Source organism: Empidonax traillii, unplaced genomic scaffold (assembly GCF_003031625.1).
Source record: "Empidonax traillii isolate 1590-97213 ecotype Southwest subspecies unplaced genomic scaffold, ASM303162v1 scaffold43:size1863611, whole genome shotgun sequence".
Taxonomy (NCBI): Eukaryota; Metazoa; Chordata; class Aves; order Passeriformes; family Tyrannidae; genus Empidonax; species Empidonax traillii.
This window is the reverse complement of record NW_020955236.1, coordinates 1,636,221-1,705,976: the sequence shown is the minus strand read 5'-3', so window position 1 is coordinate 1,705,976 and position 69,756 is coordinate 1,636,221. Positions and strand designations below refer to the sequence as shown.

Genomic DNA, 69,756 nt, shown 5'->3' with positions numbered 1-69,756 from the left:
CTCAGTCGAAGTCTCATCACTCCAAACGACCGAGAGAAGACAGTTTGGAGGTGGAAGCAGCTGACATGGACCTGGACTCTGGTACGCTCACTCTGCATGGTTTTGTTTTTTTTTTTTTTTCCTAGTTTCAATTTTTATTTTCAAAATAACTTGCTCTGCATTACAATGCCGGAGTTCAAAGAAGGCAGTGTGTTAGTGGTCATGCTGGTGGTGATTAATGTCGGTGCATTTTGGGTTGCTGTGACTGTCACAGGGATTGGCAGATCCTCCATCCCAAGCAGGTTTCAGGGCTGCTCAGAGAAATTGCAGTGTCAGGTCACAAATTCTGATCTCGTTACTTCAGATATATCCTAAAAAAACTGCTTAACAGAAGACCTGTAAATCTTTCAATATTTGGATGGAATGACATAGAAGTTACAAGCTTTCAGCTCCTTAAAAATGAGTCCATCTCAAAGGAGGGCTTAGTGTTGTTTAAATGTTCAAAGAGCTGGAGAAACTTCTGGCTTTCCTTTTGGATCTGCTGTGAGGAATCCTTCAGTGTGCAATGAGTTTGTTGTTAATACATTCAAGAGTGATTTTTTTCCTTGAATGATTAGCAGAGTAAAAATCCCCAAAATACGGGTGGTGGATATTAAAACCTTCACAAAGTTTGCTCTCCCTCAGCTGAAAGCCAAGGATGAGAAGACATAAATCAGGTAGTTAATCAGAACAGGGACACTTTGAATCTCGTCCTGGTCTCAGATTTCAGGTTCTAACAGGTGTCTTTTAATCTCTTCCTAGATCTGGAAGCGGCACAAAGGTCCCAAACTCCCAACAGTTTTCAGTTCCAACCTCCTCTGCCACCTGGATCTCCATCCATGTCCACCCCTCCTCCCATACCCCGGGGAACACCCCCCCTGACCCCCCCTCAGCCCTCAACCCCCATCCGCTCCCCTGCGGCCAGGACTGCTCCACTGAACCCTTCCAGTGATATTCCTCAGCCCAAAATTGTGGACTCTGTCATGGATGAGGACACCCTGACGCTGGAGGAGCTGGAGGAACAGCAGAGGTTGATCNAATCCCAGGATATTCTCAGTTGGAAGGGACCCACAGGGATCATCGAGTCCAACTCTTAAGTGAATGGCCCCTGCTGGGATCAAACCCACAACCTTGGTGTGATTTATATCATTTTCTGTTCCTTTTTCTCTTCTTTATGAAAGAAACGCTTTCTGCAGTTCAGTAACTGAGTTGTTTATAGGAAGACTAAGAAGACCAACCAGCAAACAACACATTTCTTGAAACCCAACTTGTAAAGTAATTCATCAGCTGTTTGCTCTGACCAGTGTTTATTCTGCATCTCAGAACTGTCCTGGGGCCAAATTCTGGGGGTGGTACATGACGAGCTGTAGGTTTAGGAATCCCCAGTTGGGTTTCTGGGGAAGCTTCGTGCAGGTATCTGATGGATTTGGTCACTGTTACTGCCCTCGTGGATTATAAAACCTCCTATCAGTATTTACATTCCAGAACCCTGTTCTTACAGCCTGTGGATTTTTTTTTTCAGTACCTCTCAGTTCCTAATTAACATCACTAATAATTATATTTCCTTGCAGGTGAAGGTGATGCAGAAGATGAAGAGTCTCCCCAACACAAACGTATCACTTACGATGTCTCCAAGTTGGTAAATTATCCAGGCTTTAATATATCCACTCCCAGTGGCATCCCAGATGTAAGTAGCTGTTCTCTGCCTTCTCAATAATGTGCTGAGTGACAGTAAATGCTTTTAGTTTTATATTTTGCATCTGGCAATTTTCATTCACCAGTCTCTTACTTTGAAGCCCCTGGTTTGGGGCTGGGGACTGTAATCAATGGGACATGGATCTGGCTGATACCTGTCCTGAGTCCTGGGGGTAGGTCTGACAGTGCTTTTCTGGTGGTTAATTCCATTATGACACCAGCAAGAGCCAAGCAAGATAATTCAGCTCAGAGCACACAAAAAAATCTGTGGGTGCTGCACTTTGATTCTCAAAAAGCCTCTTAACCTGCTGGTGGTGAATTTGATCACTGATGTAATGCCTGTGCATTAAAAAGAAGCACTTGGGCACTTTACAGCTTTACATTTGCCCATTTAGTGGTTTTTTTTCATTCAACATTTTTAACCAAAATTCTATTCTTGAGTTTTTTTCAAGTTTTCACTAAAAATTAAGTTTTTTGCAAAATAAGCCTTTTTTTTGCCTGAACAGTTATTTCAGAGGGAAGTTTGTAGCCGTGTCACAAATGTTCATATCTAGTTATTACTTTGATTAATGAGGCTTTTGATGAGAAATTCATCTTGGCCTGTTAATCTCTCAATGTTTTCCCTAATTTTTACTGCTGTGTTATTAACCAACCACATGCAACATTATTTTTCTTTTATTTTTCTCTCTTTGCTGTAGGAGTGGCAGATCTTTGGTTCCATCCCCATGCAACCATCTCAGCAGAAGGATGTCTTTGCTCACTACCTTTCCAATTTCCAGGCGGTGAATAAATCTCCTTGTTATTATAAACACAAAGGGTTGTCTGCAGTCAGTGTAGGCAATGATTTCTTGCTTAATATCTCCTTTTTGTGCACCAGGGGACAGAGTTTCTTGTTGACACCAAAAGGGGTGTGAAACGCTGCTCTGGCTTCTCTGTTTTACCAAAATTGCTTCATGCTTCAAATGAATTCCATTATTTAGTTAATAATCTGCACTGATTTATAAAGAATTGTGAAAAAAGGTTGCTATAAACTTTTACAGCCTAAAAGTTATCATAGTTCCAGATTGCCTTAATAATGAAAAGCTTATTTGCCATGGTCGTGGCATCCCTCAAATGTCAGTGGGTATTTACACTCTGGGTCCCTAAATCTTTGTATAGTTACAGAATCCCTTTAGGGAGGTTCTTTAGCTGTAAACGTTACCCTGTACAGTTTAATACTAATTCTTTTTTGCTCTCTTGGATAATTTCTCTTCAGCCAAGTCCCAAATCCAGCAATAAAAGGGCTGCACCTCAGTCGAAGTCTCATCACTCCAAACGACCGAGAGAAGACAGTTTGGAGGTGGAAGCAGCTGACATGGACCTGGACTCTGGTACGCTCACTCTGCATGGTTTTGTTTTTTTTTTTTTTTCCTAGTTTCAGTTTTTATTTTCAAAATAACTTGCTCTGCATTACAATGCCGGAGTTCAAAGAAGGCAGTGTGTTAGTGGTCATGCTGGTGGTGATTAATGTCAGCGCATTTTGGGTTGCTGTGACTGTCACAGGGATTGGCAGATCCTCCATCCCAAGCAGGAGGTTTCAGGGCTGCTCAGAGCAATTGCAGTGTCAGGTCACAAATTCTGATCTCGTTACTTCAGGTATATCCTAAAAAAACTGCTTAACAGAAGACCTGTAAATCTTTCAATATTTGGATGAAATAACATAGAAGTTACAAGCTTTCAGCTCCTTAAAAATGAGTCCCTCTCAAAGGAGGGCTTAGTGTTGTTTAAATGTTCAAAGAGCTGGAGAAACTTCTGGCTTTCCTTTTGGATCTGCTGTGAGGAATCCTTCAGTGTGCAATGAGTTTGTTGTTAATTCATTCAAGAGTAATTTTTTTCCTTGAATGAGTGGCAGAGTAAAAATCCCCAAAATATGGATGGTGGATATTAAAACCTTCACAAAGTTTGCTCTCCCTCAGCTGAAAGCCAAGGATGAGAAGACATTAATCAGAACAGGGACACTTTGAATCTCATCCTGGTCTCAGATTTCAGGTTCTAACAGGTGTCTTTTAATCTCTTCCTAGATCTGGAAGCGGCACAAAGGTCCCAAACTCCCAACAGTTTTCAGTTCCAACCTCCTCTGCCACCTGGATCTCCATCCATGTCCACCCCTCCTCCCATACCCCGGGGAACACCCCCCCTGACCCCCCCTCAGCCCTCAACCCCCACCCGTTCCCCTGCGGCCAGGACTGCTCCACTGAACCCTTCCAGTGATATCCCTCAGCCCAAAATTGTGGACTCTGTCATGGATGAGGACACCCTGACCCTGGAGGAGCTGGAGGAACAGCAGAGGTTGATCTGGGCAGCTCTGGAGCAGGCAGAGAGCACCAACAGTGACTCTGATATCCCTGTGGACACACCTTTAACTGGCAATTCCCTCACATCCTCACCGGCCAGGAATGAGGTGGATCTTGTTGCTGAGGGCAGGTCACCTGAGAAGGTGATCCCAGTGGAAACTGGGTTTTCTGACATGAGTGACCAGATAGCAGAAAATGAACATTCTCTAACGAGTCCTAATCCAGGAGACACTTTACTTGACTTCAAGGAAAATGCCGATAATGCCGTTTTGGAAGGTGTGCTGGATAACCCCATTCCTGCTCCCAACCCCCAGGTGGATGATGGGGAAAGTACAGGAGGGAATAAAGTGACCACAAGCACTGAATCATCTGCTAAAAAATCCAGCCTTGTTCCTGACATGAGCAAGTTTGCTGAAGGAATAACACCCTTTGAGTTTGAGAACATGGCGGAGTCCACGGGGGTTTATCTGCGGATAAGGAGCGTGTTAAAAAATTCCCCGAGAAACCAGCAAAAGAAAAAGACTTAAACCTCAACTGGTCTTCCCTTGTTTTCTTATGTCCAAATCTCAACTTCCTTCTGTTTCCTCCTCTGGTTTTACAGACTCAGATGACCTTCCTCATCCTCTGGTGGGAAAGAGAAAATCTTGACAAATCCATTTGTGCCCCGCTCTTCCTTGGAACTGAAGTCACTGCAGAGCTTCCACATTGACCAGGCCCACCAATGCAGCCAGAAAATATAGAATTTTCCCAAATTCCACTAAGGAATAACAGGCCTGTTGATTTGTTAAGAGCATTTTATTTGCCAATACTCAAGACTCTAAAAAGAGGGGTTTGTGGTTTGGTGTCCATTACTTTGGCTGAGATTTTTATTGTCCTTGAGTTTCAGGTGGATTGGTGATTTTTTTAATATCTGTCCTTTGTACAATAATCTATACTTTATACATTTTGCTAATTATCCTGTAGATAAGTTTAATATATTCAGAATGTTTTTAAAAAGGTCTAATGTTAAGATTTCCCACATCAAAGTCCTGGCAATTGGATGAAAATAATGGGGGATTACAGTGCTATTTTCACCAGTTGGAGTATTTTTATAAATTATTTATGTGGGTCTGTTTTAATTACCACTGTACCTTTTGTACCATCATCCTGCCTGTAAACTTGCTGTACAGACATGCTCGTGGTTGTGTACAGAGGTTTAATAAATGGGCTTTTAGCTAAAGAGCTTTTCAGTGGAGTCCTAGACCAGCCAAATGCTGAGTTTTGAAATTCAGCTGCTAAAGATAATTAGAAAAAAACAAGCTGATCAAAATGAGGGTGAATAAAGCTAAATATTTTCGGAAGGACCACAACAGGTGGGTTCAGATTTTTATAATCAAGGAGCTGCTGCAATTATTTTAGCTATTAAATAGAGCCTCACCTCAAAATTCAGTTTCTGTTAGCTGAGGAATTGCCCAGTTTTGAGTCTTAGAAGTGTTACAATTGTGCTGATTAACACTTTTTTCCCCCTTCTCTGTTGTCTTCAGAGGGACCTGTAGGTGAAGTGACTGTACTTGACTCCCATGGCCAAGAGAGGGAGCACCAGATCCAGGAAACTTCCTTGGAGCTGGGAAAGCGTTGGCAGGAAAAGGCTTCCCGAGTGAAATGCCACTTCAGCCAAGGGAGATGCACCATAAACCAAAGGAAAGCAGAGTAAAGCAAAGCGTTTTCAAGTAGCTAAGAAAAAACTTGTGAAGGGGGGGGATGTGCAAAGGTGTTTTTTATCTGATAACATCAGAGACTGAACTCAGGTCTTTACAATTCTCAGTGTTGTAGTTGGTGCACATTGGCCAAAGCTCCTTAAAATGCAGGATATTGGTACACTCTGCCTTTCAGTGTCTGAGGAAGCCCAGGCTTTTTGCACTTAAAGCCTTGAAATTCATTTTTTTTTTCCCCCCTAAACTTTCCAGGAAGGGAAACCCAACATGCCTTTATGTGTGACCAGCTTGTCTTCTGAGAGGCTGAAAATACCTTTCTGCTCATTCCCCAGCTGAGTTTATGTGGTTGCATTTGGAGAGCGAGTCGAGGTAAATGTTCTTTGTATGTGCTGAAAGGAAAGGCTTTTCCCTCACAGCTGAGAGGAGAAATAGCATTTCTGGAACAGGAGACAACAACCTGTTGCTTCCAGCTCCTGCACACCCCAAAAAGGAGCCTCTCTGGGGAAGCACGGGGAGATCTGGCACTTCCCTCCAGGCCTTCTCCTCCTCCTATGGAGTTAAAAGCTCTCCAGGTCTTCTCCTCCTGCCTGGAGTGAAATCCAGTCGTGCCAGTTTGCACAAACCCTGCTGAGCTCATGTGCTGCGTCACTGCCACGTGGGGACAGTGGGATGCAGGGCATGAGGTAACAATTCCAGTGCACACACCTTTGGGGGTGTGGAGCTGCTCAGGTTCTAAACAGCCAGTTCTCTCTCCACACCTCTGAAGATGGGTTTTTAATGGCTCTTATGAAATGCTGCTGCTGTAGCAGGACAACACTCAGGGATTCTGCCTTGCCCTCAGGAACCACAAAGTGAAAATCATCTTTATGGGCCCTCTGTGCTCACAGCAAATTCATCCTCAATCACCTCATTATTGATCACAGTAGATAAAGAAAGCAGCTGTGACTGGAATACTGTCCTTTGCCTTTCAAACTGTGAAGAAAACTTCGGTAGAAGTTCCTGCAATACTTATTTTTTCTTGAAATCAGATTTTTGTGATGCATTTGTTGATCACGGGCAGCCTGTGGCAGGGACTGTGTGACTTCTGGGGTTAATTTTAGAATTAATTTGAAGGGTAATCATACAACATTCTGGGCACTCAGAACTCTTCTCACTTGTTCTTTTAAATCTCTTTTCAATGGTCCTGTCTGTGGAGGCAGAGAGAGCAGAGCAGAACCAGTAAGTAAAACTCCCCCTGTATTTCCCTCTGCTCTAAGACACGGTGAATGAGGGATGGGGAGTTATCCCTCTCGTGATTAGGGATGCATTCATCTCCATCCCTTCCCATTCATCTGTAATTCACTGTTCTGTCAAGGGCTCCACATCGTTGCTCTGAAGATGCTGGTAATTGCTGAGGGTTTTAATCTGTCAGCTGCAACTCCTTCAAGGGGGGTTGGATACTGAAACTGCAATCAGATCACACTGCAAGTTCTGAGGCAAAGCTGAATAGCAAAGTATTTCTGGGCCTTTTAAGTGCCATTCCCATGGTGATGGGTGTGGCATAATAACCTAGATTAGAGTTGAAATGAATGAGTAATAAAATCTGTGATGAGGTGGGTATAGTGTGAGCAGGCATCACTCACATTTTCCCACAGATCCCTGTTGGCAGAGTCCTGCTGTTTACCTACAGCATTTGGAACAGCAAAAAATGGGTTTAAAAACGCTCATGCACATCTAAAAAATCAAATCTGCCCAATGTTCTGGGGATCAGGTGGGAAGTTGTCCCTTAAAAAGCTTCCAATTTTTAACTTGCATTTTTACAACCCAATTCCTGGTGCTTGAAACGTCACGAGAAGAGAACGAGCCGAGATTCTAGAAGAGATCTGAGAGATGGGGTAGCTGCTAAAAATAACTATTTGCCTGCAAACTCTAAGGCAGCAGAGCTGGGGATTAAAAAAAAAAATTAAAAAATAAAGGGAAAAAAGAAGAGGAGGCAAAAGCTCCAATATAATTAAAGTGTTCCACATGCCTTGGTAGTTGCCATGGCACTCGTGGTACCTCCAGTCTGCTGCAGGGCTGTGGTGCTGCCTCTGGGAAGCAAAAATGCCACTGCAGATTGATGGTGTTCTTGAGAAACCCAGTCACAGCCCCATTTTGGGGGTGGCACAGGGTGAGTCAGAGGTAGGAGCTGGCGGTGATCGCTGGAGAAGCTTAAAAACAGGATGGATTTAATGACATGGTAATTACTGTGTGGCAATTGGACACTTCCTAAACTTTGGGGGAAGTACAGGCAGCAAAGATATTACATAAGATTTCTTTACAGTGTATGTAAAGAAATTCATCACTCTATAGGAGCAAAATCCTCCTGCTTTGCTTCTCTGTGGGTGAGAATTCAGCTTTTGTTGGTATTTCCAGAAGGTGTAGAACAATCTGCATAGCCCCTGTTTTGATTAATAGACTGGGTTCTCAGTTACCTGTGCAATGAAACACATCAAGATAACTGTTGTTATTTTAAGCACCTCGTTTAACCCACCGTGCAGAAAGGAGTCTTTTTTTGTCAGTTTATAAATACTGTTTGCTGTTGTTTTGCCCACACAAATAATGCAACATTGGAGGAAAGCTTTTCATGGGTAACAACAACAGAGAACGTGGGTTTGAAGAGCTTTTTTGTGCTCCTGCTGCTGGTTGGTGTGGCTGATGTAGGGAGGGGAACCAGTAAATTCATGAGGTGAGTTGACCTTGGCTGGGCATCAACTGCCCACCAAAGCCATTCCATCTGCAACTGGGCAGGGGAGCCACCCCTGTACCCCCCCCAGCTACCAAAACCTGGCCACCCAAACCCAACACAGCACATCAGGAATGGCAACACTTCTGCAGGCTTTACAGAAAAGAAACTCCAGAAAACAGCAGAGCAAGTTCCTGTGCTGGGATTTTTGAAGCAACACTTCTGTGATTTAAAAAAAAAAAGAAAGAAAGCAAAAGCAATTAGCTGCTTTTTCTGTAGCAGATGTGACCATCAGTTCTGTAGAGGAGCTGCCAGATGTACATGTTGAAGAGTTCATCCAGATGGAATAAAAATCCTGTGCTCAAAATCTTCCTACTTGGGTGGATACATCCCAGTGAATAGAAAAATGGATTTCGTAAGTCAAGAGATCTTTAAATGCAGTTCTTGAGGAAGAACAGTTCAGTGATTATTCACAAAGCTTCGACAATTTTGGACCCTTCAGAAATCTGAAAAAGGACAGAAACAATTGCAACTGGTGTTCCCACATTATTGGAGAGAACAATTTTCATTCTGAAGTGAGCCTTGTACTTGTGGCCAGGATGCCAGCAGTTATGTCAGCATCCTGAATATCCCTGGAGCATCCAGCAATTCCTGTTCCATAGAGGTAGGAAAATGCCTGTATATTATGTGTTGACTGATCCGATCATGTAGAACAGAAAATAAGAGCCACTAGGACTGGAATCAAAGATATTCTGGCTTTCAATCATATTTAATCCTTTATAGGAGTGTGGTTTATAATACCAGCATCTTTTTTTATAATGATTCCTCCAAATTGGCTGTGACCGACTGGTGCAGACTGGTACAGAGGGGCTGCCAACCATCCCTAATTGGGATGAACTAAGTTACAGCTGCTCTGAAGCTGCTTTTTCATGGCCTTGCAAGGGAGTAAAGAGAGTTATTTACACATTTGAACCATATTTTGTCTGTTATTTCAGCACTGTTATTGCTTCCACTTTATTACAAGCTCCAAATAACAGCACGAAGGTTGCAACTCTTTGCCTCCATCTTCAATAAGTGAGTTGTTGCTGTGCCCCGTTCCGGGCACATCAGCCTAAAATTGCTTATGAAATTTTAGTGCCGTGCACTGAACTGCAAATGCTTGGAATGGACTTACATGGTGACAAATTACCTGAGAGCCAAACATTTCAAATTAATGATGGGAAATGCTGGCGAGCACAAAGGTTCACCCTTGTGGCTCTCAAGCCAGCAGATATTTTGGGCAAGTTTGCTGTAAAGTTAGTCTGACTGTCCAGTTCTAATTGCAGTTTTTGTGTTAGGGGTTATTTCCTTAGCCAGGGGCTACGGGGTCGTTTTTAAAAATGCAGTTCTTTGCTGGCTCTGCACTTCTAAACATAACCCAATATTTAAATCCTAAAGTCCTTATTCAGCAAAACTTTTATCGAATTTTGCAGGGAGAAAGAGGGGTGGCTGTTCATGGATTCCAGTATCTGTTTCACCATCTAATGGCCACGGCAAGAGATTCTATTTAACATTTAGGAAGCGAAATTCTAACAAACATTGCTAAATGCTGATGTAGTTGAAACCCATTATTTGGGGGACTGCGTCACACCATTCTGTGCTTTACTGTGCTGGGTCAGTGCCAGAGAGCGAAGCCAAAATGAGACACAAATTGCAATCAGTCCCCAGCCGTGGAGCTGCTCTCTCATCACCCTTTTGTTCGAATGGCATCATGCAGAAACCCTGCGAGCTCAGAGGCTGCAAACTGGGCTTTGCTTTGTGATGAATTTGGTGGGGACGGGCCAGCCCTGGCTGGGCTCTCCTGTCTGGAGGAGGTGAAAACCAGCTCCCGTTTGGAGCGGAGCTGTTTGATTCAGCCTGGAAAATCGGCATTAAATGCGTGCTGATGGCGTTGGAGCCGCTGCTCCAGCTGTTTAAACTTCAGCACCGGGATAACGCCAGCTTCCAATGTGTTGCTTCACCAACACAATGAAAACACGACAGGAAGAGAAGGGACGACAGATCTCTGGATGACAAATTCCCGGGCGTCCAAAGGACAAAAGGAAAATGGAGAGAAGCAGCAGACAGTGAAGTTATTCACCCACCAGAGCTCTGCGCTTCACACCTCCCTGTCTGCGCCCACCCTCCCTCCCCCTCCCGCCCAGCCCGCCGGTGCCGCAGCGCTCCCCGGGCGGGGGGTCCGGGACCCCCGCTCAGAGCCGGGGCCGGGTAGAGCCGCTCCTTCCCCCGGGGCGAACAAAGCGGGGGGCGGACAAAGGCGCCCGGGGGGCCGCGGGGGGATCGCGGCCGCGCCGCCGGTGCCGCCGCCGGTGCCGCCGCTGCTGCAGTCCCCGCCCCGGCGGGCGCAGACGTTGTGCCCGCCCCGCTCCGCCTCCTGAGAGCCGGGGCGGCGCCGCTGCAGAGGGGGAGCCGGGCAAGGAGCAGGAGCCGGGGCAGGAGGAGAAGGAGGCGGCGGAGGGAGCGGTGCCCGGCGCTGGCGGGGTGAGGCGGCGGTGCGGGGCCGGGGGAGGCCGCCGGCGGGGCCGCGCGGGGCGGGCGGCGGGGCGAGGGCGGTGTGAGGGCGGGGGGAGCCGCCGCCGCCTCCCGCCCTGGGGCCTCCGCGCTTCCCGTGCGGGCGCCGCGGGCGGGCGGGCGCGGGGCGGGTCTGAGGAGACGCGGCTCGGCGCTGAGGGGGGCTCTGAGGGGCCGGGCCGGGCGGGCCGAGGGCTGTTGAGCGGCCGCCACACGTGCTGTGCCGCCCGGGCCGCCCCGCCGGCTCCGAGCCCAGCGCCGGGGCTCGCCCGCCTCACCCCCGTCAGCCCCCGGCGGGACGGGGCCTCGGCCGGGGCTGGAGCCTCGCCGGCCTCGCCCCCCGCCGCCCTCGGGGGGCTGTGAGGGGCAGGTGGGGACGCGAGGGGCTGAACGCCCTGCTCGGAGCTCGCCCTTGGAAACTGCGGCGCTGTGGCTGCTGCTTGGTGGTGAGAGCGCGTGATTCTGGGGAGGAGAGGTGGGAATATTCCTCATATTCCTCGGTAAATGCTGACCTGCAGTACCCAGCATCCTGTACTTTACATCCTGATATCTCACTGATGAACGATTCGCCTTATAATTTACCTTGGCTTTTTTTTTTTTTTTTTTTTTATTTTGTGTGTGTGGTTTCGTTTTCTGCCCGCTCCCCATCCTTGTGTTGTTCCCAAAGCTCCTGATTTCCAGGTGGGCTGCCCTGGCGTCCCCCCAGGTGGCTGAGCAGAGTTCGCTGCCATGTTCTAGCCAACCTTAGAGCTGCGGGATTCCCGGGAACAGGCGCTGCTCCAGGCCCCTCCTGCTTCCCGCTATAGCACTCGAGCCGCTTCCTCAGGCCATGCAGTGCTCCCTTTTCTGTGCCACAGCGATGGGGCACAAGGTAATTGCTGCTGTTACTCACATGGTAATGTGGCTCCTGCCGCATCAAAATCAGCAGCGAGTTTTCCCTTTCATCCCTGACATCTTTGTTCTGATCCCGCGGTTTAAATGATTTTTAAAAATATAAACAAACAGAAGCCAACACCACCGGAATGCCTTTCAAAGGGAGGGAAATTTAGTCTGGGGTTGTATATCTTTGAAAATATGATTGTGAAATGAAGTCTTGTCCCTGCCCATCCCTTCACTTACCCCGTGTGCTGCCTGGGCAGGGCTTTATGGAAGTTCACAGGTTGCATTTGAGCTCTTTGAGCAGAAGGATTTTCAAACATGTGACACCTGCGCTGGCAAGTAGGAAGAAGAAAGGAAAGAGGTGCAAAAGAGGAAATGCCTTTCTGGTGGCTGCTTTGCAAAGAGTGAGCAGAAATATGGGTGTAATTCTGAAACCAGCAGCGGCAGAGAGAGGTTTTTGTGACGTGTGTGTCTGTGTGCACCTGCTGCAACATGTAGGGAGACAGCAAAGCAAATCCCTCCCCTCCACCCAGCAGCAGCATATCCTTGTCTGAGGAATGTGTGGCTGCTCAGGTACAAAACCTCTTCGCTCACATGCTGAGGATTGTTAGTTCTTGGTGTAAAATGATGAGATTTCAGGGTTCTCATCCAGCCCATACGTGCTGGAATGTTTTCTGTCTGTGCTGAAGTGCACTAAAGCTTTGTGTGTATCCAGGGATGAGTTGGCTGGAGCAGAAAAGCTTGGAAATGTGACCTCAAATGGCCGTCTCTTTAGGGATCAAGAGGGAGGTTTTATTTGGCAGAAGAAATAGTTTTATGTAATTTTTATGGTTTCTCCTAAAGTGAAGATCTCAGCTTTCTAGGGAGGGCAGAAAAGCAGCTGCCCTGTATCCTCATCCCAGCTGTATCCTGTAGGGAATAACAGCCCCTCTCCTCATGTGGTTATACTGTAGGAAGGAGCAGAGCTCTCTATGCTGATTGCTGTGACTTCCTAGAGCTCCTGGAGATTCCCTCAGTCACATTTGTAGCTCTTCACCATCTTCTGAGTGTGTGAATATCCAGGGTAAATACTTGCCTTTATTTGCTCAGTCTGGGCAGGTTGTGTAACTCCTTCAGTGTTTCTCCCTTTATCCTTTTAGCCCTGTGAAAATTTTCCTCGGGAGGGACTGAGGCCGTTCCAAAACAGATCCTCCTTAAAAAGGAGCGGAGCTGCCAATATGATTTTTTCAGAACTGCTTTTCTAAAACACTGGGGTCAAATGTGAGCTCTGTATGTTGAATGTGAGTCTTCCACTGTTTGAACATGAGGGCCATGGATGAATGCAGCTCTTGTTGAATCCTCTGGCGTTCCCTGGGGACTGCTGGCTCTGCTGGCACGTAGGAAAAGTAACTCGCCGGAATCCTTATTGGAGCAGCATGTTTGGAAATGCCTCAGCTGGCTGGTGCTTTGTTATTTAATGAAAGGCAATTATAGACTGCATTAGCTGTAATCTCAGCTCTAGTTTCTGCAGGAGCAACCATTTCAATCCTGGCCCAGCAGAGCTCTGCCAGCAGCTCCCTGATGATTCAGACACCTCTCCTGCCGTGTCAGTGCTTGTCCAGGTGTGTGTCTTCCACACAGCTTTATTTTTGCAGTGGTGTTGGCTCTCGTGTGCCTGACCCTTCAAAACACCCCCCAAATTTGGGATCTGCTTCCAGGCCTCCGAAAGGCTGCAAAGGATTTGGAAGATGGATCTCAGAATAGGCTGTACAAGTTTCTACTTTACCACCCCACCAGAGTTTTTCCACCTGGAATGTCTCATCAATTGTTTGTACAAATCAGACAGAAGACTCTTGGGTGAATAGAATACATTCTTTTAATTCATAAGACTCTAGTGATTCCAGAAGGAACACCATTAAAAGCTGTTCATTCCCCTGATCTTTATAATCTCACTGTCTACATTTTTAACTTATTATGAGAGGAAATTGCCAGGCAAAGAGAGGAGCTCAGTATTTTATAGAATCAGCTTATTAGACATTCTCATTCTGCTGCTCTCCCTGGAAGCAGCATCCACTCAATCACAGCAATATTTATCTAAGCTCTGAATTTGGGCTTGTACTTTGTTCTGTGCCAGCCCCACAGCAGTCATGGTGCTAATTTAAAAGGCTCAGAACATGGGGAGCTAAAAAGGGACTGCTGACTTGCTGCTTTCCCCCAGTGTGAAACAGTTACAGTTTCACCCAAGTCTATCAAAATGAAATCCTGCCTATAAAAAGCAGCATCTTTGTTTCAGCTGCTTCAGTTGTAATTGTTGTATTGAGGAAAAACCTTTGTGTCTTTGAATGGTTTGAGGCTGACAGGAGATGGTCTTTTCCTTCTCAGGGTTTCATTTGGACTTCAGATCCCAAAGAACTTAAACCTGATGCTCCACTATTCCAAAATCATCATTTTATTGTGACTGAGGTTTTTAAAGTGATTATTTTATGAATGCACTTCCTGAGATGGTTGGAGTGTTTTGTCACCATCAGAGATCAGTGTGAACAGTCAAACAAATCATCTTGTTATCAAAATGGAGGGGCTTTGGGAAAGGGAAGAATTCCCTTGGAAAAATATAGGAAAGATAGTAAGTGATGGCAAGGGGCTTATCAAAAATTATTTACTTTCTCGGTTGCAAACTTCCTCTACTCCTCAGTCCTTGATTCATTCTGTGGGGAATGATGTGCTGAGGAGGATCATGTGCTTTCTGAGCTTTTAATAGACCAGAGCAGCGATGTTGTTATAATCCATGTGTGCAGTGGCAACTTGAAGTGTTAGAGTTTGCATCATCTGAACAGCCATCAGCTCTTCCTGATTAATTAACGATGGGAGGAATAATTTTATAGCAACTGCACAGACTGTGTTTGAAATAGCAATAGATTGAGAGAAAAAATTACCTGCAAATTGCCAGCCCAAAATAGGTTGTGGTTTTTTTTTTTTTTTCTTTGTATTCAACATTCTTTGTGTTCCAATGGTTAATTTTTTTACTGAGGATCTGGTGGCATTCAGGAATGTGAATGACCAGAGCAGGTTCTGGAATGATAAGATGAGGTGACTTAAAATGTCCTTTGCTGCAGAATTCAGATCCACAGGCAGAGCAGAAGGTTGGCTGAATTACCTTCCTCACAGCACTGCTGTAATATCTGACTGATGCTTTCAGCTCCTAAGCCTCTTACTATCTCTGAGCTGATTCATCTTCTTCTTAGGGCAGTTTCTTCCTCACAGGAATTTGCCCCTCCTTCCCCCTTTCCCAGGCATGTGCTGGGAGGATCCTGTTTGGACAATTTGCAGCAAATATCCTGCACTTTCCAAGGTAGGAAAAGAGCCACGTGTCTTATTTACCAAGGGAGCAATGTCCCTGAAACCCTCTCATTTTCCAGTGGGTTTGAGTCTCAATAATGGTTGTTTTCCTAACTGTATTATATTTAAATTCTGTATTATCTCCAAACCTAAAAACTAACCAGAGATGCACTTCTTTAAGGATCTGTGCCCTGTGAAATTCATATTTCTGTTAAAAACACAATATAAAAACTGAGGCTTTGAGGTTCATGTGGGATGAGTGTGTGCCTTTGGGAAGGGTCTAACCTCTCTGCAGTTCCTGTGATGGTTATTTGGGACTGGGCAGGAATGGGCTGAAGAGTGCCTTAAGGATCCTGTGTAAATTAGGAGGCACTCTTGCTTATTTTCTTACTAAATTTTTATTTCCTGTACCAGTATCTGCAAACAACAGATCTGAGAGGTCTGGGTTACTTTTATTCTTGTTTTCCTTCCTGATCAACTGAGTTTTAAATGCAGATTTTTTTTTCTACCATTAAAAGTGAGTACAAACCCCTGGTTTGATGGGCACATAGCAGCCCACGTATTTGGATGCTGGCAGTAAGCAGAGCATCCAGTAACCCAAATAAATGTGATTTGATGGCACTTGGCACGATAAACATCGAATTAAATAATGTCTTTTCTCATAGTAATGATGAATCTGAAAACTATATTCAGGTCATCACATTACTTGATTAATTGACATAAAAATCAGTGGTTTCTGGAAAACAAAATAAAACCGAAGTCGTGTTTTAAAATGCTCCCTTTCTGTAATTGCTGTGTTGAATGAGTAATCAAATGTCATCCCTTACTCTGGTGAAATCCTAAATTCTCAATTCATTTGATGTTCTGGTTTCCTGGCCTGGAATGGCAGGTGTGCTCATCATTCCAGAGGAGCTCTGGAAAGTTCGAGCAGGGGAGGCTCCCAAATCCAGCCTTGTGGTTCAGCAATTTGGAATTGTGCAGCAGTGACTGTGCAGCTGAGACGTTCCCAGTGGATTTTGGGGGGGATGTTTCACTGGGCTCTGGGATCTGGCACCTTCTGGCACACACAGGAATATTCCTAAAGAGGCAGCAAACACCCAGCAGTGCAGTGAGAAGGCTTTGATTTGGTTCAGTGCAGAATTGGGGTTGTATTTTTAAACTGTGCATGAATAAATCCAACTAAAGGCATGAAGTGGGTTTGTAAATGTGTAGACTCCCTTTTTGCAGCAGTGTAAGAACAGCCCAGGACACTGCAAATACAATTTCGGGAGCTGTGGTAGGGATTGGATCTCAGTCAGGCAGGAGGTGTTTTATGAGCTTTGGTTTTAAGAGTGCAGTAATTTTAGGAGTTGTGTTTGTGAAGGGTCGGAGCTCCAGGAGTAACTCATGGACCAGAGGAGAAAACTTTCCAGGTTCAAAATTCCAAGTTGCTTTCTCTCAACTCAAAACACTGGAGGAATAATTCCTGAGCTCAGCAAGGTGGCATAAACAGTTGGCAACAGTGGCAGGAACAAGAGCACCAAACAGATACTTGAGAAATGCTGCTCAGATGTTTCCAACGTGGTGTTCCTTGTGGTGAGTTTGTCTCCCAGGAAGGTGAAGTTCCTGTACCCTTTGGAATACATTTCCCATTTAGCTTTCCCACAGAAGGGATTTTCTGGTTTGGCCACGTCACCTTGTCTTGATGGGATGGTCAGAATTTGGATTTTTGGAAACCTGCTGTTGATACCACGGGGGTTGCTGATGGTTCTGGATCCCTGGGAGATTGTTCGGCAGTGTTTTGTTCTACAAACCCCTTTTAGAATATTTACTCTTTATCTTTTAATCTGAAACTTTATGTATCTTTTGCAAAGCACCTTTAATCTCAGCACAACTGATGCTTAGAAATGCATTGGCATTGCCAGGAGTTTTCCATCCATATTTAGCCTGTTAATGGTGTTAACAAAGTTTAATATTAATCTTTTAATGTGAATTGTTCTGGAGAAGTTGTGCACGACCCATGGTGGGTGATGATGGGTTAAAATAGTTGGTTTGTGGTTTAGTTTCTTATCCAAACAAACCATGAGTGGTGTTCCAGTTCCTGCCCAGGGTCAGGCTGGTGTTTGTGCCCTCAGAAATGGGAATTAAACCCTGTCCTGGCTCCATCCAAACACTGGGCTGCTTCTCTTCTGGAATGTCCTCCTTGTTCCTGCACCAAAGGGATGAACAACTTGCTGCTCTCCATGGAAACCCCTCATCTGTTCCCTGGGAGAGAATGGTGAGGAGGGATGTTGGCAAATGTCCCTTCCTTAAATTGTCATCTCTGTTTCAAATATTTTACCGGTTTACTTTAATTCTGGCACTGCCTGAGCTGAGCAGGGACAGAGTTGTGGCCACGAGCTCATCAAGAACAGCTGGACTTAAAGATTTTAGACATCTTCTCCAGCCTAAACTACTGTGATTCCACTGCTGCTCTTAATTTCTTGTCATGACTGGAGTGTTAAGTAGGTTAGACTTTAACTTTTCTCCCTGTTTTCATATTTAATTATATTTTAGTTGCTTTTGGAGTGCTCTTGTTGAAAATAGTCCTGAAAGAAACGTTGGACAGCTGCTTACTTTTTATTATAGGAATTCCTTCTTTTAGCAGTTGGGAAATACTCTGCTTTTATAACTCAAGCTTGTGTGGTTACATTTTGTTTATTTATTTTTAATATCAACTTGCCACCAGAATTCATATCTGTTATCACATTAGTAGGATTTATTTACTTACACCAGTGGTTCTCAACCTGTTGCTTATGGATTGCTCTGATCTGTGCACTCAGAGGTCTGTAAAAGGTAAAAAAGAATATTATTAATCAGCTAAAAGGGCCAGTGCAAGGGTTCTTGCTTGCACTGGATAATTTTTAATAGTCAACACACACACAAAAAAATCTCAATCAATTGAGAATGTGACATTTTCATGCTGTGTGAAATCCTGTCTTTCCAATGATGGCACGAGTGTAAAGATGTGTTTAACATCCTTTTATGCTGTTACTAATTGGTAGAGCCTCAGTGGAATATTTCAGCCCATCTTCCTGCACCTTTCCTTGGGTTCCTGAGATGATGTTTCGAGCCACTCACAGTTCATATTTTTACCTGCTGGTTACAAAGATCCTTTTTCAGGAGAGCTGAGACGGATTCAAGGAGGGAAAGGGAAGGAGTGGGGACAAGTGGGGAGCTGCTCTGTTTGAACTAAAATGAGATCATTGACACTGGGGCCTGTTAGGAAATGCTGGGGTGTGTAATTCTTAAAATGCCTCTGCAAATGTCTGTGTTTTCAGTGTTTTATGAGTTCGTGAGGCAATGCTGCTGGGAGGGCCCTTCTCTGAGACCCAAATTGCATTTTAGCTCTGGAAATAAGGGAGCCATTTACCAAAACACATTGCCTAGAATTGTAGCTTTTATTCTGTTGGAATTAGGCTACAATTCCAGGAACCCTGAAAGCAGGGCACAGGGATTGTGTTACCTCTGGCCTAGTTGAAGGCCTGTGTGTTGAGAAGAGCAAATGACACAGCAAATACAGAACCCATGAGTGGGGACAGCAAAATTAAAACACCAGTGAGTTCCCTGAGCCAAGAAGGGCAGTGGTAGAACCTTCCAACTTTCTGCTGAGCAGAGTTATTAATTTATTATTTGTTAATAAATATTAAGAAATAATTGCCTGAAACTAGAAAAATGTCATTTTGGGTGGTAATTTAGTGTGTGATTTCTTTTGCTTTACCTGTCCTTGCAGAGTGTGGATGGTTATTACCTGTGTGGTGCTGGAATGCTCTTTTTTGGGCAAAAAAAGAGTTTGAGTATGGAAAAGAATGGTGGAATGCTCCAGGACAGTCCCAGCTTCCTGGCTTTGGGAGAAATCTTCCCTAAGGGAGCCTGAATTTCCATCAACTTGGTGTTTGGCACTGACAGAAAAGACCATGAACTAAAAAAGACCCGACCTTGATGCTTCTTGTACGTCTGTTATTTGTGTCAAATCCTTCTTTATCGTGGACAGTTTTTCCATTCCGTGGATTTGGATGGGCTGGGGAATGTGAGGAAATCCTGGCTGTGGAGGGATCAGGGCCTGCAGCCTGAGGAAGGACAGGCTGAGAGCACATTTAGGAGATAAAAGGAGGCTTTTCGAGTGCTTGCCATGCGAGAGCAAAGTACGATTTTAGAAGATTCCTCAAACAAAACGTGAGGAAATGTGATGCTCTCAGACCATCATTTCCATGGAGCAGAAGTGGAATTGCAGACACACAAACACTGTACCTGCCAGGTTAAAATATCACATTATTGCAGGCTAAGAAAACGCCTCGAACGTGGCGTGTCAGGTGTTGAAATAGCCCAGGGAATGTTCCTCTCTGGTGCTGAGGTTCCCAAAGCAAAGCAGGCCTGACCCTTCCCTTCCATTCTTTTGAAGGTGGGGCAGAATCATTGCCTTGAAGTCGAGCTTTGAATTCACAGCAAAGGGAAAAAAAAATATACAGATTTTTGGCTCTCGGTGAAAAAGCCTCTCTGAAGCTCCTGGGATCAGAGGGGAGATGCTTCTGTGGCAACACACAGCTCCCTGAAAAGCTTTGAGTTGCCTTCCAGGTTGGAGCAGGGCTCTGTCCCAGCAATGTTGGGAAGAGTTCCCTCCTCCCAGGGCTGGGCACTGGGAGCCAGAAGATCTTGTGATCTGAGCTCACACAGCTGAGCTGGTGTTTGCTTTCCACTTGTCATCATCCAGCTCTTGATCAGTTTGAGCTTTGCAGTTCCCATCTCACATAAAAACCCTTTTTATCCTGCAGTTCCTGGTTCCCTTGATTTCCCTTGCAGTTCTCCACTCTCGAGTTGGTTTTGCTGGGATTTTGCAACACTTGAAAAAATGGGGCTTAAAAAGTCGCTGTGTGGAGTGATTAAATCTGTGTGTAATGTTTGTTATGCTGTTAAGGGCTTTGTTTTTTGTTCTTAAAAAGGAAAAGCAGTTTTAGTTTAAATTTCATCTTGAGATTCAAAGTAAAAGTAGTTTAAATCTCTTCTTGAGATTTAAACTACTTTTAGTTTGAATCTCAAGATGCAAACAGCACCACTCAGCAAAAGTGAGTTATTTTGATGCTTTCAGTTCAGACTTGGTGTGTTTTAATAGGAAATGGCCTTCAAAAAATGCATTAAAAGCACTTCTGGTTGTAACTGTAAAGCAGCTTTTAGAATGCCTTTGTGTATGTGGAAATTCCTTCTGCAGGAGTTAAAATACTGATTTTTATTTCATGTCTGCTTTTTTGCATACAGGTTTATTCCAGAGGTGAAAAAGCTTGAAGAATATATTTTATCCATGTTTGGGAAAAGATAGTTGCTGCAGACTGGGATTGATAAAAAGATGAGTATGTTAAAACCAAGTGGACTTAAGGCTCCTTCAAAGACCATCAAGCACGGGGGCACCTTGCTGAAAACACCTACACCTGTTGCAGCTGGTAAGGAACAGTCAAATATCTGAATTTTCCCCTCATCTTTAACAAAAAGTACCTTGAATGCTGTGGGAATACACTGGTTTTACTCATTACACCAAGGGGTTTTTACTTGTATTGAGGGTCTAAAAAGTTAAATGTACAACTTGCAAAAAAATCTGAATTTTCTAATTGGCTGGGATCGAGTTGTCCTTGAGGAAACCTTGTCATGGCAAAAACGCTTGGGTAGTTTTTGAGGTAAGACTTGGGATTTCCATGAGATTTTTACCCAAACCTGCATTAAATGCATCCAGTGTCTCTGTCCTTAGAATTTGAATCATGGCATTCCAGAGTTTACAGAAAATTTGGCTTTTTGCTCCTTGTGCTTTTCCAAACGTGTTGACACCGAGTACTGATGCTCTCCGGGATATTCGGGTGTTGATTCCCGCTGTTTCTCCTGTTGCAGCTGTGGCAGAGAAGGCAGTTCCCAGTGAGAAGCCCCCGGGCACGGCCCCTGCAGATGCCCACGAGGAATTTGTGGACGATTTCAGGGTCGGGGAGCGCGTTTGGGTCAATGGGAACAAACCCGGCTTCATCCAGTTCCTTGGAGAAACCCAGTTCGCCCCGGGGCAATGGGCAGGGATCGTCCTGGACGAGCCCATCGGCAAGAACGACGGCTCCGTGGCCGGAGTTCGCTATTTCCAGTGTGAACCCTTGAGGGGAATATTTACCAGACCATCCAAGCTGACCAGGAAGGTTTTGGCAGAAGATGAAGCCAACGGTACCCAGACCTCCCACCCTTCCAGAGCCACCTCCCCCACATCCACATCGGCCGCCAGCGCCGCCTCTGCTGCGCTTCCACCGTCAGGGATTCCCCAGAAAACCTCCCCTCTTGCTGCTAAGGAACACCCACCTCCTGCTGCCATGAGCAACCTCTCCAAGACTGCCAGCGAGTCCATATCCAACCTGTCCGAGGCTGGATCGCTCAAGAAAGGGGAGAGGGAGCTCAAAATTGGAGATCGAGTTCTGGTAAGATCCCCCTGCAGATCCCTGTGCAGCCTCTGGGGCTGCTTGCCATTGGTTCAGTAGAACTTCCCTGCTGTTTCCTGGTGAAGGTGATGTCAATTTGTGCTTTGCTTTTCTGTTCTTTACCTGCTGTAGGAAGGTCTTGGCAATGCCAAGAGAAAATGATTAATTTGGCAGTTTTCAATCTGTTGTGGTTCGGAGTATTTAACAACATATTTGTAGCTTATCTTTCCATATCTCAGAGAACAACGTGCTAAATAATAAACCAGGCATGTGAGGCTTCCATGCAGCTCTTTTGCCCTGTCCAGGGCAGTGTCTTTCGAAAGCAAACGGGTCAATAATTGATTGTTCCTCAGTGGTGATGGGCAGCAACAGGAGCAGTCACATAATGCCACTGCTCAGTCACATAATGCCACTGCTCACCCAGGAATTCCGTGTCTCCTGGTGATGTGCCACGTTACTTGGCTGCCCTTCCCGAATTCAGAACCCTGAATGCTTCTGCTGATGTCTCATTTCACCTTTTTAAAGAGGGAGCTGGGCTTTGGTGACCATTTTTATTTAAATGCTTAGCCCAGAGTGATGGTGGAAGCCTGGAATTTGGATCAATGCAATAGGGCGTGTGGAGCATTTGTGATGATTGATCTGATATACACCAAGAAAAGTGGGAAACCCTGCCTGGGAACTGTGGGCTTTGCTGGAAGAGGCAGTGGAAAGCTGGTGGTGTGTTGGTTTGTGTTGTATTCTTAATTTACAGACTGTGTGTGTAGCTTCAGATGTACCTGGAATGGCCCTCGTGTGCTCAGCAGATCTCTGATCACTGGCACACATCTGAGTTGTTTGATTCACTGCCACGTGTCACTAAGCTGAAGAGTTGTCTCCCTGTTATTCTGACACAGTCTCTTTGTTATTTACAGTGTCATTTTAAAATCTCCAGTAGGTAAAAGCAAGGGCAGGTCCAGCTGTCCTGGCACAGCAAATATTTTGGGGTTATTGGGAAGGACGTTGTGTAGAAAAATCTCTCGTGGATTTTATTGTTTGTCCTGCATTGCCCCACCAGACAGTGACTCAGCAGTAAAGGTGGATTGATATTTAAATTGTATGGTATTTTTAAAGGAAGAATTTGACTCCTCTTTCTTAAAGAGAGTTTAAAACACAGGGCCAAGTTAAAGAAGGAGACAAAGGTGAAGTGAGGGCAGGGGTTGGCTGACAGCTGGATTGGGGCTGAGATGTGTTTTCTTGGATGCCAATGGAAACAAAGATTTACCCTTTATCCCTGGCTATTTCTGGCAGAGACTCCAGCCCTGGTGTCCTCCAGACAGCATCAGGGTTTAACCACTTGTTGGCCTTTTCCTCGAGGACCTTTGTGAATCTTTCTCAAGTTTCTATTTTCCTTGGCTCCTCTGGGGTGTCCTCCTTGGGTGGGACAATTCCCTGGTGCCTGTGAAGGCATTGCTCCAACTTTCCTCTATCTAATTAGTGCAGATTCCAGAAAAAGCACATTCTAAGTGCCACAGTTTGATAATAATAAGGTCCCAAATTCTGTTTGTTAAGTAGGACAGGTTAAACTTAGTATTTCATCCTCTCTGCTACCTCTGGTTGCCTTAAATATTCCTCTTGAGTCATCAAATGGTAGCTTGAGGTTTGGAGGCAACAGCATGTTGGTGATGCACATCTGTAATTGCTGTGCCAGAGTAAAACACTCAGGAACAGGAATGTTAAAGGGACAGGATCCTTGTCTGCTGCTTTTTAACACTTTGGGACCTTGTGCTAATTATTTGTAGTAGATCCCAGACTCTGCTCTCACCATCTAGCAGTAATCCAGATGTAAATATATTACATCAGCAGGTTAGTGCAAATAACGCTAAACTTGGCTGAGTAATCCATTCACCTGTTGATAATTTCATTCCCTGCCACTGAACTCTTGTGCAGTGCTGAGGACTGGAGAGCTGAGGTGTCACTCTGGAAACTGTCCTGGAGCACTGGGTGGTGGGAAGGCCCTGCCTGTCACTGGCTGTAACTTGCTTGGCCATTCCTGCTCCAACAGAGCTACAAATGCAGCTGGAATGCTGGATTGCTGCATGTAATTTGGGTGTAGTTGTGCTGACAGCAGTCACTGTGCAGTGAGATGTTCCACAGGAGGAGGAGAGGCTGGATGGAGTTGTGTCCTCCCCTCTAAGTGACAGTGCAGTGTCACAGCCACCAGCCATGTTCCATTCTGGCTGTACCATTGCAGGGCTGGAGTGACTAAATCCTGCAAAATTCCTCAATTCTTGCAGCTTGGAGCAGCTGCTGGTGGATATTTTGTGAAGGTTCTTAGTAATGACGGTTATGGACGTGGGGGGAAAACAAATATTCCACCTTGGGAATTCCACCTTGGAAATGGTGACCCTCCAGCTGTGCAGCCCTGCAGTTCAGCAGAACACTTGGATTCAGGAGAGGCAAGAGCTCACTTGGGAGTCTTATTTAAACAGCTAAATGGAAAATGATGGCCTTCAGGGCACATTTGTAGATGGGAAGACGTAGCTCATAAGCCAAGATTACATTCCAGAATGGACTTCAGATGTGGCTCAGGGTTATTGATCTCGGTGTGTGATCTCAGGGTGGGGAGTGCTGACTGTTACACCAAAGTATTTCAGACTGTTAGTTTTTCCCCTCTAACTTGGATTCTAAAATACACTTAGGAGGAGTTACCTTGAATGGAGCGGTTCAGTTGTTTTAAGTTTCTTTTAGTTGTCAGTAACTGGCTGGGTTTGGCTGATCACTCAGTGGGAAAGGTAAAATCACAGCTGGTTTGCTCTGCCCACTCTGGGTTACCAAGAAACCAGAGGCCGTTCTGCCAACATTTACTGATTCCCATCTCAACCTGCCTTCCTTTTGGCTTTGCACAGGTGTAAATGTGGCAGAGGTTTGAACCTGAAATGTTGGGTTCAGAGCATTTCAGGCTTGGCCAGCTGATGTTTCCCAACAGCTGAGCTTTGCGGGGACGTTTTCCTGTTGCTCCCCATGAAAAGAATCTGTCAGCTCCTCACATTTACTCCTGTGTTGTCCCAGCAAAGGCTGCCTCACTGCTGTTGGGGTGAGGTATTTTGATGAAATGCTGAGGGTTAAAGCTCTGGTGCATGTGCTGAATTGTTTTCTGTGGGTAGAAAAGATGTCTTGGGCTAATTTTGTTATTTCTTTGATCTCAAATTGTTTCACCACTGTTTAGTGCACTTAGAATTACCTGATGCTACTTTGCTCCCATCTTGGAGCCCCCTCAACTGATGTCTTTAAAAAACACAAAGATTTCAATAATGAACTCCTTTAAAAAAAGGAACCTTCCAGTGCTCTTATCCCTGATTTATTTGGATATGAAGACAGGTGCCCTAAATGAGCTTTCCTTAATTCAGGCAACTTAGGAAGAATAGTGGTTACATACAGATTGTTCTTTCCCTCATTCAGAGGGAAAGAAATCCCAGAGAAGAAAAGGAAATAAAATTTCCAGATGGGGGGAGGGAAGGGGGAGGAAAAAAAGGAAAAGAAATAGCTGAGAAAGGAAATTCCACTGCAAAACCCAAATAAAGCTTGGAGGCGATCACCTGGACATTCCCAAAAGCAGGCTTAGGGAGTCACAGGTGAGGCTGTGCTGAGCAGTGTAGTAGATGTGGAGATAAAAAAGATGGAAAACAAGCAACCTTGCTTTTTCAGGGAGCAGAAAACCTCTTTTCCCAAAAGACCTTGTTTATTAAAGCAGAAAACTTTCATTGCCATGAAAACAGAGGGTGCTCCAAGGTGTGGGATGTGTCAGCTGAGCTGTCTGTGGATGCCTGTGGGAAAACACTTGTAGATATGCAGCAACCACGAGCTACAGCTTTCCCTGGGTTTTCCCCTCAATTTGAAGATGACATGTTCAGTAAATTGGCTGTTAAACTGAACTGTAAACATCAGAAAAATAACTCCTGGGAGACATCAATGCCCCCGAGGGAAGTGTAACAATCGAGGAGGAATTCCCATTGTCCTGTTGTCTTAGGATTTCTCTTTCCTGAGATTCCAGAGGAGTCAAAGCAAATCAAAACCAAATCAAACTAAAGGAAATACACAAGCTGAAGTGTTACAGCCCCAAATGGGTGTTCCAGTGGGAAGGGGGAGATCCTGTGATTTCTGTAGTTTACTGTCAAAGATGATTAAGTTGAAGCAGCACATTGTGCTCTGCTGTCTTGGGAGTCTCCCAGGATAAATCTGTCTCCCTCAAATCCCAGTTTATCTGAGCCATATTCAGCAGCATGTGCTTAATTTCCCTTTCACCAACAAGAAACTAATAATGCTTCCTGTTAATGCGTGGAAATGATGGTAGATCCAGTGGACATTTCCAAGAACTGTGTTTTGTGATGTGGAACTCATTATTAAGCTTTTCATTTGGTGCAGTGAGGTATGGCTTTTACTGGATAAAAATATGGTCAAACTAGAGGAGAGTTATTAATGCAAAGAGTCATTCCAAGAGCTCTGTATTAGGCATAATTTCCATTCCTAACATATGATGTATGTTGTGGAATCTGGATGGGATTGAGCTGTTAGAACATTAACTCTGGGCAGGCTGAGGGGATTCTGTAACACAGGAAACGTTGATGTGGAAACCTGCACTTCCCTCCTTGCCCTGGGTTAATGACACAGGGCCAGGGGGATTTTTTTTTGCTGCTGAAAATCAGGCTGCAGTGGCAGCACTTGAACTTGTGTGAATAAGAACTGCCAGTGGCAGTGCCTGCTGGTGCTAAAGCAGCTGGGGAAAGAACAACAGGCAAGCAATTCAGAGAACAAATGACTGTCAGGCTCAGCCAGTTTGGCTTTCCTGGCTGAGCTGCAGCCAGAGAACCTGTTTGTCCTGGTGTTGGGATGCCTTAAGAGCCCAATGCAAAGGTGATTTCCAAAACAAACAAACAAACAAACCCCTCTGAACTTGCCAATGAAACTGTGGAATCAAAGGGGAAAAACTGCCCTGCACCAAAACTTGAAGCAGCTTTGAGAGCTTTTTCCTGAAGGGGCCAGATGCTGCATTTTAAATAAATAAATAAATAAAAATCTTATCAACCTAAAGGGCCTGAGCCTTCTCAAGGGATTAAAGTGCTTTCATTCATTTAACCAGTTACAGCTTCATCCCAGGCTGCCAAATCTGCTGCTCCTGGAGCTGAGCTGTAAAGCTGGGCCTGGGCCTCGCTCCATATGGTCACCGACCGGTGCAAACTCCATTTACAGGCCTTGCTGCTCTGGCCTTTCTGCAAAGTTCCAAAGTGACGTGGAATTTCTCCTCCTTCCCTGTGTTCTTCCTTGCTCTGTTATTCCTTCCCGAGCTCTGTGGGGATGGCACAGGCAGGGGTTGACAGCAGATTACTGGCAGATTTGTTTCCACCCCTGTAACCTATCTGGGAGTAAACATGACGTAAGGCTGCCAACTGATTACATTCCAGGGCTCTTAAAGGCAGGGAAGGGAAAAACAAACTTCACATGAAGGGAGGAGTTTCTCCATGTAGCAGTAATCCTGTGTTGGCCACGTGGAGCTTTTAAAATCTTCTTTTTCTGTGAAAACCCACAAATATTCACTGGTGGTGTTGCAGTTAGAGCAGGGCAAAAAATACCCTGCACAAAGCACGTGAGGATGGAAAAGGAGGAAAAATGTGGAATTTGAGAATGTGTGGTTGTTTTGAACTAGTGACTGAGCTGCTCAGTCACGGTTTGCTTTCTCCTGGAGCTGGGGTGGCTGTGCCAGGTGTTTTGGTGTCTTTGTCATGTCAAGTCAAGATGAAATAATTCTGATATTTCTGTGTGTCTGCTTAGGCACAGCATTTGGGTGCTGAGAAGCACAACGTGGATTAGTTTGCCAAGTGGCTGCCACAGCCTGAAAAATGGGAATATGTCTGAGGGATGAAGGGTGTCCAGAGGCTCTGTCTGCAGCTCCTCAAGGGGTGATTTTACTCTGGGCAAACCTCAGCTCTCTTTAATGTTACTTGTCAGCATTTTCCAGGAGACATTGGTACCTCTGTGCCCACAGAGAAAGAAGATGTTACATTTCTCTTGCCAAGCGTGGGTTGTGTTCACCTGAGTCATTCTGTTGTGGCAGCTCCTCGTTTTAACTTCCAGCTCCACGGCAGTTCCTGGGATGTCACGACAACAATCCCTGATGTTTCCACGTGCTCTGGGAATAGTTAATTCATTTGTGTGTTTGTGGACTCCTTGGCTTCCCTTTTCCCAGCCTTCCCGAGGGGAATGAGATCCAGGAACATGTTGTCCTAGGTCACTTCAGCACAGGATGGGCGAAGGAACAGTTTATTTACTTAATTTGAGCCTTTTTTTTTTTTTTTTTTTTTTTTTTTTTTTTTTTTTTTTTTTTTTTTTTTTTTTTTTTTTTTTTTTTTTTTTTTTTTTTTTTTTTTTTTTTTTTTTTTTTTTTTTTTTTTTTTTTTTTTTTTTTTTTTTTTTTTTTTTTTTTTTTTTTTTTTTTTTTTTTTGTGGTGCTGAATTCACTTGTAGCTTTTGTACTATGGAATTCCTGTGAAGTTTTGGTGGTTTTTTTTTCTTTCTTTGATTGATTAAATAACTTGAATCTCAGTTGCACATCAGCTGTAGTTGCTGCCCTGTTTCCTTGTGGGATTGGAAGGTTGTGGTAGCACAAGGGCTGTGTGAGTGTCTTATTTTTGCCTCACTTTGGAACTTTTTATTGCCTGCAACCAAATTGGGCAGAAATAGAGAGGTTTTAAAAAGTTCTCCCAAGTTCCATGGAAACAACCCAAGAGAAGGTGGAGGCTGGAAACCACCAGCTGTGGAAAAGCTGCAATTTGCCTTCACAGAATTTTGCACATCAGAGAATCCACATGATCCAGGCTGGTCCCAGCACTGCTCCCGTCAACAGAAACAGCATTTTTAGGGGCTGAGGTCACTCAGACATGATCTCTGATGCCACAGGACAACTGACACCCTTAATCCTGCTGTTCACAGAACTGCTGGGCTGAAAAAGCTGAGTTAGGGAGGCCAGTTGGAAGTTCAGGAGATGCTCTAGCACTGCTCAGTCGTGCCTTGATGCAGTGTCAGATGTTATATAGAGATTTTTAAAGGAAACAGGATGATCTGAGGCGAATATCTGTCTGATAGCTGTCTAATCTCCAAGAAAAAAAGACAGGCAAAAACTGGCAGAGGAACCAGGTGTTGACAAACTAAAACATGGCAGGTTTCTCAAACACATTTTGCTTCCTTCTTTGAAATTATAGATTTAATGGAGAGAACTCCACTTTATGGTGGGATTAATGTTATTTTTTAGCTTTTGAACACTATCTAACAGTAACTTCCAAATTAATTTGACCTTTATTGATATATTTAAAACTCTGTGTCGTTACATCCTTAGTTATTTGAAAAAAAAAAACGCTTTGAAACGTTGGCCAGGATTTAGAGCAGAGCTGCAAAATGACTCAGGCAAGAGAAAGGATCTTGCAATAAAAGATTTGAGGAACTTAAGCTGTTAATTTACAAAGGGAATAATGGAGGTGCCCTGCCTGGAACATGTGAGGACCTGCTGAGGAGCTCTGTCATCTCCCAGCTCAAAGCCAGGGGCTGAAGGCCACAGGCAGATTTGTTTTATTTGAAATTTAAATGTGTTTGCAACAATGGAGAGATTAACTATGAAAATATCCTGTCAGTGGAAGTGTTTCCTGATGGGTATCAGCTCTGGAATCAGTCCCACACAGAGCCCAGCACAGTTCCAGGGTTAATTTACAGGTGGAACTGGTGCAATGAGGGATCTGTTCCAGGAGAGCCTCGGCAGATGATCCTGGGCCTCCCCCTGGCCTGGAATGGGGGAACAAATCAATTCACTGCAGTTTCTTTTGCCAGCTGGGAAAGGTTCTGCTCAGTTCTGAGAACCAGGAGAGAGATGATTCTGCTCACAACCTGCTGGGTGATCCAGGCAGCACGTGCTGGGGCTGGGTGGGCTTTGCTTTTCCAGGCACGTTGTGGGTTCTGGATGCTCCTGGAAAGGCAGAAATATCCAAGTGATGCTTTGCAAGAGTCACCTCAGGCAAAAGGGGAGACAGAACAATTGTTATTCACCTTTTCCCTCTCTCAGGGTGTAAATGATATTGTTACCCTGCCAGTGTTCAGTTTTTAGACCATCTCCCTCTTTTTCCCTGGATTACACTGGATTGTTTGTTTGTTTCCTGCTTCTCCTTATCTTTGGAAATGTGGCTCTGCAAAGGTTTGCCCAAGCTTTGACGTGGTCCTTTCATCAGGCAATTTTTAACCACTTCAGGTTTACAAACCCACTTTGCTACTTCACTTTACCTTGCAGCAAATTAACGTTGGCTTAGTTAGAACGGGGTAAAATGGAATTTAATCACTCTTTTTTTTTAATGTGTTTGATGTAACACCGGTGAATTCCAAGCAGATTCCTCACCCCACAGTGACCTGTGGTCTAACCCAGATTCTGTGCTCTCTTATTGATTTATATTTTACAACTTTGTCTGCACTGAGTGTGGCAACTGAAAAAAAACCTCTGGCAGTTCTTTGTTATTCAGAGGAGTGAAGGTCATGGAAAACTGTCATGGTAGTGATGGCCCATTTTTTTATAACTTTTAGGAACTTTCTAATAAACCTTTTTTCTCCTGTTTCTGTTAGAAACTGGGCTTTTTATTTTTAGTCCTTCATGGCAACTTTGATCACGAAAAGCCTTTACCCTCCTGTGTTGTCCAACAGCCCCTCCCATTGTCCTACCCAGGGAATAAATTCTGATTGTTGTGTTGTGACGTGCAGGGCACTAATTGCAGCTGGAGATAATTAATAAATACTCTGGGAGTGATTGGAAGCCTTGAGTACTCTCAGCAAAACTGCATTTATAGCCCTTTGCTGATGCTCTCGGTGAGGGCACACAGAAAACCAGCAGAAAATGGAGGAGCTGGTTATTCCAAAAAGCAGGATTAGGTGTGGAAAAAAACCCACCAATTCCTTGGCTTTTTTCCTTGCATCTTGTTCTAAAATAAGGCCGTGCCGTGGGGACAGGACGAGTCACTCGGCTCTGCCTCCCAGGAGCTCCTGCTGGGCATCCCCATATGGTCTGGGACAGAATTCCTGCATTTCCTCCCTCCCACCAGGCCTTGGGTGACAATTCCAACACCCAGGCAGGTCCAAGGGCACTGCTGATTTCTTCTTCCAGGCCATTTCCCAGTTTGGGATTTGACCGGAATATCTCTGAACTAAGGCTGGGCATTTATTCCTAAACGTGGGAGATGAGCAGGGCCAAGGGATGGAACCCAAAGGGGTGAATATTCTGCCCCCATGTTTCATCTGCCTGATCCTGGAGTCAGCATTCCTGCTCTGTAGTTTATTTCCAGGGTGGGTTGGAGGGAACAGATTGCAGCCGTTTTTCCTGTCCCTGGGAACCTCTGCTTGGAGTGATCCTATTCCAGTCATCCTCTTACCTTGCCTGCCCCACTCACCTGCCCAGGGAAAGGTGCCGAGTGGGTGTCTGTAGGTAATTAATTTATGTTGTTTATTACCAAAAATCACCACAGAACACACACTCCACAAAACAGCAATAAAATTCCTTGGCCTGGCTCAAGGATCCTGGAAAAGGAGCTGAGGAATCCTCTGTGTCACCCCAAACCTGACTGTTGTCTTTGAGGGGATGCTCCTTCTCTGGGCCATTGTTCTGGTTTTCCTGCCTGATTTCTTTAATGGCTTTTTAGAGCTTATTTTGATTTAAATTTGGGGTTTTTTTCAGGTAGAAAACTGTACAAAATTGAACAGGGAAAGAGTATCCAGCCAGTCTTTTCACCTAAAGATGTCTTCCAAATTCACCTGTAGAGAAAAAAACACCTAACAAAACAAGACAAAAAAAAATATAAAAAAACCTGCCCAAACTTACTAGAAAAGGAATAAAGAGAAGGGAAACTTGGAAGCCCCATGTTTTTCTCTCACACTACTCAGTTAAATGTTATTTTTACATTTATACTTAGGATAATGATATTTATCCTCCAGAAAAAGTCGATTATGTCCGATGGGGAATAACACATCCCTCCATTTAAGGCCTGGTTCTTCCCAGGAAATCCTTTAACAGTATCCCATCTTCCCTCTTCCCCCCTGTGCCACATTCTGGGGAGCTCTTGGGCTGCTTACAATTCTCTTTTTTCTGGTGCTTGTTTTCCAAGAGGGGAAGTTTGTGTGTTCTGTGCCAAGAACACCAGATACCAAAGGTTCTACGAGTTACTATATTAGGCTGAGTCATGATAACTGTAAACTTGGTGTGTTTTTATTCCATGGAGAGTAAGAATTTGCTACAGAGCCACTTAAAGCAAGAGCTGAAGGTTGTTTTGAGATGGTCTCTAATGAAACAGAGGGAGCTGCCACCTTAAACAGGGACAAGAGGTGCCTCTGTCACCTTTGCCACTGGAGTCACGTCGAAAAAGGGCAATTTTTCTCCCTGTTTTTCTGGGCTTTGTGTGGAAAAGGAACTGCCAGACTTCCCAAATGCGTTTGTGTGAGTTCTCTGCTGTGCTGTGATCACTCCCCTTAATTTACAGCACAAGCAGCTCCTCGTTCTCCTTTAATCCTGGGAAGTTCCCCCCAGAAATAGAATGTCCATGGAAAAATGCTGTGCAATCCTAATTCACTTTTTAACCTCTGTTTTGGTAGCAGGTTTCCAACAGGCCTCACAACATTCCTCACTGGATAAGGTGTGCTGGAAAACACCAAGGAATGTTTCCAGTGCTGTGCTTTCCATGGGGAATGCTGGGAGTCTCTGGAAGACTTTTCCTGACCTTTTTCCCTGTTTTTTTTTTTTCACAGTGCTGGCTTCAGGCTGCACAGATTGCCACGGATTCAGGGCACAGCAGATGGTCAGTGGGACCTGCAGGAGCCCTGCAGCTCTGGCTGCTGGCCCTTCCTGGGAAATTTTGGCCACAAAACCCCTTTTTCCTCCTTCACCTCATTTCATTCTTCCCTCCCTGCGTGTTTATAAAAAACTGCAGCTCAAAGACACTGCAAGGAATTGGAATTGCTGGAAATAGTTCAGGTTGTGAGTTTGAAACCAGCTGATTTTGAGTCTTTCCTTTAGGAGTGTTTGGGGTTTTTTTAGGTGAAGAAAAGACTAAAGAAATGATTTTTCCCTTTTTAAGGATTCACATGGTTATGTCTCCAGTTTTGCCAAGTGCTCTGCATTGTGTTTTATATCAGATTTAAATACAAGAGGGTTGTTCTGTGTATTTTATCTGAATTATCCCTCAGAGAAAATATGAAAGGATTTTTTTCTCATTTCATTTTTTTTACTTTTCCTCAGAGACTTTGAGTAAGAAATAAGCAGTTCTTAGAAACCCTTATCTGCTGATAGAAATTTGTGTGAAAAAAAAATCTGCTGTATTCAGTATATTCAGTATTCAAGTTCTACTGACTCTTGTTAAATGTATTTTTAGTCTTGTAGACCTGTCAAGTCACCTACTGGAATTGTGGCCTTCAGTCATGACAAACTTTGAATACCGAATTGGACACAACTAAATGCTAAGAAAGTGATTTTTTGTTTAATTTTTTTTCTTCTTTGACCAGTTTGGTTGTGAGGATCTTTGTATAAAAAAAAAAATCTGCATTTTGAGATCGGAACTGGTCCCATGATTGATGTGCTTTGTGCTCGTGGTTACCCCATAAGCTTTATCACTGTATTTGAATTTGGCAGTGCATTAAATACTGGTGTGTTTTCCTGCTTCAGGTTGGGGGGACAAAAGCTGGAGTTGTGCGTTTTTTGGGAGAGACAGACTTTGCCAAAGGCGAGTGGTGTGGAGTGGAGCTGGATGAGCCCCTGGGAAAGAACGATGGAGCCGTGGCTGGAACCAGGTTGGTCCATCTTCCATTTACCTTCTGAGGTTCTCCTCTGTAGTGTCTCTTGGTTTTTGGTATCTCCCTGAATCTCCCAGTGGAGGCAGAGAGGCTGCAACCCCCATCGTCTGCTGATGGATGGCTGGAATTCTGTGCTGCCTCCACCACTCTGGGAATCCGGATCAACCCCCCATTCATGGGATGAGCTGATCTCTCCTACTCCCATGTGGGTTTTATTCACAGCCTGGGGATGGAAAGCCCAATTTCCTGCATTTTGAACACCTGCTTGATTTCTGAATGCTCAGTGGAGGAAATCTCTGGATAGCTGAGAGCTGTACTGGAGGGAAACCTTCCTGAATCCCAGGGACTCAAAGCTCCTGGACAGCAGTTGCCTCATTGCTGAGGTTGGGAGCAGTGGAGCTGCTTCCTCCAATAAGTCACACTTAGCATTAATTCCCACCACAGGGGGACTTTCTTTCTGATTTGCTGCAAGGAACAGTCTTTTACCTCCTTAAAAAGAGGTTTTACAAGGATTGTGCCACCTTAACATGGGGGATCACAACTTAAAATTATAAAGGGTGTTTCTTTATATGTAATCAAAATTCTGTATAATCAAATATGTACAAATAGTATGCATGTAATATGAAACTACTTGATCTAATTAAAATCTGCTACTTATTTCTAACTCTCAGCCATCACATATTGTTGGCAACTCAGAGGGAGAGGAAGGTAAAACTTACTCTGAATGGAACTGCTTTAGCAAACAGAGCTACAACTCAAGTGGAATTTCTGAAGTCTGATATAATCATCCTTCAACCTCTCAAAGTCCCTTTTCCAAAAAAAAAAATTTGATTGCAGTGCAGTGTAGATGAGAGACACCAACTGTCCCGTTGATGCTCTCAGGCTCCTCACACGGAATTCTTCGTGCAGCCCAACCCGTGTGCGCGAAAAGAAGTCGATTTACACTCTCATCTCTCTCCTCTGCTTTTCGGAAGGTACTTCCAGTGCCAGCCCAAGTACGGATTGTTTGCCCCGGTGCACAAGGTGACCAAGATCGGCTTCCCCTCCACCACCCCCGCCAAGGCCAAGGCCGCCGTGCGGAAGGTGCTGCCGATGCCGCTGAAGCGCAGCCCCAGCGCCTCCTCCCTCAGCTCCCTCAGCTCCGTGGCCTCTTCCGTAAGCAGCAAGCCCAGCCGTACAGGACTAGTAAGCTCCTTTTTCTGTTGCATGCTCCCCATCCCCTCAGGAATGCGCGGGAATCCACGGGAATCCACCGTGCCCGTGGTCGGCGTCGAGATGAGAGCACGTTGATTGTGCTGGTTCCACCCAAAGCATGCACGAGGGAAGGAAATCTTAGCTAGCCCTGGAGACTTGACTATCAGCTGAATGTTTGAATGTTTAATACCTAGAGAAAATATTTGGAGTGTTTAATTCAGGCTAACGGAGTGATTGCAGTAAGAAAGGGGCTTATATGGCACCAGCAAACTGATCTCTGGCTGGAATCTCCATCAATTGCTCATTTCCACTGCCTCTCTCCTAAGAGGTTTGTGTTTGAGCTAAAGCTTCCACAGATCTCACTTATTTTATTAATCAGGAGGCTTCAGATTGTCTAAAATGCTCCAGATTTTAATGGTAAAGAAAGAAAATTTCTTTGCAAAAGAGATTGAAAGAGATGAGTCAGCTGAGAAATGCAGAAGTAGCAGTTGCTGGGTCTTTGCTGACAAGAAGCCTCTTTCTTTTCTTTTAGGTTTGGTTTTAATCTGTGAATTCATAAAGGTTAATGTTGCCAAGTGCAGTGGCTCAGGTGAATTCTAACAGTACTAATTCCACCTAATACACTTACTATGGGTTCCTTTGAAGTTGCTCTGTTACATAAATGTTCTAATCTTGGGTTGCAGCAGGAAGATGGAAATCTGGGAAAGCTGAATTTTGGGAAGTCTCTTATAAGGCAACGAAAAGCGTAGAAATAGTTGGGTTTTTCCACAGTCACCTGAGGGGGTTTTTATTGATTTTTTTTTTTTTTTTTTGAAGCCAAAGTCCATAAGTGCATCTAATTAGCAGGAGATGACTCCCAGTGGTGTGGAAGTGGCTCTCTGGGCCAGTGTCCCACTGACCAGCAGGTGCAGAGGTGACTTACCCTGGTCCTGCGGGACTGAAGCAGATTACAGAGGTCAGCAGCTGGTCAGGCCAGTGGGGTTAATACCTGACCACAAAAAGGATTTTTATTTGGCACAAACACTGGGACTTCGTTTCCTAATCTCGTGTGGAAGTTGCACTTGCAGCTGCAGAGTGCCCTCTAGTTTGGGATCACTGCACTGACACGTGGAGCTGCCTCAATCCACGAGGAAAAGCAGAAATATGGACTTGAGTGTTTTATTCCATATGCTGTGATCCTCTAAGTTACACCTTGTAAAGGTCTCGAATATATTTGCTTATTTTGCCTCCGCTGTGCTCCAGGGATTTTGCACGATTTGGGCCACAAAGCGCAAAGCTTCTGTAATCCATTATTTCTGGAATTCAAATCCCATCTTTCTTCCAACTGTTTCTCTCAGGCAGCGTGAACATTTGGTGGCCATTCAAGTTAAAAGGATTGTCTGAATAATTGGGGGACTTTTCCTTTAAAAGTTAAGCTGCTGGGGAAACAAGATTTCCTGAAACCACTTCTGGCACAGCAGACTTTTTGTGCATCAGCTTTTAAGAAAACTAAAACTTCCCTGAAAACTGCTGGGCTCTCACACAGTCTGCTCAGTTATTCAGGGCTGTTCTTCCCGTGTAAGAAAAGCAACTGTCGGGTGATTTAATGGTAAACTGGGGAAAATAAAGTCATTTAGGTGGAAAAGAAGGAGGTCCAGCAGGTCACAGGAAGCATTTGCTTTACTAACCCCGTGTTTGGAGAGTGTGCAGAGATATCCCAGTTTCCTTCCCCTGGAGGCAGAGTGGCTTTTAATGCTTTTCCTTTGTGAAGTTGACAGAAACCTCTTCCCGGTACGCCCGGAAAATCTCGGGAACCACGGCCCTGCAGGAGGCCTTGAAGGAGAAGCAGCAGCACATTGAGCAGCTCCTGGCAGAGAGGGACCTGGAGAGGGCAGAGGTGGCCAAAGCCACGAGTCACGTGGGGGAAATGGAGCAGGAATTGGCCCTGGTTCGGGATGGACACGACCGGGTAAGGGGACAGGGCTACTCCTAAACGGGGAGTAAGAGGTGTTGTTCTAAAAGTAAAGTTATCCATTATATCAATATCTATCTAAATAATAATATCCATCTATATCAATATGATATAATAATTACCCCCGTATCTCCATAATCCTTACCATTCCTCCCTGTTGCTCAGCACGTCCTGGAGATGGAGGCCAAAATGGACCAGCTGCGGGCCATGGTGGAGGCAGCTGACAGGGAGAAGGTGGAGCTCCTCAACCAGCTCGAGGAAGAGAAAAGGTACCCCCAGATGTCTTCAGGAATTATGAATTCTGTTAAATCAGACCTTGCATTGGTGACTTTCAGATGGGAAATGAGTTTTGAACAGTGGGCAGTTATTGTGTAAAATCATACTGCAGTTTGGTAAAGTTAATAGAGGAAAAGAAACCACCCTCCAGTTTGAAGAGGGGAAGCCAAAGAAAATGGCTTAAAATGATTGTTTATAACTGATTTTTGTGCAACTCAGTACTTGTACTGTTGTTTTCAGCCATATTTTGTTCCTCCTCATATGAAATTAATGGCTGGTACCTGATCTTTTTGAAACACTTTTCTTCCACTTCCAAATGAAAATTGTTATCATCTCATTTCCTGACAGTTCTGGATTAGGAATTTACATTTAATTCTCTTGTGAATAATTCATCACTGTTAGTCGTGTCTGTATAGGGTCTGCCTCTTGCAGGAAAATCATCAAAGCCATTAATTCTAATGCCTTTTCTAATTCCCTTTCATAACCATTAGAGGAAAGAACTGAGATTATCAAATAGGTGAGGTGGGGTTGGGAAAGGAAATGGTCTGATAAAATTGTGGGGTCAAGGTTAGGTGAGGAAATTGTGATAAATTGATTTAGTGGGTTTGGAATGCTTTTGAAGAGTGAAACCTGTTTGGAAACCCCCTGTGAGTGTCCCTGGAACCAGTCTGTGTTGGCCTCTCTGAGGGGCTTAAAACTGGAGATCACAGGTGAGAAAATGCAGTGTAAAAAGGGCAATTCCTTTACAATTTTCCTGCTGCCTTTTCATGGGACCCAACGGAACAGAATCTGCAAAACAAGCAGTCGAGTTTGGTCTGGAATTATTTGTATATTCCCCCAACCACTCCAGGCTTATTTCCTGTGTGTTGTGTGTTCAGGTCAGTCTCAGCAGTGACCCAAAGTCAATCTTTAATCCCCTATTTCCCAAAGCCCTGCTGAGACCCACTCCCAGTCCCAAATCCTTATTCTTTTATTTTAGACTCCCATCACTTGTAACTCTGTTTGCAGCAGTGATTTCTGTATCTGTCAACCAAGCTCTGTGTGTCATTCCAAGGAAAGGAGACATCCTGGGATATACCAGTCAGGGGAAGGGATCAAAACTCCTTACAAATTTGATTTTAAGTCAAATTTTGGCTTCTCTCCTCCGTGATCCCATTCTAAGACTCCTGTGTGGGCAAGGCAAGGCCTGTGCTCCCCTTCTGCATCTTGCAGTTCATCCTCACCCCCAACATATTCCTCTGTCCTGGAGATTGGATTTAGTGTGCCCAGCACACTGCCAGGCCTGTGGATATTCTGGAGGTGTCCTAAATTTCTGCCTGTTTTTTAGATGAGTGGTAGAATACAGAGAATATGAGCCCAAACTGCTCATTTTGGTCACCTGTTTTGAGGACGAGCAGGAGGGTGAAAGAATGAGAGAACCAGTGATGACTTCAAGGGTAAAAGAATGAGAGAACCAATGATGACCTAAAGGTTTTCTTTTTAATTCCTCAGAAAATAGAACAAAACACATTTTGCAGAGTAGCAGGAAGGCCGAGGCCCCCCTTTGCCAGTGAGGGTGTTTAAAGGACACCATTTTCCTTCCCTCTGGTGCTCCCTGGCAGAGATTTCTCCTTCGTGTTTCTGGTAGTTTTTGCTGGGTGACGTCCCTGTAGTTCTGATTTCCACTGGGAGTGAGTTGGAAAGCATTTTTCTTCCAAAGTTACCAGGATTTTAACGAGTTGTCCCCACAGGAAAGTTGAAGACCTTCAGTTCCGGGTGGAAGAAGAATCCATCACCAAAGGAGACCTCGAGGTAAAACATCTCCAGCTTTGTAAACAGGATATTGAGGGGGGCACAGAAATGCATTTAGTTTGGGTTAAGAGCACTTTTCTCTGGAAGAGGAAGGCAGGAATGATTAAAAAAATGCACTGCCCAGTTCTGCAGTCCTTGAGTAAACTAATTGTCCTAAAACTACAGGATTGCAGCCCAAATTCCATGCATTTCTGCAGTGGCTGTGCTGTGCAATGGCTGTCGTCGTTCAGAGTAATTAAATTAATTCCTAGAAACTTCAGCCTTTTGGTATTAAACCAAAACAAACACAGAGTCATTCTGAAGTTCTGGAATTACAAGTTAATATTTGGGCCTTTGAAAATGAATATTGAAGGCTAAGTCCTGTTTGATCAAATTTTGGAGTGATCCCTGTGCTTCCCGTAGGGAAGCTGGATTGAGGAGGAGTGTTTTATGCTGACAGGGTTGCAGATCAAATGTAAACAGCAGTGCATGTGTGCAACTTTCATCCTCCTACTGCTGGTATAATTATAATGTTGGGCCAAACACAGTGTGTTATTACACAGTCAGAAGAGAAAACATTTCATAAAGGATTGCTCTCAGATACTTGAACACTGCCAATTTTTATCCCAAAATTCAAAATAAAAAGCAGAATACTTTTTAGTTGTTCTGTTTTTGTCTAATTAGAAAAGTACAAGGATTTCTTGCACAGCATAAACTACAAATGTAATTAACTTGTGCTACTGTAAAACATTTATGATTTAAGTGAAGCCATATGAAAATTGTTCATTTCATATAACATTTCTTTTATTTTAGTCTTCCATTCATGTTAAGATACCTATCTAGACTCTTCATAGAACACTCCTTTTATTGTTTAGTCCGTGGAGATATTTGAGTTTTTTATTTTCTGGTAAACCAGTTGATAGTTGTGACAAACCGTCTTAAAGCCTCTGGTTTGTCAAGGTGCATAAGTGGGAGTTTAAACCGAATTCAGGCTGATGAAATGTGTCCTGTTGCTTGTGTTGGAATGTCAGTGCTGAGTCTGCAGGTGAAACATTTCTGTTTGTTTTCAATTTCACTGATAGCGAAAGAGGCAGATTTCGGAAGACCCTGACAATGTAAGAGGGCACTTCAATGTGCAGAGACATCCCATGTTAACAGATTGTGTGCAGAAAATGCTTCTACTGATTCACTAACTGCATAATCTGTTATTGAAACCTCGGCTCTGGTATTTGTTGTGTGCATGTTGTTGCTTCCAGAGCAATTCTGGCATTTACTGGAAGGGTTGTGTGGAGTGACTAAACCCCTGTTAACTGAGGCTGAGTGTGGCATTTGGATTCTTTAGGGTCCAACCTGTGCCACCCCCTGGAGAGTGCAGGGCCATCACTGCCCAGGAACCTGAAACAGCCTTCATCTAAAAGTAGGATTGCAGGTGTTTTCTTCACAAGCCCTGCCTGTTTTCCTCTGAGCTCCTGCTGCTGCTCAGTGGCATGAAATGCCAAAGGGGAGAGATGATAAAACCCACCTGAGCCATTAGTGTGCAAAGCTGTCTGATTTTACTGTAGCTTCTCTTGAATTCTGTAGGAAATGGCCTGGCCAGCCCTGAGCAGCCCCTTTGCTGCCACAGCCCAGGAGAGAGGAGGCTTTAAAGGAAAGTTTCTCCCAGGTGCCTCCTCTGCTGCATCCCCAGCCAAGATGGGAAGTTCTCAAGGCTGAAACTGCTTTCCTGGGCATTCTTAGTGTTTTAATCTCCACTAATGATGATGTGTCAGGATAACTCTGCTTGTGCCTTCCTCTCTCTCTGTGCACTCCTGGATTAATCCTCTCCTGATTTCACTGTCCTGATTTTTCCATCAAAAATGGACGTCTTTGCCCTCCAAAGGAGAGAAGTGGGTGATCACTTGCTTTTTTAGGCTGATCCTTCAGGATCTCAGTGGTGTTCTGTGACTGTTATCCCAGCCCAGAGGGACTGGAGGGGTCTTGCTCCATCCTGGAAGCGATCATCAGCATTTCTGGCTTCAGCACAATTTCCCACTTTGGGAAACTAACAGTGAGGTTTATTCTGAAGAGAAAGAGCAGCCATGAGTGCTGCAAAGAGCTGATGTCCAGTCTCTGAAGTTTGGGTGGAATTCTTAAAGGTTCCAGGCAGAGAAGAAAGCTCATCCCATTCCCACATCACTGATCCAGCTGCAAAGGTTGGAGAAGGGGAAGATGATTCCTTTGCTTTCGCTGTCTGAGTTTTTGTTTCCTGATTTTCTTTGCCATCAAAGTTAAGGGTTTTACAATCAAATTCTTCTCTTTCTACTCTTCTCATTCACTGTGCTCTGGGTTTCCTCAAAGAGAACCATAATCACTGGGAATTCCTCTCTACATAATGATCATTTGGAATGATTCAAAATCTTGCAGTGATTTTTACCTCAGGGAAACTGGAGCCTGTCCCTTGGGAATCAGACATGATTAAAGGATAATCCCTCATGCTCTAAATGGGGAAAAAGGTGTCCAGCAAAGATCTCCAGAGTATTATTTTTTTCAATCTTCTATTTCCATTTTGGTAGGATTTTTTAACTCGTTTTCATTTATAAGAGATGAGTCTTAAAAGAGCTTAGTAATCAGTAATGGTGTATCTGATCTTTGCAGTAATAAAACAGTCTATAAAATTACTGATCAAGGTATTTGGGTTTAATGTAGCATAGAAAAACATATTCAGGGAGAATTCTGCAACTATCAGGTTTGGGATTTCTTGGTTTTTAGTAGATCCTTTGAGTCAGAGCAAGGAAGGTACAGATTTCCAAGTTTTAAAATAGATTACTTTTCATACTTATAATTTTGGTGTAGATCAGAACTAATACTGACCTGTCTCAGAATAAAAACCTGAATGTAGCCACTTCTAAAACAATTATTTCCCTTAGAACACTTAATTCCATTTTCAGAACCTGTGGGCAGCAAAAAGTGGTTATGTTCTTGTGGAGCATTTCCCCCCATATCCACTGAAGATCTTCTGAGAGAGAAACAGAGTTTCATAAAACAGATCTAAGAAGCAACTTTCAGACTTTGTGGACTTTGGTGTCTTTAAGTAACCAGGTAACTCCATGGTAACACAGCCAGCTGCTTCCAGCTGGGAAAAAGGTTTAAAGAATTAACTCCCCAGATGTCTGCATGCTTTGGGAAGGGGATAACCTGCTGCTGTCAGAAGGAATTCTGTCTTTGGAGAACAGACCTGGAGAAAAAGAAGAGGCTCCTCCCATCCCATTCCACTTGCTCTGCAGGGCCCACAGGAGGTCCTTGGCTGCTGGGCCTGGTTTGGGGACAACACTGATGAACTTTTCCCTGCAGATCACACAGCTCTGCAGGGTTTGGTGTCACTGCAGAGGTGGGAGAAGCAGCAGGTCCTGCCACCAACACACACAGAGCTGCCCTTGGATTCCTGAATCAATCCTGTTTGGGTTCACCAATCCCACGCTCCCAGTTCAGGTTCCAGGGTTCTCCTCTGTCCATCCTGGTTCAGTTGTGAACTGTGTTACTTGTTCTGCAGTGAATTACCTGGGCAGTCCAGCTGAGTGGACAGAACCTTCATCAGCACCCATGGGTGCAACTTCTTTGGTTAATAAACTTTTCAGCTTCGCTCATTCTTCTGGAAATCCACCTTGTTCCCACCGTGGCCCAGCCTGGAAAGCTGCTCTGTTTGCAGAAGACCCTGAGAAGCATCAACAGGTTTCCCCAATCCTTTTCACTTGGGTTGTTCAGTAAATTTAAAGAAGGGACAGTACTTGAATCTCTGCACTTCAGAAATAGGAGGCTCTTTCCTCTTTATGTTCCTCTTTCTTTTTTTCCTCTTCCTGACTTCAGAGAAGAAGGTGCAGATCAGCTGAAGGTGCAGATCAGCTCTGAACTCCCTGCTGGGCTTCACCTGCACCTCCCAAACCTCGGGCTCCCTTGCAGGCCTCTGGCACTCTCTGGATATCAAACCAGAATATCCAATATTCTGTGTTCTTGCTAAAAATTCCACCTGTTGGAAGTGAAAGGCAGGAGGTACCTGCTCTCTTGGTTTCATCTGTGTCCCGCTCCTCTTTGGGAACCTCTTAGAATTCCAAAGGTCTTTCTTTTTCCTTACTTCCACATCTCGTTGGATATATTTAGACTTCCGTGACTGCAGAGCAACCAGGCTGATTCTTACCTACTTTTGGGGAAATCTTGTGGCTTAAACAAGTACTCGTTACTTGTTTCCTTCCTGGAAGAGGTGAGGGAAAAACCAGGAGGGTTTTGGAGTTCTAGACAACCCCTCTCTTTTTGTTTGAATAATTCAAACCATAGTGGCAAATGAACCTTCATGTTCCCAGGTCTTGGCTAAAAGCAGTTTTATGGCTGGGACTTGAGGGACAGCTACTATAAAAAACCCCAGGAAGTTAAAGTTTGGATTTGTCACATGAGCTTCAGTGTGGAATTTGTGTCCCCTGGTTGATAAATAAATTATTTATGAAATAAACCCAGCACGTTAAAAGGGACGACAAGGAAAGGGACTGACCATCCTGTTAGAACAGGCAGAGATAGATATGCACATATATATATTTTTATTACATAACTACTCTAATTGGTGCTGAAAACCTCCTGTACTGATAAATAACTCCTACTCAGCTGCATGAACCCTTCTCGCCCCCGCCCCTCCGTTTGCCATTGGTTTCCATTTGCCGTTTCCATTTACCGATCGATTGATTTCGCCACCGTCCATCCGTCCGTCCATCCATCCACCCATCCCTTCCGCCCACGTTCCTCATCCGTAGCATTTCCCTGTCCATTCTCTCCACTGCATCCTCTCTGCTCATCACTGGTAGAGGCCTCTGGCAGCACGGCCTGCATGTGGCTCCCTCCTGTCGTGCTGGCATGTGATGGTGGCACCGTTGTGTCTCTTCCTCTCCCTTTTCACTAACAGACGCAGACCAAACTGGAGCATGCCCGCATTAAGGAGCTTGAACAGAGCCTGCTCTTTGAAAAGACCAAAGCTGACAAACTCCAGAGGGAGTTAGAAGACACTAGGGTAATGGATTTCACTCTTTGGATACCGGCACTGCTTGGTGTGGGGGACGTTGCTGGTGGCACGTGCCGGGTGTGACACTCGGCCGGCGTTCCGTGGAGCTGGAGCGCTGCAGGAATTAGCTTTGATCTTGTGGGGGGGTGGATGTGTGTGCCTGTACACGGGGCCTCTCTCCTGGAGGAGCTCAGGTAAGATGTCTTCCCACTCCAAAATTCACACTCAGTTCCGAATGTAGCAAAATGGGACCGCGAATTGACATAAAACAGCAAAATGGGACCGTGAGCTGACAAAAAGGAACCTTCACTGGTTCATTTTAAGATGTAGCAAAGTTTGTGAAACCCCACCCCCCAAAAAAAAGAAGATTAAATGTGCCAATCCTTTTAACACAAACTCAGTATTTGGGGCTTGGTTTCTGAGGTCTTGAGGAGTTGCTGTGCTTCTTGCTTGGCTAAATCGAGGTTTGCAGGGCCTTTTTAACTCTTTTTTTTTCCCCACCAGTGACATAATCCCTTAATGGATATCCTAGTAGCATTAATAATACTGCTGCCTGCTAAAATACTACTGGATATTCTTTATCCCAAGGCAGAAGTTCAGCAGGTGTCAATTCTAAAGGACATATATATATATATTTACACACACATATTTGTGCTCACACATGGGGATTTTCTTGAAGTTGAGGTAGGATGAATAAAACCCCTCAGGATGAATATAAACCCCAAAACATACTCTGAAATAAGTACTTTTAAAGAGCAACTGCAGGTAAGTAATATTTTTTTTCAGGATGATGAAAAAATTATTCTAATTATATTATAATTATTATTATAATGAGGAGGTTGAAACAGTAACTTTCTAATTAGAGTTAATTGTGGGAGCTTTGCTGTGGCACAAAGTGCTTCGACAGCCAGTGGAAAGCTCAGATAGTGAGGACGCTTTTTCCAGGACAATTAAGTGGATGTGGAAGGAATTTCAGAGGATTTATAGGCTGAAGATGTGGTTGTAATTTTCCCTGACAGAGCTGGGATGAGATTAATTTGGAGGCCTTATTTCAACAACTGAAGACCTCAGGGTTCTGTGTTCTTTCCCTGTCTGCTTAAAATGGTTCTGAGAGACACTTTGCTAACCATTGCTAATACACAGCAGTGCAGTTTGTAAGTTGTTCAGCAAGTTGTCATCTCTGAGTGACTTCAGAAAAACGGATGTAACTAAATTGCACCCTTGGAGAGAACATAATCTGTATTTAATACAAACTTGTGGCCGTTTTTCCTTTCTCGAGGCAATTTGCGACACTCGGTGGATTCTTTGCAGCGAGGCCTGGGTGTCTTTGTGTTCAATGTATTTTTGATAATTCTTTCTTCTTTTTTTAAAACACTGTTGATCACAGGTGGCCACGGTGTCCGAGAAGTCCCGTATCATGGAGCTGGAGAGGGATCTGGCCCTGAGGGTGAAGGAGGTGGCCGAGCTCCGGGGCAGGTTGGATTCCAGTAAACCCGTGGATGATGTGGACACTTCTCTGTCCTTGTTACAAGAGATCAGTTCTCTGCAAGAGAAAATGGCAGCAGCTGGCAAAGAACACCAGAACGAGGTGAATTCCCTGAGGGAAAAGTTTGGGGTGAGTGAGGAAGCCCTGCAGAAAGAGATTAAATCCCTGTCGGCCTCAAACGAGAGAATGGCCAAAGAAAACGAGTCCTTGAAATCCAAGCTGGATCACGCCAACAAAGAGAACTCCGAGGTGATCGAGCTGTGGAAATCCAAGCTGGAATCTGCAATTGCCTCCCATCAGCAAGCCATGGAAGAACTTAAAGTGTCCTTCAGCAAAGGGGTGGGGGCTCAGACGGCAGAGTTTGCCGAGCTGAAGACTCAGATCGAGAAGATGAAGTTGGACCATGAGAGCGAAATGTCCACGTTCAAAGCGAAGCAGGAGAGTGAAAGGTCCCACCACCTGAAAGAGGTGGAGGCCCTGAAAGCCAAACTCTTGGCAGTCACCGAGGAGAAAGAGCAAAGCCTGGAAAGCCTGAAGAGCAAACTGGAAAGTGTGGAAGATCAGCACCTTGTAGAAATGGAAGACACTTTATACAAATTGCAGGAAGCTGAGATAAAGGTAAAGGAGCTAGAGGTACTGCAAGCCAAGTGCAGTGAACAAACCAAAGTTATTGATAGTCTTACACCACAGATCAAAGCTGCTGAAGAAAAGCTTTTGGACCTTGCTGCACTTCAGAAAGCCAATTCTGAAGGTAAATTGGAAATCGAGAAACTTAGCAAGCAGCTTGAGGCAGCTGAGAAACAAATTCAGACTTTAGAGACTGAAAAGGTTGATGGAATTAGCCAGGTTTGTATCAACATCCATCCTTTTCTTTTGCTTTTCCTTTTGTTTGACATCTGCACCGTTTTAATCTGCAAACACATCACAGGAAAAAGGAGCTTTACTGTTTGTGTTTCTTGGTACCATCTGAGGAGGTTTAGGAGGGAGTGTTCACTGGGTCGGGTCTCAACAGGTTTTTTGTGCTCAGCAATGAGCAACAGGAAAAATTCCTTCTGCTCCTTCTTGCTGCAGGCTGGAAAACTGAAAGCTTCCTGTTGTGGGAAAGTCACTTTGTTGGCTTATCTGGGAGGAGATCCCACACATCCTGAGGCTCCAGCTTCGATGACAGGGACACTCAGACAAAATGGGGAATGTTCCCTCTGGGGCCTCGCCCCTCATCTGAGCAGGTGGTGGAAGAGGTTGGTAAAAACCAAAGGAAGCAAAAAAGGTCCTGGTGGAGCTTTTCCTCCAGCCCAGGGTGTGCAGGGATGTTGTTGGCCCTGGTTCACAGCAGTTTGAATCTGCAGTAAGATACATCTGACCACTGACCATCTGATACACTGGGATGGGTGAAATCTCTCCTGGAAGCTGAGTGCCAGTGCCTGCATGTTGTCCCACCACTGGAGCCAGGGACAAAAGTGCTGAGATACCATTTAATTTTTGGGGTTCTCCCTCAATCTGTGCATGACCTGACTCTTGTTGTCAGAGTAGTGGCAAAGTGACTGGGAAAAGCTTTCCTAAACCTTCAGAGATGGTTCCAAGATCCCAAATTTCTACCTTTGACTCTCCTTTTTTGAGGTCACGCTGGGTTTCTGCATCACCCCTGGTGGTCAGAAGCCTTTGGAAAAATCCCATCCTGCTGTGTGGATTGATCTGAACAACCAATTGAAGCCCAAGTTAATCAGTTTAAAAGAAAAATCAAAACAGTAAAGAACCCAAACTACTGATTGAACTGATGCTGTGACTTTGGTTTGAAATTTTGAATATACTTAAAAGCATCTGACATTAAGTGTCTTTACCATTGATTCCAAAAAGCCGCATTCTAATAATTTGAAATCTCTTCCAAGATGCAATCAGTGCTGTGATGTTTGTGTCATCAGTGGAAATCAGCTCCACTCAGTTATCATTTTGTTTTCTTTTTTTTTTTTTTTTTTTTTTTTTTTTTTTTTTTTTTTTTTTTTTTTTTTTTTTTAATTTTTCATCTTAAAGTGATTTTAATGTTACAGTTTCTTTCTTTCAGATTCACCTTTTAATTTTCCTGAGTTTTCACTCATGTTTGTCATTTTATTTTGCTCCATTTCATCCCCTTTGTTAGGCCAGTAATCTGGCCACAGAACTGCAGGGCAAAGAGCAAAAGCTTCTTGACCTTGAGACAAACTTGAGTGCAGTAAATCAAGTTAAAGATTCTTTGGAAAAGGAACTTCAAGTTTTGGTGAGTAAAAACCCCCCAAATTTTGACTTTACTCTTTGAATTTTGGGTTTTCCTGGTGAGAGTGTTGTTGAAATCTGTGGGTCAGCTGTGAGCAAAGCCTTTCCAAAGCTGTTTTCCTCAGGGAAAGAAGGCAAGGAAAGGGTTCATGGATAATGGGATCTGAAAAGAGCAGTTCCCCTGAGCCAGGTGTTTTGAGTAAATAAAACTCACCTGTTTATGGATTGCAGAATTGAACTAAAACTAAATCAAAAGCAGCCTGGAGTTCTGGACTGCTTATTAAGGAACACATGGCCCTTAATTATAAGTGTTTTAATGATTGTTACACACTTCTTACGAGTGGTTTTTTAAGACATTTTTGTTCTGATTTCTTGTTTTGTGAATTTAACTAAATTTCCAAATATTCTTTCCCTGGGTGGGATTTTCCTGAGGAACTGCATTGGAGTAGTAACAAAAAAAATGGGCTTTTTGTTTTTACTTTCCATGGCCAATGGTAAAATAATTCACACTTGTCTTCCTCAGTATCCCCCTTTTTCTTCCCTGTCTGGCATCAATTCTTGCTGGAAAACACTGGTGGGAGGTGGATCACAGATGTCTCTGTGCAGCCTGTGAGCAGCAAGGGTAGAGACCCCAAAATCAGGTTTCTACCCCAGAGAAGTTGTTGGAATGTCGAGGGACTCCCTTGCAACCAAGGCCAGGGAAGATCCTGCTTTGTGTTGCTGAACAATCAACTTCAGATCTCTTTGTGCTGGGAGCAAACGCTGTTCCATTTTGGGCCTGACAAACACCTAAAATGAATTCAGTGGTGGAGCTGTGCTGTCCCCACCAACCTCACCCTGGGTTTTTATCCCTTTTGCAGAGAGAAAAGTTCACCAGTGCAGCCGATGAAGCGAAAAATGTCCAGCAAGCTATGCAAGGTACGTGCTGTTTAAATGACCAGAGCCACAAACCTGCAGGGATTTCGTGCCAAATAAAGAGGATTTAAAATGCTCTCAGATTTACACCTGCTGGCACAGCACTGGCAGGGGCTGTGGAAAGGCCAGGGTTACTTGCAAGCCTCTAAAGAGCAGCAATCCTGGCAAGCAGGTGGAATCCTCTGCGTCTAAGCAGTTATTTACTAACTTTTACTCTCAAAATTTGCCTTGCCTTTAGAAACAGTGACAAAACTGACCCAAAAAGAAGAGCAGTTTGCACTCATGTCTTCAGAACTGGACCAGCTCAAGTCCAGTCTGACAGGTAAGGAGGGCTACAATGGGATTTTTGGAAAACTGCAGCAGCTTTGTTGTTTGTGCTGTGCCTCCTGGAGTCAGTAAAATGCTTTCTCAGTGCCTGTGCCTTCAAAGGAAGGGCTTTTGTGTGGGCTGTGAGGAGTGACCCAGCATTGATGATGCCAGTGCTCAGGAGATGGTGCAGTGAGGCCCAGGATTTGCTGCCTGAGTGTGTTTAACTCAATCCTTCAATTCTTGTTTGACATCATTGCAACAAACCCACCCTGTGGGGATGGTCAGACACCAGGCAGAGGCTCAGGGACCACCCTGGGGGGTTCCAAACACGAACAGTTCCCTCTCAGCCTCTCTGGCACAGCACAGCCTGTCCCCACCTCTCCTGGCCTGATGTGACTCACTTCTGAAGCAAAGAGTTCATGACCAGTTGCTCTTTACTGTTCCTGAAGGGTTCTTAACCTTTTGCTTCAGTTCCAACAATCGCAATTTTTAATTGTAAGGGGCGATTTGCGAGGTCTGGACATCAAAATTGCAGTTTGGGGCTCTTCACCATAACCACCCTTCCTCTTACATTTCCCAGCCTAACGAGCTTTGTTTTGCCCAGAGATGGAGAGGAAGCTGAAGGAGCGAGAAGAGAGAGAGCAGCAGCTGGTGGAAGCTAAAGCCAAACTGGAAAATGATATTGCAGAGATCATGAAGTCCTCAGGGGACAGCTCTGCCCAACTCACCAAGATGAACGATGAGCTGCGCTCCAAAGAAAGGTATTCCCTGCTATTTCCTCACTGCCAGGGCTTTGGGACATTAATTCCTCACTCCTACACTCCCAGCTCCTCATCTGATTTTCCTGTAAATATCTGAACAAGCTGCTCCCCAGTGTCACATTGATATGACAAGTGAACTTAGTCCAGCAAGCTAAATTAATCAAAGCAGGCTCCTGGGAGTGCTTTGAAGAGCAACAAACATTTATAATTCCAAAATTCTTATGGAATGTCTTCTCATTGCCCAGAGTAAATGACCTTTTTAGTAACCTAGACTGTTTTGTCACCGTGCTTCAGGATTACTTGATTACCTGATAAGCTTCATTTATTTGGATATATAAAAGACCTGGGTCACATTTTTTCTAGCAGGACAAAACTGTTTTTTTTTCCAAATAGAAATTGTTGTTCTTTACCTTTTCTCACCCCCAGACTGGGGGTTGCTTTGGCAGCTGCTCTGCACGTGAGTGAAGAGCAAGTGCTTGGTCTCCCCTGTGTATATTGAATTTAGCAAAACATTTTCTTTATGTTAAGTAATTAAATCTCTTTCCCAAGTGCTTGGACAGGATATAGAACTTCAGCATAACTCTGACTCTTTCATCTCTGTGCTTGTGGTGCTGTCAGCAGCAAGTGATGTCCTTTCATTTGGCCTTTCCAGGCAGTTGGAGCAAACACAACTTGAGCTCACAAAAGCGAATGAAAAGGCTGCTCAGCTTGAGAGAAACGTGGAACAAACAGCCCAGAAAGCTGAGCAGAGTCAGCAGGAAACTCTCCAGATTCATCAGGCAGAACTGAAGAATCTGCAGGATCAATTAACAGACATGGTAAGGACTCTGAGAGCACCAAAGAGGCGGGGGGGAGGGGGGCATCATCCCACTGCTGCCTGACCTGTGCCTGCTTTGTCTGCCACCAGCAAAAGCAAATCCAGAGCAGCCAAACCGAGTACAGAGATCTCCAGGCCAAGTATGAGAAGGAAAATTCTGAGCTGGTGGCCAAACACGATGCAGAAATCCAGGGGTTCAGGCAGAACCTGCTGAGTGCAGAGGAGGCTCTGAAAACTGCCCAGAGGAAAAACAGCGAGCTGGAAACACGGACTGAGGAGCTGAGGAAGGAAGTGGAACAGGCCAAAGTAGGTGGATTTTGTTACTCTGGGAGTAATTTAGGGTTGAAATCTTCCTGTCTCAGTGAATCCCTGGGGGTTTTTTCCTGCTTCAGCTTTTCCTAGCAAGAGTTTTGCAGTGTTTTCCTCTTTGAACTCTTCCAGGGTAGGTGGATGTGGGCTGGGGAGGAGAAGCACACAGGACTAACTGGTTGTTAATTCTTCTCTAAATTACACAAGAATTGACAAAATTCAGTTGTTTGATGTTAACAATTTATGCTCAGAGATATGTGGCTCAGCACAGTCACTTGGAGCCAAATGTAATTCCCTCTTTTTTTAAATGTTGAATTTGAAGATAAATCATGAGCTGTTTCATTCAGAAGTGCTGCACCCCTGGACTTTCATTCCGTAGTCCCATAAGATCTGCATCTGTTGATTATGTAGATTGACTTCAGTAATTTTAATTTTTCCTCCTGTTCCTTTGACATTTACTGCTTGCTTTCATCCCTCATCAGTTATTTGCTATAATCTTTGGTTTATGCTTTAGCAAAGTATTTAGTGTATACATTGACACACAGTGTTGCCACCACTTCTGTGGGGGTTCAATTTAAGGGGGTTTTAACAATATATTTTTGAGAGAATCATGAGAATTACCTACAGAAATTGAGAATTGGAATATCCAATATCGACACTGAGATCTAATACAACTCCCTGCATTTAAATTTACTTAAGAGTCTCATTAAATAATTCTGTGGCCCTTCTTTCGGAGTAATTTACATTCAGATAATTTGTTGAGAGTAGTTTTAAAAACAAGATGAAATCTTGCACGGAGGAACTTTTAAACCATGATATTTTTATTATTGTTATTATTATTCCACTGAAAGCTTCTCTTGTGGATGGGAGGTGTTCTGTGAAGTACCAGGGGGCTCTGTCAGCAGCTGAGTTCACACAGGGACTGTGTGTCAGCATATACACTTTTCAAACTTGGATTAAAATTGCTCTATTTGCCCTTAAAGCACATTTCTCATTTGTCTGCTTGACTTGATTTTTGTTTTCCCTTCTCCCTGACTTTATTTCTTTAGTCCCTGAGCTCTGTGTTAGCATCAGCCAGAAAAGAACTTGAACTAATGTCAGACCAGATGAGGGGTTTGATGGCAGAAAAAGAGACCTTGGCACAGGAGGGCAATGCTTTAAAATTAGAGAGAGGTTCCTTGTTATCAGAACTTAAAGAACTGGAATCAAAGATCTCATTAATGCAACGAGACCAAGAAGAGCTGAGGTCAGAAAATCAAAGAATCCTGGAGCAGAAGGAAGAGGCTGAGGCCAGAAGGCAGCAGGAGAGCACAGAGAAGGGAGCGCTGGTGTGTGAGAAAAGCAAATTATTGTGTGAACTGGAGGCGGCCCAGGGAGAGCTCCTGAAGGCGGCTGAGGAGAACGACGCTCTGCGCTCCTCACAGTCAGCTTTGTTCCTCCAGCTGAGAGAACTCGAGGCCAGCAGAGATGCCCTGGGTGTGGAATGTCAGAAACGCACCCAGGAATGGGAAGAACTGGGGAATCACCAGAGGAAACTTCTGGAAGAGAAAGACGCGGTTATAAAGGACAAAGACGATGTCATTCAGAAGCTGGGAAGCTCCTGTGAGGCCTTGGCCCGAGATCAAAGGGAGCTCCAGCAACAACTATCAGCAGTGACTGCAGAGAGAGATTCAGCCCTGGGGGAACACTCAGCCCTTCAAAATACCCTTGGAGCCCTGAGAGAGGAGCTGAGCAGTGTCCTGCAGGCCACTCAGAGTCTGCAGGCGGAGAAGGAGACGCTCCTGGAAAACCTGGAGGAGCTGAGGGTGAGTTTGGACAAGGCGGTCGGTGAAAACCAGGTGTTAAAAGTGAAAGAGAAGGAGATGCAAACACAGCTGGAGACGGAGCACGGGGAGCTCACAACCGTGAGGAAAGACAATGTGGAGCTGGAGAATTCCCTTGGGAATCTCACTCGCCTCCTTGAGGAAACGGAGGCCTCGAGAGAGACGCTCCGTTCGGAATGTTCTCGGTTACTTCAAGAGAAAGAGGCTCTTTCTTCATCGGAACGAGGGCTTTTGGCTGAGAGGGAGGAGCTTCGAAATGAAAACAAGGCAATTGCTGAGGAGCTTGTGAAGGCCTCAGCAGAGGCTGAGCTGGCTCAGAGAGTCTGCACTGAGAAAATAGAGGAACTGGCCTCAGAAAAGGAATCTGTCCTTCAGAAGTCGCTGCAGTTGGAAAAGCACAATGAAATTCTTCTCCAAGAGAAGGAGGAATTGGAGAAAAAATACTCAGAACTTCTTGAGGAGAACAAATCTTGTGCAAAGGCAGTTGGTGATCTGAGGAGAGAACATGAACTGGGCATCTCGTCCAGGAACGCTCTGGCCCAGGAGAACGTTGTGCTCCGAGATTCCATTGAAGCCCTCAAGGCAGAGCTCAGTGAGAAGGTTGTGGAAAATGAAGAGCTAAAGGCCTGTAAATGTGACCTTTCCAACCTGCTGAAGGAGGCCCAGGGTGCCAGAGGTGTGTTAGAAGGTGAGCTGGCGGCTGCATCCCGGGCCGAGCAGGTCCTGTCGGCCTCCTTGAAGAGCTGCTCCTCTGACAGGGAAAAGCTGAGCAGGGAGAGGGATGAACTGCAGGAGAAGTGTCAGGAATTACATGCAGAGGTGGCTGCTGTGAAAGAAAACTTGACCATGGAAAAGGAAGCTCGAAAACTGGAGAAGGAATCGTTCCTGTTGGAACACGTGGAACTTCAAAGCACCATCAGCTGCTTAGAGAAGGAGCTGGAATTGCTGAGAGAGAAAAACCAGGGATTTCTGGCTGAGAAAGAACTTCTAGTTCAGGAGAAAGAAAAATCTGATATTAAACTGGTGGAAATAATGAAAGAGAAAGAAGCCCTGTGTGCAGAGAAGGAGCAGCTTGTTTCCAGCGTGGAGCAGCTGAGGGGGGACTTTGATTCCATGTCCAAATCAGCGATGGAATTCCAGGACCTGCACGGCCGTGTCTGCCAGAGGCTGGATGAGCTCCAACCCAGGCTGGAGCTGCTGGAGGAGGAGAGAACAAAGTTACTTGAGGAACTGGACAGTCTGAGGGCTGAGCAGAAGAGTCTGGTCCTGAGTAAGGAAGAAATAGGAAATGAGAAGGAGAAATTCTCCCAGGATTATTTTAAGCTGTGTGAGGAGGTTATGCTTTTAGAGCAAACTAACAGTGACCTCTCAGGCAAATTGTTGGAGTCTCAGGGCAAAAATGAGATGCTGCAGGAGGAGATGAACAATCTGGCTTTGAGGCTAAAAGAAATTGAGACTCTCCAGGCCCAAACAGTAGCACAGAAACTGGAGGTATTGCAATGTAGTTAAACAGTCAAGTTCTACTAATCCTGAGCACTAACCTGTGGTTTCCTCTGCACCTCATTGCACACTCAGCACTTCACTGCAATCCTGGGCTCTCTCTCAGTACGTTACTTTGGGCTTGTCACAAGTTGTAACTGTGAGCCTGAAAGACACTTTATTATTATTATTATTATTATTATTATTATTATTATTATTATTATTATTATTATTATTATAAATATTTTAACTTCAAAAGCCTCTTTTGGTGCTGAACGGTGCAAGAAACAACATAAGCTGTGAATAAAAGGAAGGTCTGTTCCCTGAATCTGGGAGGGGACACTGAGCAGCTCCTTCTGCTGGAGGACTCTGCTGCTTTAAGTCCAGAGTAGCAACAGATAAGGTTTAGATTAGATCTTTATGTTAAATTCCAACAAACCCCAAATTTGAGTCACTCCAAAAAATATAAACCAGTGTGCTGCTCCTGGAAATGTAATTGGATAAAAGTAGTGGAAGGGACTGGGAAAGACAATTGACAACTCTGATGTTCTTTTATTCACAGAAGTGTTTTGTATTCACCACCAACAAATCGTGCAAAGGATTTTGAGTGGCAGTTTGTGTGGCTTGAAGCCCAGAAAATCACTTTAAATACAAATTGGAATCAGGATGTCCTATAGATGACACCTACCCGAGTATTTTAACACCCTTGGGAAGTGTTTCCTTTCACGAGGCCATAATGAACAACAAAATAAGTCCCTGATTGGCTTTATCTCCTGGTCCATCATTGTCCAAATTGTTGAGGTTTTATAATTCCATATTTTCTGAAAACACACCAGACTGTTGGGAGTGAATATCTATTGAACTACCACTGTCTAAAGAGGTCAGAGGGCTAAGAGCAGCCACAGTGGTGGGAATGAGAAATCCAGGAATGAAAACAGGGAACGGATTTCCTCAGTGCTGACACAAGCATGGGGTTATGATCTGTCTCTGCATGGAATTGAACCTTCTCCACTGAAATTTATACTTTATGCAGCTTCAAAATGCAAATAAATTCCCAGTTGAAGTCCTTATTTAACTGGGAAGCAGCTGGCAAACCGTGGAGCTGTGCATGAAGTACTGGGGTTCATCTTCTGCTGTCAAAGGTGCATTTGGTAATAAATGCTTTTTTTCCCCACTGCCCTTTATTTTTAGGCTGCCAAAATGGCAGAAGATGTTTTCCAGGCTGTGGAGCAGGTGACCAAGGAGAAGGATGCCATTCACAAAGAGAAGATCGAAACCTTGGCCTCTTTGGAGAACTCGAGACAGACGAACGAGAAGCTCCAGAATGAAGTAAATCACATTTTAATGCTTTTCTATGAAAAGTTTGGCCTGGTTTGTAAGAACAACTGCTGAATTGTGGAGAATTAGATGGGGCAGGAGAGGATTCTGTCATCTGCAGCTCCATAATTGTGGTAGGGAACAGCTGGGCTGCCCTAAGTGTGCTGAAACAGGAACGGTTTCCAGCGAGATCTGAGGGCTCGAGAATTAGAAATGGTGACGTTGATATGGGAGGGGTTCACTTTCTGGATTAAAAAACAATCCCCAGGGCCCTGTAATGCCATGAGAATGGCTGGAGATTATCTGTTATATAATATCATGTGTGGCTGGATGGGAACAAATCAGGTTCACAAGCTTGGGGTGTTTCCCTGGTGGACACCAGCCCAGGGAATAGATGGACCACGGTTTGTCCTGTTCTGCGAGGAATTCATTTCCTGGGCTTGCAGGCACAACACCCACCCTACTGAATCTCAGAAATTAAGGTATGGAAAAGCAGAATTTAGTGGTTATCTTAGAGGAATAAAGATCAGGGAACGGGTAGTTTTAGCAACAAGCTTTACATTTCAAAACCACCGATGCTTTGAGCGGTGCAGCAGCTGGTGGAGCTGAGGGGCTTTGGGCTTTACCTCTTTACACCAGATTCCTGTAAATTGCTCCCCAGTGGACTTGGAATTCTCTGTGCTGCTCAATTTGGATGCAGAAAGTCTCCTAACATCCAGGCTGGCTGAATTTAAGGGCTCAAGATGGAACATGGAGCAGCTCAGGCCCCATTTTGCTGGACATCCCGTCCTGAGAACTGTGGGGTTTCCTTGGTGTAATGAGGGTTTTTTTCCCCCTGAAGTTGGACATGCTGAAACAAAACAACCTGAGAAACGAAGAGGAACTTCATAAATCCAAAGAGCTGCTGAATCTGGAGAACAAGAAAGTGGAAGAACTTAAAAAAGAATTGTAAGTATTTCCGTGTCGGATCCGTTAATTTTGGGGGTTACATTTACCTTCGGTTGCTTTAAGAGTTGCCTCTCTGGGATCCTCACTACAAAGCAGATATTGGGTCAGAATTAAACAGCAGTTTGGAGAGTGTAAAACTTGACATCAGAACGTGGCTCCTGAATTGCTGAAGGGAATCGAAGCAAATCCTTGGAGCTCTGTTTGAAAGAATTGGTTTGTTGGAGGGTTCTGCCACCTGAGGGCACGAGATGATAAAATCTTTATTTACAGGAGAATTGTTTGATTTCATCACAAGTGCGCTCAGAGTGTTGTTTTAAGTGGGTTTGTTTATAGAATATTTGGGTCTACTTTTATTTTTCATTGGTGGCTTCATGCAGTTTATTCCTGTGCATTTGTTTCCTGACTGGTACAAAACAAATGCTATAGATAAAAATACATGTTATGTATTTTACATATATATATATATGTATATATACACATCTTATGTATTTTTACTAAATATATATAAATGCACACAATATATATAATAGATATTAATATAAAATGTATGTAAATACAGGTAAAACAGGAGCATTTCACAGCATTTCCACCTGGTGAGACCAGGTACAAGAAATGGCTGAAAAATCTGAGTCACAGGAGATGCTGAACTCAAAGTTCATCAGAATTGTGTCTAAATGTGCCCAATAACAGACCACAGATCCTTGTGTTTTGAAGTGCTTGATTAAGTTAATGACTTAAGGGCTCTTCTACCTCCCACTGTTATTAAAGCATTTTTACTATTCCAGTCAGGATTTAGCTCTGCAATAGTGGCACACAGGAGTATTAGAAAAACAAAACAGTCACAAAAATTACTGTTCAGTGAAATGAAGGGGATCTCTTGTGTTTTTTGAAAGATGTCAAATCTAAAAACTCATTTTAGTCACTTGTGTCAGAGGCAGCTTGCAAGATATTTCCAAAAATTTGTTGAAAAATGAACTTCTTTTAAGGGAAGCACATTTAGTAGCAGCACAGGCTGATGGAAGCTGCAAAACCTTTTTTTTCCTTCAGCTTATGTCTCATTTTCGGGCTTGTATCTGTTAAAATAATGGAATAGATGAGAACCTTTTCCTGATTTGCTTCCTGTTGTCCTGAGTTCCAACATTCTTGAACGTTTGGATATCAGGGAGCAGTTAAATCGGTGGAACTGGAAGGGTTTTTCCTGTTCCCTTTTTTTCTAGCTTTGTTTTTCCTCTTTTTTCTGCTTTTTAAGCAATTCTGCTGTTTTACCTCTGGCTGCAAAATTCCCTTCTGTGAAAGCCCAGGCTGCAAACCTTGCCAAGACTCTCAGTCCCTCCCCTGTGCTCCCAAATCCGAGCCTTGCTGGCCATGGGAACGCGCAGGACTTGCAGTCTGAGCTTCCCTCGCGTTTCCGAGAGCCCGACACAGAGAGGAAAAGGTGTTCTGTGCCGGGGTTAACCCGAGCCCTGGGTTATCCCGCTATCCCAGCTCCCTTCCACACGTGACCTGGACGTGTTTTTCCAAGCTGTGGAGCTGCCTCTCTCCCCCAGTTTTCCCTGCCTGGCCCGTTCCTATGGTAACGATGCTCTCTGTGTCCTCACAGCGAGGAGCTCAAACTGGCAGCAGCTCACAAGTCCCAGCAGCTCGAGGCTCTGCAGGAGGAGAACGTGAGGCTGGCCCAGGAGCTGGGCCGGAGCAGGGAGCAGGTCACGAGCCACCAGAAGGTGAGAGGGGCCGGAGCCTCCCCGGATCCGGGCGGGAAGAGCCGCGCGAGCTGTCGGTGCCGGCGGGATGAGCCGTGCTGGGAAGGGTTGGGATAAATGTGGAAGCCACCTGCACGGGGAGGTTGGAAGTGCAGCTGACAGAAGGTTATGTAACCCCGGAGGGATCCTTGGGAGGCTTGGGAATGAGCATAAATTAAACGTGCTTTAGCCGAGGGAATTAACAGGCACTCGCTGTTTCTGTCTGGAGGGGGAATGGCCATCGAGCAGCTCTAAGGAAATGGGGCTGTTTAATTCTCTTATTCCTGCTCTCCCCACTAAAACGAGGAGTATTTAGGATGTGCTTCAGGATACTGTTTAAAGCTGCTGGGTTGGGCTCTGTCTCTAAGAAGTGCTGTGCCTGTGTCTGCTCAAACTTCACACCGTGCCTGGCCTGTGCTGCAACCAGGCAGGGGGTGCTGGGGCACTGCAATCCATGGAAATCCTTTCCTGCTGGCAGTTTATGGGGAGAAAAAGACTCTCTTAAGTTTATATTTTTATTTTTTGCTCTTATATATTGAACGTGTTGTTGGAATTCTTAAGTATGGGCTTAGTTACCCAGCTTGGATCACTGGTATTTGCCAAAAAAAAAAAACCACCAGATTTACAGCCCCCAATGTGGTGGGTTTAATCCTTGTGCAGCAGTTCCAGTGACAGGCACACCTTGAAGGAATCTTTGGAAGATCTTGCCCAGAAGGAAGAACATGGAAGACAGGGCTTTGTGAACTGCCTTTCTGAGGTAGCAAAGAAAAGCCAAGAGGCTGATTTTTTTTCCCCAAGAGTCCTGATTGGAAGTACTGAGGATCAGTGACTCCAGATCTGGCTGGTTCCTACATCCTTTGAGCTGCTGACAGGAGTAAAGCTCAGGCTCCTTCATCCTCAGGAGCTGTGCAGATGATGAGCAGAGTCCCAGACGTGTGGGCTCAGCACTGACTCATTCTGCATCTGAGCAGTGGGGTGCTGAGAGAACGTCCTAAACAGCAAGTGGGAGCTGCTCCCCACTCCCACAGGCTTTCCTAAATTATTTCAGGATCTTTGAGGCAACCTGGTATTTTCAGGGAGAGTTGTAACTCGGCAGCACCGGTCACATCTTCGAGCATTTGGAACACAGAAAGCCCTGAGGGAAGGGACACCCCCCCCACACACACAAAGCCCTGGGCTGGCAGCTCAGTCCGGGGCCTCCTGGCTTTCCTGAGCTCCAGCATCCTGTGACTGCATCCTGTGTGTGTGCACCCTGTGTGTGTGCACCCTGCTGCCTGGGGATCTGTCAGCAGGGCCCTGCTCTCTCTGCCAGGACAGACAGCTGGAATCTGGGAAGCACAGGGATGAATCCATTGCCTTGCAAACCGGGATAGTGCCAGTCCAGTTGCCCCACAGCCTGCTGTGCCTGGGAGGAGATGGCTCCAAGATCTGCTGGAGCTTGGAGACACAGATTCTTTGCCTTCACCCGTGAGGAAGCTGTAATCTGAATCTTGGGATCATGGGAATGCTGCCTGTTGCATTTCCTAGATGTGCCATTTGGGCTGTGGTGCCTTCAGGTCTGGTGAACAGCAGGGCCCCCCAAAAGCCTGGGAGAGTCCTTTGGTGTCCCAGGTATCCCGACCCCTCCTGTCACACCGTGCTCAGGCACAGGCTCTGGGCTCCCTGGGTTCAGGCTGGCTGTGGGGAGCAGGAAAAGTGTTCCCATGAAAAATGGGATTTGGAGGAGGAGTGGCCGTGTGCCGGGGAAGGGTTTGACACAGCAGGGTGGCCCAAAGTGAGGGCAGTGAGGAGGAAGCAGAACCCAGCAGAGCTCAGGTTGTGCAGGGGCTGTGCAGGTGCCTGTAAAATTCATCAGGAAGGGCCAGCCGTGGGTTTGGGAATTTTGAGCCGTCGCTATGGAAACCACATAAATTCTGGCAAGTGCATTGTCGGCTGGGTTAGGGAATGTGTGGCTGCATGTGACACACTGTGCAAAATTAATGAGTCCTGTGGCATGAATGATTTATCTGCACATCGAAAGGTTAAAGTGGCTCCCTCCAAAGAAGCTTTTCTGTATTGATCCATAAATAATTAGCTGATTGTAATTAGTCAAAGATTCGCATTCAGGCAGATACCGAGCTCAGGGAACTTTGCTGGCTTCAGATTGTTTGTTGTGGCATTTTGGGAGCCTCAGACCTGCCCAGGCATTTGAAGTTCAAGGGAGGAAGTGTAGAAATATCCATGTTTTATGACCGGTGTGCGGGGTCTGCTCTGAGGGGACGAGCGAGGGAGCAGATCCTGGGAAAGGCTGGAGACAGAAAGGGGGTCCCTTCTCCCACAAAGCTGCTCAAGACTTGTGCCTCCACTCAACCAGGGGCTGTGAAACTGCACAACTGCCCAAATTAACTGCTCTAAGAATTTTTTCTATTGAGTCTCTCGACACCCTTCTGGTAGTCCTGTCTCACATCACTGAAGTCGGGTGATTACACCCAACAAAACACTCCCGGTTCATCTCAAAGCTGAAGGTTTAAGAGCTCTGCAGCGCAGGAGGGGAGAAGGTAAATTGTCAGAAAATGTGGAGGAGAGGCTTTCTCTCTGAGAGCTGCATTTAGCTGAGAGCTGGAGGCTGGAGACAAACCCGCCTGCTCGTGGGAACTTGTTTAACGCCTTCTGTGCCTGCGATCTGAGTATCTGCAAAGAACTCGCTCAGGAAGGGACCAGGAGCTGTTGGCAGGGCTCTGAGGTTTCCATTGTAAATGGATGTCCTGCTGACCTCGTGGATGAACCCTGCAAGCTTGTGAAATCCCACCAGAGCCTGTTCTCAAGCCAAGGCTCAGGGACATCTGCTGCAGACAGTGCTCAGGGCTGACTTTGGCCACTGAGTGAGAAGAAAGGAGGAGATGGTGAAAAATAATTATTTGGCTTGGAAAGCACTTCATTTTTTCAGTTGTCTCAGTGTTTCTGGGCAGTTTGGACCCCAGGAACCTCTGCAGCAAGAGTATTTTCAGCTGAAGGCCTTGCTGGTTGTGAGGGCTGAAGGGTGGCCTTGCCGAGTTACAGGGCCAGGGTATGGTAACAAACACCCACAGCTCTGAGATCAATAATTTAACTGTAAATAAAATAAGGGGGCAGTAACAAATACAGGTCAGGGGTACAATTATCCAGGTCAGGACAACAGCAAATCCAGGAATTCCCCAATACTGGCCAGGCACACAGAAGGTTCTCCTTGGTGTGTGGGGGGGCCTGGAAATATCCTGTACCACTGATCTCACACATTGCTCTGTGCACAGGGCGTGGAAATACTTTATTTAATTATTTTTATTTAACAGTATTAGCCCCTCACTACCTGATACTCTTGGTCTCTGAACAATTCCTGTTTAAGTGCATGTCTGTGCCTGTGGAAAATCTGTTATTCTGAGGATTTTTGGGCTCTGTAGCCTCTCCCATGTTTGTTTTATGATGATAATGGTGCTCTGATTTATTGTACTAAGGAAACCATCCTTGGTGTATTAACTGGGGTCTGTTTGTACTTGTGTTTTAGCTGGAAGAGGAGAGATCAGTACTCAATAACCAGTTATTAGAGATGAAAAAGAGGTAAGTTGTTCCACACACAGTCCCACAGAAAATGTAACCCAAAAGCCAAGAGCTGTTCTGTTCTGTGGTGTCCTGGTGAAATGCTGAGGTTGTCACACACGTTGGGTTAGAGATGGAACTGTCCATGTCTCCTTTAGTTCCACACTTCCCCACTGTGGCAGTTTTGACCTGCAGTGCCCAGTTCAGTGTTTGGTTTCAGTCTGCTCTGCACTGTTGGATTGTCCCCCAGTCTGATAAACTCGTTTCCAGCTCTGACACGTCGAGTTCTAAAGGAATAGTGACAAAATGCAGAGGTGCTGGTTGGAAGGAAAGGGGAAGGAGGAGGACTCAGCACTGCCTGGCTGCTCTCCTGGTTTTGTGCAGCTCATTGTGGCAGGGGCTTATTGCAGTTCATTCAGCACTGCTGTTAAAGCCCAGGAGGTTTGTCCTGGCTGACTGGGGCATCCCTTTGGAAGCTGGAACAGGCCCAAGGCACAAAACTGACTGTCCCTGCAGGGGCCAAGTGCCACAGTGTCCTGGGGAAAACGGAGGCTTTTCAGCAGTAGTTACATAAATCCTTAAAAACAACAGGGCTCCCCATGGCACCTCCAGTGTTCCAGGAAAAACCAACTGTTACATTGCCTGGATTTGTAGTGGTCACAACAAAGAACAGTGAGTGGTGCTTGAGTATTTATGCCCATCCTTGGCTACTCACTCATCCCTTCTTTATTCCCTAATTGTTCTCTGGGAGGTGAGTTGTGCTCTGTTGTCTCTCCCCCCCTGTCCTGAAGTGCTTCCCAAGCTGATGCTTCCCCAGGGAATGTCAGAGTTGGATCAGCTGTACCCCAGAGAGGCCAGTGAACAGCTGACCCTCCAGCTTTCACCAGCCTGCTGAGCTGCATCACCACATTCTAAAGCATGTTCTGAGCAGTGAAACTGCTGGAAGTTACTTGAGAAAGGGAGGATGAAGGGGGGGATCAAGAATCCTTCAGTGCTTCCCAGCAGTTCTGTTTCACAGAGGACGTTTTAAAAGACAAACTCTTCAGTAAGTTCTAAAAAGGAAGGTCTGTGGCACTGATCTTCCTTCTCCTTTTTTTTAACTCAGCTGTCTGAAATAATCCAGACAGTTATGGAATAACTGGAGTGAATTTTACCTTCAGTGGGTTACACCAAGATGCCCAAGTTTGTGACGTGGCTCAGCAGTGGTGAATAAACTGCAATAAAGGGTAAAATGAGGAACAGGAACAGCCTCCAAGTGCAGGCCCTGGGGGTCAGGACATGCCAGCACATGGCATCAGTTGCTCACAAAAAAAGGCTGAATAAAGAGCTAATTAAATAAAAGGAATGGGAAAACTCTCTAAATTCCTGAATTCCACTGAAGCTGGTGGCAAGGGGAGTGATAATTTCCTCCTGGTGTCTGAAGATTTTGAGGTGAACCAGAGCCACCTTTGTGTTCCAGTCAGGTCAAATCTCTAGTGGTGGTTTCCTCACCTTCCTTCCACCCCCAGGAATTCTCTTCCCCTATTTTCGCATCTCCTTGTCTGGAACAGCCCAGCTGGGAGTGACAGGAGTGTGGTGTTTGTGGCTCTGAGGGGGTTCTGTGTTATTCAGCTCTTTGGGCTCACTGTGGGTTGATGTCTGACTGTCTTTGAGCTTCGCTATTTATCGATACTCATCTCATTCCTCTCTCTTCCCTTTCCTGCCCTTGCTTCCCTTGCTATATCTGTGTGTCTTTAATGGTAAGACTCAAGAAAGTCTATCCACGTTACAATAAATAATTTTTTTTTTTTTTAAGTAAAGTTGTTGTACATATTTTGGCTGCCTTTGTCCCTTGGTGTCTTGCTTTTGTTCTGTAAAACACTCAGCTCTCTCTCTCTATATATATATATGTATTATGAAAAAAAAAAGCCTATATATTTTTTATCAAAACAAAAAAGCCCCTGGGTGCAAATTTTGTTCTTCCTTACAGTATTTTGCATTTCTACTCCATGTTTCTAACGTGGTTCTTGTTATCTTGCATTTTTAAAGCTTACCCAGTAGCACTTTAAGGTATTTGCTTCATTCTTAGAATTTCTTATTTTTGTAGTAAGGGAAGAATCTGGGTGACTTTTTGTAATGTTTAAACAAAACAAAACCCTCTGCCCCACGACTTCCACACGCTGCTCAGAACGTGCTTTAACCTCCTCAAAAAAGTGTGGGTTTCAAATGGCATCTGCAATGAAAACTCATTTTTATTGGTTGTCTTTATGTCCCTGCTGGCAAGAGGATGGTTTGGACTGGAGTTGGCAGGGAGAAAAGTTTAAGTTCCCCAAATCCTTTTTTTTTTTCCTAATAAAATAAAGTTTCCCCAAGGTTTTCCTTGCAAGCTCAGTTATTTCCCCAGCAGCATCTGCTCCTTAACACTGTGAGTCCCACTGCATGTGGTGCTTCCAGCACCGTGCATTTCCAGCACACTGAGGCCTGGCAGTGGACTGTGCTCCCTCCTGGATCAGTGAGTAGTGCCAGGCACCTGCTCTGCTTGGAGCTTCTCCAGCTCCAGCATTTTTGGGTCTCCCCCTGGAGCGGCGTCCTGGGAAAGGAAAAACCAAAGCTCCAGCACAGGGAGCTTCTTCCCATCTTGTTTTCTCTCCTCTTTCCTTCTCTCGTTTCTCTCCCCTTGTGTTTTAGTACTGGAGGCTCCTGTGCTGAGTTTGGAAACCTCTTCTTTCTGTCCTTCCCAACTGTTGCCTTTTTCAGCCCCTCAGTCTGTGGTGCTGAAGCCAAGCCCGATAAATGGCGAATGAACAGTGTTAGTGCTTCTCTTTGGTCCTGATCATTCCACGGAGATCTGGCCAAGTGGAAACATTGGCTAAATCACAAGCTCTGGAGCAGGAGCTGAGTCACTGGGCTTTCCATCTGCCCTCCCACAGCTGTGTGTTCAGCACAGGGGAGCTCAGGAGGAGTCTTGGGGACGGCAGAGCTTGTGAGCAGCAACTCCCAGATGTGCTTCCCAGATGCACTCCCAGTTTACTTCCCAGTAAATCCTGGATTTGCAGCTCTGTGGCTTGGAGAGGGCAGCTCTGCTCTGTCAGCAGCAGCCCTTGCACTGGTGGCACATTCTTTCCCCCAGCACCACGTGCCTTTGATCCAGCTCAGCAAAGCACTGCGAACCAGGGGTTAGGTTGGAGCATGTTTGGAATTCTGCTGAAGGACACGCACACCGCTGTCCTGCTTTCGTGCTTTGCTGACTCAGGGTTGGCTAAGGGGATCTGTTTTGTGCCGGTGCCCTGCTGGATTTTGTTAATGGGATGATAACTTGGATTTGAAGGCGAGATTGCTCAGTCTGCAAGTTGCTGTGTTTCTGCTTCTATTGATTCTCTCATTGTGAAAATGCACCAAAACCAAATCAACCAGAACCAAATCAACCCTCTGGTTCCTGTTTGGTCGCTGCCTCAGCTTTTCTAAACCCCAGATTCTCCACTTGCTGCTTCCATTCCCAATCTGAACAATGAAGGAATTGCATTGATTGTGCTCTCGTTGCTGAGTTCCCCTTTCCCTCGGGTGGGGGACATTTGTTGTGTTCCATGTCTGGGTATCGTGGCTCTCACTAACTGTGGGTATTGTAGAGGTGAAAACTTGGCCGTCTGAAGTTGATAGCTGTGCCCTGAGCATCCCCCCCAGGATCCTGACCCCTGGAGAGAGCAGTGTGCTTTGGGATCCCTGTGCCTGCAGGCTGGGGCACGGCTGGCTGTGCTGGGAAGGAAGTTTCTCCTGGAGAAAAGTAAACTGAGTGTTTGAAGGGACTTTTGGGGGGCTGTTTTAACTAAAACCGTTCAGCTTGTAAGGAGTTTGGTAGTGATGCTCCTCACATCAGAGGACAATGACTCACCCATGGTATTGTGTCAGGAAGACTCACTTGCACCAGTGTGGGGATGTCACAGCCATGGTGCCTTGAGGCAGGAATTTTAGGCAGAACTCGATTAGATCCATGGAAAAGGTTGGGAAAACTGGAGATATGTACACAGAAGGGGGTTGTGCCTGCTTGGGAAAATTTCTGTTTAACCCTTATCCCACAGAGCAAGACAAGTCCCATGTGGTTTCATGCTGAAACTGTTGTTGTTAAAGGCCCAGAAACTCTCTAAGTCAGTGGGCAGGAAATGATGATGTCACTGAAATTAGTGAGGACCAGCTGATATTTCCAGCCTCATCCATGCTTTGCATGACAACTTGTACAATGAGCTTTGCATGCCTGTTTTGTTGCTTGTTAATAATCTTCAGGAAGTAACAAAACTCTCAAGTCAGGTTTTGTGGAACATTGTGCAACATGTTTGTTTATCCTGTATCTCCCCAGTCTGTTAACTTGCTCCTTTAAATTCAAATGGATACGGTGCTATGCAGATTCTGGCATGTACTTCCTAGGTAAAGTTTTTGCTTTGTTTCCACAGTTGTAACATCTGTTTATACATATTTAAAACCTTAGTCAAGTAGAGAATTGTAATTTCTTTTTTTAAGAACCACTTCTTACTAAACACAACTCGTTTAGTACTTGGAATTAAATAAAACCACTTTAGGCCACTCCAGTTATCCATTCATTAGATGATTTCTGGTTGTATTTGGTTTTCTTTTAGAGAATCGACTTTAAAAAAAGAAATCGATGAAGAAAGAGCATCCTTGCAGAAATCCATCAATGTAACTAGTGCCTTGATCACACAAAAGGATGAGGAACTGGAAAAACTCAGACACGAGGTAAATGGGGAACAGCGAATGGTTCCTAATTTTGATCAAGTCCCAGGCAGAGGCTTTGTGTGCTGCCTGATTGTTCTCCTTTAATGTGGCACAGTTAAACCTTAGCATTAAACCCTTGGATCCCTGTGCTGAGTTGGGTGACTCCTGGCACGTGTTTTTGGGGCTCTTTAGCCCTGGCTGTGAGGGCTGTGGCCTCGGTGCTCTGCCTTTGTGCTGCAAGGCCCTCCCTCAACTCCTGCAGATCACGGTGCTGCGCGGAGAAAACGCCTCTGCAAAAACCCTACAGTCGGTGGTGAAGTCCCTGGAGTCTGACAAGCTGAAACTTGAGGAAAAGGTGAAGAACTTGGAGCAAAAACTCAAGGAAAACAATGAGCAGCCTTTAAATGTAACGAGCTCCTCAGGTAAAGCAAAACCTGCCCCACTGTCTGTGCCTTCAGCTGGAAGGTTGGGAAGAGAGTCTGGGACACCGTTTCAGTCTCTGCCTGAGCCACCCCCTGTGTCCCATCACACCTGGTTTGTTTTTTTTCTCTTTACAGGGGACGCTGCAAATCTACTTCAGGAGGAAATCGCAAGAGAGAAGCAGGTACTGGATGTGGACGTGAGATGCTAAACCAGCAGTGGGGCCATAGGGGAGGGAAATACTTTTCCAAAGACAGTTCCTATCAGGTTTTGTCAGTCAGGATTTTAATGGGCCTTCAGCTTCTGCAATGCCAGTAAATACTAAGAACGAAGGGATGAGTGGTACTGGAGAAACGGTTCAGATTATGGGAACGTGAGGAAGCAAGGAATCAAGGGTGGCAAGGGGTGACCTGTGAGTGAGGTACAGCCCAGCAGAGCACACTCACTGCTCCCTTGCCTTCTTTCCAAGGGTTTCTTGGATGGGAATGAGGGAAAGGTGTGGGCCACCTGAATCTGGTGCTTGCCAAATTGGATAAATGGGCTTCCTGAGCTCCTTCTAAGCTGCTGCAGTTGAAAATGTTGGCCTTGGCTTGTTCCCAAGTGCAGAGCTTGACTCAGAACGCGGGTTGGCTGCAATGGAGAGGGAAGGTGCTCAGTTGGCACGTGCTGGGAGCAGGAGAAATGTGATTCAGAGTGTGATAGTCACAGTGACCACGTGAAGTGCTGCTGTATCACAGAGGCCCGTGCCAACAAATGCCTAGGAAAGATGGTTCGAATAGAATCACCTTCTGCTTGTTATATTAGATCACCAGTGTCAGTGCCAGTGATTAAATGTCCTTCCTAGCTGTGCAGTGATAGGAGGTGTCATGAACATGCACTAACCACCAGTCTTTTTCTGGTTTTCTGCCTCCCTGAATTCACCTGCTGATGGCAACCCTTCCTTGCACCAGGGCGAGGTTGGTTCCACTCCTTGGCTTCCTTTATTTCGTTCACTGTTGATTTGCCAAGTGTTCCTTGGTTACATTTGGCAGTGCTGAGCTCTGGGCTGGGGCTGGGGGAGGTGCCATCCCCCTGCTCCTCTGACTGTCCTTATCCTTGGCTCTCCCAGATTGACTTCCTGAACTCAGTGATAGTGGATCTACAGAGGAGAAACGAGGAACTGAACTTGAAGATACAAAGAATGTGTGAAGCCGCTCTCAATGGCAACGACGAGGAGATAAATAACTATGACAGGTATAAATCCCAAAGGAAACCCGGGCTCGTGTTTTGGGAGCAGTGGGTCGGGAGCTGCACGATGCACCAGCCTGATCTCAGTCGTGAGGAGGGACAGACAGAGATTTCTCTGGTTGAGAATTCAGTGGTTGAATCCAGCCTTCTTTTTACACTGGGGTGTTCCTGGTGGTGCAGGTGATTCTCTGTAGTTTTGGATCACAGACACTCACTCACTGTGACATGTTTGTCGTCAGGCTTGGTGGATCTGCCCTTCCCAAGTGCAGGAGAAGGGTCTTTGCTCTCCAGGGGCCGTAGTTGTGTTGGGATGGGGAGAGAAATAGAACTAAATAGAATAGTCCAGAGAAACAGAACTACAGGCATTTGATATATTGTGACTTCTCAGATCCTTCCAGGGAAAAGAGAAACTAGTTTACATGTGTTTCTTTTAAATGTCTGTATTTGTGCAAATCCTTGTTTAGTAAATATGGCAGTGTAGGGGACTGTGGGGCACTGCAGGGTGGTGGAGGAGCTGAGATCTTCAGGAGGGGTTTGGACTGCTGATTGTTGAGCTCTGTGGCTGTTGCTCAGTCTCAGTAATCACAGGAGCTCACAGTGCCGGGCAGGGCCACAGGCCTCGCTCCTGTGTGAAGGAATCGTGTCCCCTGACTGTGCTGCCCTTGCAGTGAGGAGGAGAGCCTGTCCAAGAAGAAACCACGCCTGTTCTGCGACATCTGCGGCTGCTTCGACCTGCACGACACCGAGGACTGTCCGACGCAGGCGCAGGCGCTGGAGGAGCCGCCGCACTCGGCTCACCACGGCAGCCGGCGGGAGGAGCGGCCCTACTGCGACACCTGCGAGGTGTTCGGGCACTGGACGGCCGATTGCAACGACGATGAGACCTTCTGATGGCAGGGGAGGGCCCGGCCCTGTGCCCCCCCACGGACCTTTCCAACCACCAGCAGCTGCGTGTGCTGAATGTCAGGGAAAGGGACAGCGGTTCTGCCCCTCCCGCTCCCCCTGCCCATCCGCTCCACAGGCAGCGAATGGATAAATATTTTGCTCCTCCACTAATAAATAACCCCTGTCCCTTTTTAACAAACTTCAGTGGAAGGTAAATAAAAGATTTAACAAGTGACTTTATGCTGTTTTTTCCCAGGTTCTGGGTTTGTCCCGCCCTTAACAGGAAATGCCCCCGTGCTGTCGCATCTGTTGATGGGAAAACGTGTATAGGAATGAAGCACTAGAGTTATATTAAAGCTTATTTAAATACCTTAAAAATATGCTGTTAATTTTCATATTTGCACTAAACCATTTTAAGGCTGAATTTGTACATTTAGATTTTTAAGCTTTTTTTTTTTTTTTTTTTTTTGACACTGGACTGAGTTGAGAAATATTTCATCTTTATTTTCCTTTACTCCTTTGACTGCGATGTTGCTCGGTGCCGTGAGCTCTGGGTTGTGGTTTGGTGTGAAACATGGAAACCCGGCGCAGGTAAGGAAGGAACAGAGCTGCTGGGGGGTTTTGGAAACCCGTATGCTGTGCACACCTGAAACAGTTTGTGGGACATCCCTGGTTTGCATTCTTTCTGCTTCTACATAGTGAGTGTGTGGTGTGTGTGTATATATGCATATATATAATAAAGTTATATTTTGGAAAAAAAAAAAAAAAAAGTGTTTTTTTTCCTGCCCTTCTGTTCTGTTTGGAGTGTTGAGGGGTTCTGTGTGCACTGTAAATCACAGAATCAGTTAGGGTGGGAAAGACCTCCGAGATCGAGTCCAACCTGTGCCCGATCCCTACCTTGTCACCCAGGCCAGAGCACCGAGTGCCACATCCAGCCTTTCCTTAAAAACCGACAGGAATGGTGACTCCACCACCTCCCTGGGCAGCCCCTTCCAATACTTGATCACCGTTTCTGTAAAGAAATTCTTCCTGATGTCCAAAGTAAACCTGCCCTGGTGCAGTTTAAGACTATTTTCTCTCATCCCGTCCTTTGTGTCCCTTGTTCCCTGGGAGCAGAGCCCGGCCC

General features: G+C 45.2%; 2 protein-coding genes across 16 annotated transcripts in view; both read left to right on the top strand.

Annotated features, from left to right (window-relative positions):
• ZCCHC8 (zinc finger CCHC-type containing 8) overlaps window positions 1–5,267 on the top strand; it is a 14,967-nt gene extending 9,700 nt beyond the window's left edge. For 2 of the 3 annotated variants that reach the window (XM_027878655.1, XM_027878654.1), the window contains exons 13-15: window positions 1–81; window positions 781–1,048; window positions 4,042–5,267. The exon at window positions 1–81 is cut by the window's left edge and continues 34 nt beyond it. In XM_027878655.1, the coding sequence (XP_027734456.1) occupies window positions 1–81; window positions 781–1,048; window positions 4,042–4,573 (881 nt within the window). In that variant the 3' untranslated portion in view covers window positions 4,574–5,267. Of the gene's footprint in view, window positions 82–780; window positions 1,049–3,773 lie in introns of all 3 variants that reach the window. The other variant, XM_027878656.1, reaches the window with a different exon arrangement.
• Window positions 5,268–10,837: 5,570 nt separating this feature from the next.
• Window positions 10,838–69,008, top strand: CLIP1 (CAP-Gly domain containing linker protein 1). Of its 13 annotated transcripts, none has more exons than XM_027878630.1 (29): window positions 10,838–10,964; window positions 20,460–20,641; window positions 21,081–21,643; window positions 33,354–33,478; window positions 34,456–34,636; window positions 36,426–36,623; window positions 36,792–36,895; window positions 38,633–38,693; window positions 39,755–39,787; window positions 43,597–43,701; window positions 45,080–46,024; window positions 47,313–47,429; window positions 48,286–48,343; window positions 48,579–48,662; window positions 49,254–49,410; window positions 50,063–50,228; window positions 50,318–50,533; window positions 51,586–53,850; window positions 55,030–55,167; window positions 55,997–56,103; window positions 57,704–57,824; window positions 61,363–61,415; window positions 63,423–63,443; window positions 66,002–66,119; window positions 66,361–66,520; window positions 66,656–66,702; window positions 67,469–67,474; window positions 67,627–67,751; window positions 68,414–69,008. In XM_027878630.1, exons 2-29 carry the CDS (start codon window positions 20,548–20,550, stop codon window positions 68,634–68,636), a joined length of 6,591 nt encoding a protein of 2,196 aa, XP_027734431.1. In that variant the 5' UTR covers window positions 10,838–10,964; window positions 20,460–20,547; the 3' UTR covers window positions 68,637–69,008. The 13 variants fall into 13 exon arrangements, with proteins under 13 accessions (XP_027734431.1, XP_027734427.1, XP_027734432.1 ...); XM_027878626.1 differs by having other exon boundaries at window positions 34,456–34,666; XM_027878628.1 differs by lacking the exon at window positions 10,838–10,964 and adding an exon at window positions 11,339–11,469 and having other exon boundaries at window positions 34,456–34,666; window positions 68,414–68,636.
• The last annotated feature ends 748 nt before the right edge of the window (window positions 69,009–69,756 follow it).

Excerpts from the sequence above, each read along its gene's own strand:
- CLIP1 (XM_027878626.1), top strand. The coding sequence starts at position 20,548 with ATGAGTATGTTAAAACCAAGTGGACTTAAGGCTCCTTCAAAGACCATC. Across the intron at positions 53,851-55,029 it reads CAGTAGCACAGAAACTGGAG|GCTGCCAAAATGGCAGAAGA; the intron begins GTATTGCAATGT and ends CTTTATTTTTAG. Across the intron at positions 55,168-55,996 it reads ACGAGAAGCTCCAGAATGAA|TTGGACATGCTGAAACAAAA; the intron begins GTAAATCACATT and ends TTCCCCCTGAAG.